The sequence below is a fragment of the Miscanthus floridulus genome, chromosome 12 (genome assembly GCF_019320115.1).
Source record: "Miscanthus floridulus cultivar M001 chromosome 12, ASM1932011v1, whole genome shotgun sequence".
Classification (NCBI taxonomy): Eukaryota; Viridiplantae; Streptophyta; class Magnoliopsida; order Poales; family Poaceae; genus Miscanthus; species Miscanthus floridulus.
In genome coordinates this window covers 69731324-69797325 of record NC_089591.1, presented here as the reverse complement: position 1 = coordinate 69797325, position 66002 = coordinate 69731324, and the positions used below count along the sequence as shown (strand labels likewise).

The 66002-nt window shown below is 46.3% G+C and overlaps 2 protein-coding genes across 3 annotated transcripts; both read right to left on the bottom strand.

The window, feature by feature from the left end:
* Positions 1 to 12800: 12800 nt before the first annotated feature.
* On the bottom strand, positions 12801 to 17726 carry LOC136497669 (uncharacterized). 2 transcript variants are annotated; one of them, XM_066493514.1, is made up of 5 exons: positions 17464 to 17726; positions 16146 to 17361; positions 15851 to 16057; positions 13265 to 15762; positions 12801 to 13187 (listed from the first exon to the last, which is right to left on the bottom strand). In XM_066493514.1, the coding sequence occupies exons 1-5, from the start codon at positions 17575 to 17577 to the stop codon at positions 13083 to 13085; spliced, it is 4140 nt and encodes a 1379-aa protein (XP_066349611.1). In that variant the 5' UTR covers positions 17578 to 17726; the 3' UTR covers positions 12801 to 13082. The 2 variants fall into 2 exon arrangements, with proteins under 2 accessions (XP_066349611.1, XP_066349612.1); XM_066493515.1 differs by having other exon boundaries at positions 13265 to 15744.
* A 2892-nt stretch (positions 17727 to 20618) lies between these two features.
* LOC136498514 (protein NRT1/ PTR FAMILY 8.3-like) lies at positions 20619 to 23579 on the bottom strand. Its single transcript, XM_066494428.1, has 4 exons — positions 23505 to 23579; positions 22607 to 22697; positions 22278 to 22495; positions 20619 to 22174 (listed from the first exon to the last, which is right to left on the bottom strand). The coding sequence occupies exons 1-4, from the start codon at positions 23556 to 23558 to the stop codon at positions 20819 to 20821; spliced, it is 1719 nt and encodes a 572-aa protein (XP_066350525.1). The 5' UTR covers positions 23559 to 23579; the 3' UTR covers positions 20619 to 20818.
* Between the last annotated feature and the right edge of the window lie 42423 nt (positions 23580 to 66002).

Genomic DNA, 66002 nt, shown 5'->3' with positions numbered 1-66002 from the left:
ATCATAAGAGTCTCAAGTACATATTTACTCAGTCTTAGTTGAATATGCGACAAAGAAGATGGTTAGAGCTGATAAAGGATTATAATCTGAATATGCACTATCATCCGGGAAAGGCAAATGTAGTGGCAGATGCCTTAAGTAGGAAGTCACATTCTCTTGCTGTGCAACCATTGTTTGAAGATGGGTTCAATTTGTTGCATCCTGCTATGTTGCATAATATCCGGTTAGTTGTACCTTGGAGAGCAAGATCATTGAGGGTCAGAAAATAGATAAGGGAATATTCCATATCAAGGAGAAAATGAAGAAAGAACCGACCAAGCACTTTAGAGTGGATGAACAAGGAGTGTTATGGTTTAAGGACCGTCTGGTTGTACCTAAAGATCGAGAGCTCAAGAACAAATTGATGGATGAAGCTCATCACTCTAAGTTGTCTATCCATCCTGGAAGTAACAAAATGTACCAAGAATTGAGACCTCGTTATTGGTGGATGAAGATGAGAAGGAGATTGCAGCGTATGTTGCTCGTTGCGACATGTGTTGTAGAGTGAAAGCTCTTCACATGAGACCCGCAGGAATGTTGCAACCTTTGTCAGTACCAGATTGGAAATGGGATGATATAAGTATGGATTTTATCACCGGTCTTCCCACCACACCAAAGGGGAATGATTCGATTTGGGTGATTGTAGATCGCCTTACCAAATCAGCTCACTTTTTACCAGTCAAGAATCGCTTTTCGACCCCCTCAGTATGCTGAGAAGTACATTGCAGAGATTGTCCGATTACATGGTATACCAAAGACTATCGTGTCTGACCTATGGGTCACAGTTTACCGCTCATTTTTTGGAGCATCTTCATAAAGGTTGGGTACTAGCTTGGTTCATAGTACAGCTTACCACCCATAGACAGATGGGCAGACAGAGCTGAGTTAATGCTGTTCTTGAAGATATGCTTAGAGCTTGTGTGTTATCGTCCTAAGGGTTCATGGGAATCATGGTTACCTTTGGCAGAGTTCGCTTACAACAATCAGTTACTAAGAGAGTATCAAGATGGCTCCATTTGAAGCATTGTATGGCAGGAAATGTAGGACACCGTTGAATTGGGTTGAGCCTGGAGAGAGAGAAGGTTTTACGGAATCGATTTTGTTGACGAGGCTGAGAAAAAAGGTCCGTATTATCCAACAAAACATGAAAGCGAGCACAGTCACGCCAGAAGAGTTATGCAGATAAGAGAAGGAGACCGCTTAGATTTCAAGTTGGTGACTATGTTATCTGAAGGTTACTCCAATGAAGAAAGTACAACGGTTTGGAGTAAAGAGAAAACTTGCTCCTAGGTTTGTAGGACCGTACAAGATCATAGAGAAGAAGGGTCTCATGGCTTATAAGTTATAGTTACCAGAAGCGATGGGTTCGATCTTTCCAGTCTTCCATGTATCACAGTTGAAGAAGTGCTTGCGTGTTCCGGAAGAGAGAATAGAACCTCAGAGCATTCGGCTCAAATCAGACTTGGAATACCAGTGAGCAACCGGTTCGAGTTTTGGACACTAAGGACCGAGTCTACTCAGAATAAAGTGGTGAGAACATATAAGATACAGTGGAGTCATCACGATGATGGTGATGCGACGTGGGAAACAGGAGAATATCTACAAACGCTTATAAGGATTTTTATAACAATGGTTCGTAACTCAAAATCTCGGGACGAGATTCTTATAAGGGGGGAGGGCTGTAACACCTCGGTGTTACGCAAGCATTAGCATTCTGCAAATCATGAACATAATACATCATCAAGCATCATAATCATACATGCATAATCATGTTAAATAATAACTAAAACAATGCTTTGAAAGCATATGAAACATGCTCGTGAAACATGTATGTTGCATTACTGTTTAAATCGAACCTGGGTCAGTGTTGTGCTTTGTAATAATGATTTAACATGATTAGTTTGGGAGTACAAATGACTTAGAAATGTTTCACATGCATTTTGGAGCAAGGTTGGTATTCAAAATTTTCCCAAATTTTGCTTTTAAAAATAATCTTCTAAAATAGGGTTTTTGATTTAATTAACTTTAAATCTATAGTTCTAAATCTAATTGGATTTTGGCCTTACTCTTTTTGGTAAAGTTGTAGAGTACATTTTAGAGCAACTTTTACTTTTGGGCCAAAGTTTGAAACTGATTGAAATTGCTCACAATTTGCATTTGAATGTAATAGGAATAGAAAATAATTTGAAAACAAATTCAAATTGCTTCTTACCGGGCCGCCGCTCCGCTTCTGGCCCGCTCGCGCAATCTGGCCCGCAGCGCCCACACTCCCGCTCCCGCGCCACGCTCTTTGCTCTGGCCCAGCAGCAGCTTTGCCGGCCCAGGCCCACGCCGCGCCTCCCGCTCGCCCACGCCCGTGCTAGAGCGCGCAAGCCACGTGGCGGCATGCGCCGGCAAGATCGCCGCATGGCACCACCAGCCTACCTCGTTCTGACTGGCTCTGCCCGCCTTCAAGACCCCTGTCCGAGCCTCCCTCTCCTTTCTCGCGCTTTCTCCCAGTTTCCTCTCACCCACCAGCAGCAGCACGCGCTCGCCTCCGCCACCCCCGCTCCCTCCCTTGGCTCGCCCGACCACCATAGCTCGTCGTCGACTGCTCCATCTCGCCAGCAGTTCCACCTCCACCTCACGCACCCAGTGCTCGCGTCGATTCGCCGTGGTAAGCATTCACCGGCCGTGAATCGCTCATCGGAAGTGAGCTCCTCCTCGGCGGAGTGCTCCGCTCCGTGGACCTCGCCCCTCCGTCCTCCTTCTGCTCTCCTTTCTCACGCACGAGCACCGCCCGAGCTTGGTGGAGCTACCCACGCCGCTCTTCGCGCCACCCCATGGCCGGAGACGCGCTCCATCAGAGGGCCGAGCCGCTGTGCTGCCATGCACACCGGTGAGGTCACCTCCATGCACCTCTGGCCATGCCCGTTGCACTACCGTGTCCGCCTTGGCACGATGGTCACGATGGTGGTGACCTCAACCGTGAGCCCCTGCTTGGGTTTGACTGACCGGTGGGGTCGATTGACCCTCTAGGTCCCGCTTGTCTGTCGCTCGGTGTGGGTGTGTGTGTTTAGATCCGGGTGGATCTAGCATTTTTCGAGCTGGGATTTTTCAGAAAGAATAAAAGAAATGATTTACAAATTTTGTTTAAATGCTTTGGAAATTTATAAATTGACAAATATTGCTCCAAATTTGATCAAACAAATTTTGCTAGGTTTCTTATGACTAGATCTATCTGTTAAAATATTGCATGTCAAATTTGGATTGATACTTTTCTGTGTAGCTTTATTTAAATGGAATAAATGCTGATTTCTTAGAAAATGTCTAGTAAATAGAATAATTATTAGAAAAATATGGTTCTGGTTTTTGGTAATCTCCTTTAGTGATGTACTTTGTAGAAAAAATATATGTCATGCATGTTCTGTAGAGAAATATTGATGTGTAGTTCAAGTGCCTTTAATTGATGATTTTTGTTATTTTAATAGAGAGCAAAAATTGTATAAAACATGTGTATGATAATTTTTGTGCAGTGATGGTTTTCTGTGTAGAACATAGGAAAATACCCAAATCTATTGTTTGACACTTTTCATAGTACAAAGTATTTTCATGCTCATATTTATGTCATAGCTTGTCATTTTTGTGTAGGCTATTTACTATCCAAATGCCATGAAAATTTTATGGTAGTCTCTTAGAGTAGTACTATGCTACTGTAATTTTCTTAGATTTTTATGAGCACACTAAAATATATGTTGCTATGTAGCCCTAGTTTAAAATGAAATAAAAATAATCTTCTTTAATGCCATGTTTAGTTAATAATGTTTGCCTTGGTGTATCCTTGAAAGCCATCTTAGCTTGCTGTGGTGACTTGGCATGTTAGTACAGTGGTTGTAGTAGTAGTATAGTAGTACATGTTCTTGGATGATTGTTGGCTACCTTGTAGAAGAGCTTTACTTCTTACTATGTCCAATAGAGTTAAACATGATCATCTACATTCCATGCATCATGATCATTAATGTCATCTCTCCGTATGCACCTATGCATGAGCACTATACATCTGCATCATATAGGATCGTAGGAGGAGTTGCTAGTAGCAGTTCAGGAAGAGCAGACCGGGACAGATCCACAAGAAATCTAGGCAAGGGAGGTGCTAGAGGAGAGGAGCAAGGTAGGGGACTTGCCCGAGTGCGTGGATCATCAACCTAGTTCGTTCCGAACGAGGCAAGCCCTAGGAGCATTCTACGTCTCCTACTTTTAAAAAGCAATTTCTTTCTATATACGAGTTTATACTATTGTTGCATTAAGTTGTAGGAGTGATTTGAAATCCGTTGATGCATTTATTACTATCCTTGCCTACCTTATTACCTCTTTACATCTGTTAGGTCGGATCAGATACTTGCTTAGCCTTGCTTAGACCAGGTAGCGATCGGTGATTTCCGGTCACCTACATTTATAGGTGGTACTGAAGAATCTTAGCCTATGAAAAGAATGATATCTTGGAATTAACCATGTGTGATGGATAATTGGAGACCGAAAGGAAAAGTTGGAGGCAACCAGACAGGGTTCTAGGGGCTGTAGTTTTCTGTCTGTTGTCGATTAAGGACCGATCATTGCTCGTCCCTCTTGTCATGTTGAACGCATGCCTCACATTTAGCTGGCCAAATAAAGTACCTTTCGACCGCTGAAGCTAGCTGACACTATTCGAGCCGGGATAAACTCGGATTGGCTAGACTGGTGCTGAAGGGGGTATGACGGGGACGCGAAGAGTGAGCCCAAGGTGCGTCCTGGCTGTCGGGCGGATCCCTGGGTAGTGGGTCCCTGACTGTTATCCCTGAGCTACTTAGAAAGTGTTCATTGGTGATCTGTAGCTCACTTGATCGGTGAGTGTAGTTTGTGTGAGGAATAAATCACCAGCTGGTTAGGAATCGATTTCGAATCGCCATCGCTCCTGGATAGTGAGCACTTGACTACGAGCTACATGCATATAGTAATTATGATGGAACATTGATGGTTATCTGGATGGTATGAGATATGCTAAATCTAAGTTGGTAACTAGATGTTATGGTTAATCAAGTGATTGCTATAGTATAGGTGCTTACCCTAGATGGATATGTCATAATAAAGATGATGTAAAGTACTTAAAATGGTTTTCTTCATGATAGCTTATGCTTTTCGCAAACTAAGTAGCTAGCCCACTAAAGAAAGCCTTGCATAATCCTTGGTGTCGCTTTATTTTGGTTTAAGACTGGGTAAGTCTAGCTGAGTACCTTCTCGTACTCAGGGGCATTTGTTCCCATTGTTGTTGCAGATGGTCAAATATACTACTGATTATTGCATTAACTGCCTTACAAGGCGATGGGTGACAACTAGGACCAAGGGCAATGGTCATTCTCGTATCTCTCATCTATGCTTTGTGGAGATGACTACCTACTGGCACTATATCTGAACCAAAAGTGTGTGTGTGGCTTTAAACTATTTGCTTCCAGCTATTTCAGTTTAAACTTGGGTTGTAATAACTCTTATGTTCTAAACTCTGATGTATCCAACTGTCATTGCAAACTTTATGTAATATGTGACGGTAATTGCTAAACTCTGTACGATCTTGGTTTATATGTCGATTGGCTTTAAATCCTTCGTGGTTTCACGGACTACCGGGTTATACGGGCTTAAGTTTGCTAAATTATCTGCTTCGGCGGAAGTTTTCTTACTTAATCTCGTATAATTGGTCGGTTCTGTTACACTCCCCCTCCCTTCTGTGTGCGTGGGTGGCTGCATGGGTGTTGTGCTGGCGTCCGTGCCTCGCCTGCGTCCCGCATTGGCATTGTGGACCTAGCCCGGTGGGGCTGTGGGTTACCGGTGGCCGCGGGTGGGCGTGTGGGTGCTGTGGTAGCGTCCGCTCCATCCATGCCTGCTTCCTACGTTCGTGGCATTGGCCGAGCTCGCGTCGAGCCATGGGTCACCGGTGGCCGCACTAGGGCCACGTCATCGGATTTAGCGCTGTGGCTCCGTGCGTGGGGGCTGACGGCGCTGCTCGATCCCTGGGTTAGAGGGTGTAGCACAGCGGTGGTGGCCTGACGCCAGCCGGCTTGGTGGGCCCACGACTGGTGGTCGTTGCGGCGGTGCTCCAGTCTCCATGCTGGTGGCTTGGGCCCTATGCAGGTGGTGCTGGTGCGCTGAGGATGAAAACAGTCGGAAACGGTCGAAAAACTCCTAAATTGTTTTCTACTTTTATATTTGAAATACTAAAACGAAAGCAAAAACGGTAAAACCGGACACGAAAATGAACGCGAACTTACAAATTATCGAGAATTTTGAAAATGAACCAATTCGAGCGGATTTAGGTCGAACACGGTCGATATACGAAAACTCAATACGAAATACCGACCCATAGACCAAGTGCTTGAATAAGTGCATACATGATTAAGTTCAAGTGCATATAATAATTAACAAGTGCATATTATATAAACATGAACTCGAACTGAGTCAGAATAATTTTATTAATCTTTTTAGAATAGATGTAGTATTTTATTTTAAAGATTTATTCATATTTTTCTTTTGAGTAATAAAGATTTATTCGGCTGATGTAAAAACTATCAAATGATTGACTTTGCAGGTGGGGGTTAAACCGATGAGCTTGATGGGCTATGGCCCAGGTGAGCTTTCGTGTAGATGCTGCTGGTTTCCTGATATTTGGCACCATCTCGTGAGGTGAAGAGAGATGAGGCTGGACGCCGTCTATAAGAGAGGACAGCTGACCACCAGTAGAAAGAACGCAGCTGTGTGATGAACAACCTGTAATTGGGCTGTATGACCTGTGCAGTTGGCCAAATTCGGTTTAAACCGAATTTTCAATTCGGAATATTTCAAATTAAAAGTAGAAAAGTAGAAAACGATCGAAAAATGTCTAAACCGTTTTCTACTTTTACATTTGAAATACGAAACATCTGAAATGTGAAAGCGAAAATGGTAAAGTCAGACAAGAAAATGCGGATTCGATCGGATTAAATATAGAAAACGATACAGTTCGGTTCGGGGTATTTCCGTTCCGTTTTCATCCCTTATGCGCTGGCTGCTTGCTGCTCGCGCTTCGGGTGCCACAGGTGGACTTGCCTCGGACCTGCGCGTTCTACGAATAAACCTTGGGCGAAAGCCCTGCCCTGCTTCTTGCTTGGGCCGGCGGCGGTGGTGCAGCATGCCTCACTCACCTTCTTGGAGGCGTCGTCGAATCTTCTATGCGTCGCGCAAGTCGGCGGGCCAGGTTCTAGGATGAAAATCTTACTGTGTGCCTCTTTCAACGATGATGGCGTCTGCGGATGTCAGTCTCTTCATGAAGGCTTTGTTGAAGCACTCCTGCTGTCGTGCCGATCCATCTCCCGCTTCCTGGCTAGAGTTGCTCCTTGCTGTACTACGCCTGCATGTGCTTCAAGTTACTCTACTCTTTGGTCTGTTCAACTGCGTTGGATGATGTTGCCGTAGCTATTGCTTCTCCCTAGTGGATGCTTTGCTGCTAGCGATATCTTTGGCAGATGCTTTACCGTCGTTACTGTTTGGGTGGATACTTTGTCGCCGATGTCATTCCGGTCTCCCCTCATGCAGATGCTTTGCTGCTGAGTGCGTGATGCCCCCCCCCCCACAGCTTGCGGATACTTTGCCGCTCTCTGTCTGGACGGATGCTTTGTCGTGTTGTGCTTGCGGATACTTTGCCGCGTTGTCTCTGACGAATACTTTGTCGCCGTGGTTCTTGTTCGGGTGGATGCTTTGCCGCCGTAGTCGCCTCTTCTCGGTGGATGCTTTGCCACCGCATCTTCATCTCCCTTGTTGGCAGCCTTCGCGTCGTAATTTTCTTGCAGGTCAAGTCAGTTTGGTTGTGGCGGAGGGCCCTCCCCTGCCGCGCTTCTTGCTTTCAATTGTGTTTTTCGTCATAAACCACTCGCTCTGTGGTTTTGTATCCTGCTCTATGGGTTATCCCATAGTTGCGTCGTGTACGCCGTTCTTTCGACACTCTTACTTCTTCTTAATGAAATACACGTGAAGTCGTGTTCTAGAAAAGAAAAGAAAAAAGATTTTCACATGGTATGCAATCACTTTTTCATGAATTGCCCCTTTGTGGTTTCTTATTGCTAACCCTAAGTTTTAGATGTCAACTATAGCAGTGCTATAGTGCCCTACTCCACTATAAAAAACCATGGACATTTGCTTTTGTTGTGGTTGCATCTATTTGTGATAACTATTGGCCACAAACATGTATATCAAGGACAGATCTTGGATGGAAGTTTGGGTAAGATAGGGCTAAACAACCTCCAGTCTCTCCTCCTCATAGCAGTCATGGCTAAAATTCTTGGAGGGATTCTAGGGTTCCATGGGATCAGTAGCGGTAGGGAGGTTGAGCCCCCCGACCCACCACTAGATCCGTCTCACACTTGGTTCAACAATCAAATTTGGCATCAACAAATGCAGCACCTCAGTTGGTGCACATTGATTGGGATGAAAACATCCTCAGCCTACATCTAGTCCACCTACAGACTCATCAATCAAAATTAGCATCAAAAGAAGCAGCATCTCAGGCCCCGTTTGGCAGAGCTTTTCTCCGGCTTTAGGAGCCGTTTGGAGCCGTTTTCTACCAAACGGGGTAAAGTAAAATAGCTTCACTCGTGAAGCCCCTAAAAACATGCTCTCACAGTGATTTGGGGTGGGATGGAGCCAAAAAAGTGGCTTCTCCCGGCTCCTCCTCCAGGCCCCTAAAAATATGCTCGCACAGGAAAGCTATTTTGCCAAACGGTTTACCAAAACCGCTTCAGCTCCACTGGTGGAACTGTTCGTGAAGCTTAAGCAAAAAAATGGCTTCACTAGTGAAGTGAAGCCCTGCCAAACAAAACCTCAGTGTGCACATTAATTGAAATAAAATCACTCCTCAGTTCTCACCTCGTGGTTCCTCTTAGGGTCCTCATCATCGCACCCTCCTCGTGGCCCTTCGTGGTGGCTTCTCCTCTGCGCCGCCGCAGCAGCCGCTTATATATATATATATATATATATATATAATATATTATATATATATATATATATATAACTACTATCCTGTAGCTGGCTATAAAATAACTTATTCTGTAGCCACTTTGAGTTACGATAATTACTATGTTAATTTACGAGATTATAGTAACTTCATACTAGGTGGTTTACTATAACGTTATGGTAAATATCTCCATGTGTTATAGTAACCCAACTATCGTAAATATGTATTAACATTATCGTAAATTAGTATATAAAATTATCGTAAATGGATGTGGCTACGAAATAACTTATTTTTGTAGCTGGCTACTGAATATACTCTCCCTATATATATATACACACACACCTAAAAATTTATATACCAGTTATCTCTATCTACGATTCGAGCACCAAAGCGGACACAGCCATGTCACCCGCTAATCCATCAACCGTTCGATCTGGCAAACAACCGAGATCGACCGTTAGATCGGGGTTTCCGGGTCTCTACCCGTTACGCTGCAAAATCGGGCCATCGCGAATGCTTGCGAACCCGTTGGACGGAGGACTCGTCCCCTCCGCCTCGGACTGCTGCACTCGCTCGTGCTCATGCGCCGCCAGCCGCTGCGCTCGTCGCTCTTCTCTGCGACTTCTCCAGCAAAGATATATACACAAAATAGCAGAAAACATCATATGAATAAATTAAGGCACCAGAGTCAAATTCGTACAGAAGTTCTACTCAAGTATCATCTTTTCCAACAAAGCTAATATATGGCCTTCCTACGATCATCTCCATCAACATACCCAATGAGGTAACCAAAAATAAAATAGGATCACTATGGACTGTGAATTCTCTTTCTGCCTTTGATAGCAACTTTAACCGGAGGCCTTGAGCACATAATGTTGAGCAAGTCTGCATCACTTTTCTCAGATCATGCATTGCTTCCACCGATCCCTCTCTGCAAGTAACACAAAGAAAAAGTATAATAGCTTAAAACTGAGTAGCAATCCACATGAATGGATCACTTAATTCATAAGTAGCAGTCCACATGAAATTCATCGTCCACACAAATTCACAACTAGACAAAATCAAAATCAATGATCTGAGAAGCTGGTGGTTTGTGCTTAGGGCGAGGGCGGATGCACTCGCCCTGCTAGAAGCCGCCTGCAGACAAGCTGGGAGCCTGTCCACCTGGAATATGTGATGATGACTATGATTTGCAGCTCAAAGAAAGATGGTCAAGAACAAGTTCATTTTGCAGCTCAATTGTGATCATGCTCTCTCAAAAAAAAAAACCGTGCTTATTTCCATGATTATATGATATAATGAATCACCAAGCACAAAAAGGACAGTTTAGCTTTCTCAAATCAAAAGAAAAAGAAAGAAATGATTGAAACAGCAAAGTGCCATCTAACATCTTGGATTGACTTATTACTTCCACTGTATTCATACAAGTGCCACAAACCAAACAATCAAGGTAATAGTTCTGATAGGCAGAGCAATAATTGCAAAAACATTCAGAAACTGTGCTAAATGCTGAATGAACAAGTAGAGAAAAATTCCTAGCATGCTCCTCCCAAGAGGCCATCTAGTGTTACATATATAAAATTATATTATTACATATATAAACAAGTAGAGAAAACAAGTGTACACAAAAAGGAAAAGAGAGAAGGCGTTCCAGTTGTGGTCTGTTCCTCTAAACTTGCATGATTGCCACAGTTAAGCCCCATAAACTTGAAAAACTAGGTGCTCAGCTCCTAAATTTGCTTATATGTGCAAGGTAATAATACAGACTTAGCTAACAAAACTACAGCAAGTGGTCCAATCAAAATTACATTAATGATCCAATAATCAAGAAAGATCTGTCACCAGAGCAACCGAAAGCAAAGCAATTCCCTGCAGAAAAACAACCGACAGCAAAGCACAAGAAATGAGAAAGTGCAGTATGCAGACAGCAAACAGAACTGCACCTGGATTCACCAAAAAGAACTAAACAAGACCAGAAAGGTTATACGGAAGAGCATGATCTGCAGCTGATGTTGCTGGATAGGAACAACTGTCGTTGAAGCAAAAATAAAGCATGGGTATGCTTCGTCCAGGAAAGCTCTAAATGCTGCATGAATAAATGTAGCAACCCAGATCCCTTATGAGTTAACATCTTCAGTTTGAGGAAAGTAAATATGGGTATGCTTCGTCCAACTGGAAGAAGAAAAAATTGCCCCATAAATATTCACCATTAGAGATTGGTAAAACCAAAGAATTTATTGCAGGCTGCACGCATACAGAATCGACAGAGGCACATAAATATTAACACGTGTGGCCACTTAAAAAGCTATGGCATACTATGGCAAGCATCCAAGCAACAGAGGCACACAGGCTCCTTTGCTGCTCGAGCACAGTGCATTTCCATTATTATGCTATGGCATACTATATTTTTGAGCTAGAAGCTTGATCATTTCACATGAAAGAAATTTTGTAGTCATGAACATGTTTTTTCAGTGGAAGGCTGCTCCGTGTGTTGCTGGCCCGGGGAAAACAACGGGATCCCTGCGGGGATTTGGGCTGCCAAAGTAGCCCTAGGTAGGATCTCCATTCTTGATTGTAAACAATAGTTTTGCCAAAACTAAACACTAGGATTCACTAAGCAAAAGAAACATATGGATTCAGAAAAGAATAGTTTGGCTTTAGTTAACAAGCACGTGGTCACGCAGATAAGGTGCACCAAGACCGTCTGAACCAAAATAATAAACCCTAGGACTTTAAAATAGCTCACACTTGTGAAGTTTAACAGATTTGAAACTCAATAGATGAAAGAATAAATATAACAATTATTTTTCGAAAAAAATAAATATAACAATTAATAATTCCATACAGATTGGGCTCAAATAAATCGTAATGGTACAGCCAAAGGCAAGGCACATCAACAGATACCTATGCAGTGACTTCAATAAATCTGATTGTAGTCTGAATATCTAGCTTCATATCCAGCTCTACTTTGTATTTTTGAGCAGGTAGTAATCCCTTTCAAGTTTTGATTATACGCTGACACCAATGGGTTCTAAGTACTGTTGCTTCCCCTTATCCCTCACCTTGTAAATTGCTTACCCTGTTCAAACAATACTAACACTTTGTACTGTCAGAGTAAACTGTGCAGCTAGAAGAAATCATCTGGAACTGACAGCACCCTGCTCAACAGGGCATCCAAGTAGCAATGCACATAATCACTGAACAACCAGGTAGCAATTAACAATAATGCAGAGAGGATGCAATTTGCATCCTCGCCATACTGGCAGCTAAGCATTCTAATACCAGAATTAAACAACACGCGTTTCTTTAATTTTACTGAATGAAGGAAGGAAGGAAAAGGTGTAGGCCGTACCCTGTAGCGAAGCGGAACTGGCAATAGCGGTCGGCAACACACAACGTGTATGAGCATACCTGCTAGTTCCCGCGACGATGGAAAAGTGGACTGTCAATTAGAGATAAATGACTGCAGTATAAAATTACTAATATACAATTCTCTTTATGATCAACGGTTGGAAATAATTCTTTGGGGAGGAACCGGTGGTCCCTCCGAACACAGTAACAAATCTCTGGTATTATACCTTCAGAGTTCCTGACAATGGAGAGCTGAATAACCAGGCAACCTGCAAACCTCAGGATGGGATTGTTGGGGAACAGGACTACAGGAAATAATCAGCTTACACTGAACTTGTTGCATACACAAAAATAGGATATCGCTTCGAGCAAACGATGTGAACGAGGAGCATTTCCATACAATCTGATACTAATTTGTTATTGAACGAGGAGCAAACAGATATTCTCAATGAGTTCGAAATAAGACAGTCAACCCACACCAGCAAACCTCACAGGTCAATGCTGGGTACTGGCCTACGACTGGACATAGACAAATACAGCCGAATCGTTTTAGGCCTCTCCAACTAAACACAAAAACACACAAAACAACTCACACATAAGTTAGATGCCCAGGTAAGGGAAACCATGGTTTCACCACAACTGCATGCTATCTGGACGCAAACATGATATATCAGAGTTCAGAGCCAGCTTCATCCCCGGGTTAATGCTGTTGCAGATTCAGGTTCTGCTGCTGCCCCTTTACGTGGGATCGACAAACATTCTCGTCCACCCTGGCAAGCGCCACCCTCTTCTCTGCTTCTTTGTTCTGCATGTTACAAGCCAGTTAAGCATTCGAATCATATACGGAAAGAGTACATAGATGAAGTGGAATTGGTTCATTACCTTCTTGGCATTCAGTTTCTCCTTGAGCTTGGCTCTGAGCTGCCCTAAGCTAAGCTTAGTCAAATCCTCGGATTCGCTTGCAACCTTCACTCCCTTCTCTTCTAGCAATGTCATGGGTCCAGCAGTGTTCTTCTCACTGCTGTTCTTGCACACTGATGGCTCCATGGTGATAATGCTCTTGGACAGGGACTCTGTGACATCATCAAGCAATGCAATCTCCTTCAGGGCACTCCCGTCTTGTGCCCTCGAGACTTCTGGCTCAATGTCAGCAGTGATTGCTTTCTTCTGCTCATTGCCATGACCAAAATCGGTTCCAAAACGGTTTTCGTTTAAACATTCATCCATTGTATGTGTGACATTTGGTACAGTCCCCTGATTTGGCATGTCCTCAGTAATCACAACTGCCTTTTCCTCAACAACTTCAACGTCAGTCCCTGTAACTTGATCTGGCACTTCAGTAGCTATACCTATCACTTCCTTCTGTTCATTTGCATGAGCAGTATCAGTTTTGAAATGATCAAAGACAACATCTCCATCCATTGTAACTGAGCTCTGTTTCTTCTCATCAACAATCAGTGGTGTCTTCTCCTCAATTTCACTGTCGGTCTCAGTGACTTCTGGCACTTCAGTAGCAACCACTTCCTTCTGTTCATCAGCATGAGCAACATGGGTTTTGAAATGATCATCCACAATGTCTTCATTCATTGTAGCTGTGCTCAATTGCTTCTCATCAACTATCAGTGGTGTCTTCATCTCCTCAACAACTTCATCATCTATCTCTGAGAGTTCTGGCACTTCGTCAGTAGTTGCCACTTCCATCAGTTCATCAGCATGAACAACATCAGTTTTGAAATGATCATTGACGACATCTTTATCCATTGTAACTGTGCTCTTTTGCTTCTCATCAACAACCGGCGGTGTCTTCTCCTCAACATCTTCAACATTTGTCCCTGTGAGTTCTAGCACTTTGTCAATAGTTACCACTTCCATCTGTTCATCAGCACGAACACTATCAGTTTCAAAATTATCATTGACAACATCTTCATCCATTGTAACAGTTTCAAACTGATCATTCTCGATGTCATCATGCATTCCAGTTGTTCCCTGCAGCGTCTCATCGGTGATCAGTACTCCCTTTTCCTCCTGAACAACTTCATCATCTATCTCTGAGAGTTCTGGCACTTCGTCAGTAGTTGCCACTTCCATCAGTTCATCAGCATGAACAACATCAGTTTTGAAATGATCATTGGCGACATCTGTATCCATTGCAACTGTGCTCTTTTGCTTCTCATCAACTCCCGGTGGTGTCTTCTCCTCAATAACTTCAATGTTTGTCCCTGTGAGTTCTGGCACTTCCACTTCCATCTGTTCATCGGCGTCTTCATCCATTGTAACTGTGCTCTGTTGCTTCTCATCAACTATCACTGCTGTATTCTCCTCCACAGTAATTTCACAATCAGTCACTTGATCTGGCAGGTTGTCATCAGTGACTACTTGATCAGCTTGAACTAAAACATCTTCTATCAGCTTGAGCTCTGGAACTTTGTCAGTAGTTACCACTTCTATCTGTTCATTGGAATGAACACCATCAGTTTCAGAACGATCCTCGACAACATTTTCATCTATTCTAACTGTGCTCTGTTGTCTTTCATCAACTATCAGTGATGTGTTCACCTCCACAGTAAATTCACAATCTGTCACTTGTTCCGGCAGGTTGTCAGCAGTGACTACTTGATCAGCTTGAACAAAAACAGTTTCAAACTGATCATCCTCCATGTCATGCATGCCAGCTGTCCCCTGCAGTATCTCATCGGTGATCAGTACTCCCTTTTCATCCTGGACAACTTCATCTGTCACTGTGGCTTGGGACATGCTGTCACCAATAACCACTCCATTCCGTTTATCACCATCCTCATCCAATGCAGCTTGGTTCTCAGGCATCTCACTTGTGATGTTTCCTTCCTTCTCCACTTCAACCCAGCTGATATCACTTGAGCAATCAAGAAGAATGGTGTTATCCACCGAGTCATGCAGCACCTTATCAGCAACCACATCACCCTCCTCTCGACAGCTAAGACCATCTTCAGTATTGACCTCCATGTCAGCAGTGACTACTTGATCAGCTTGAACAAAAATAGTTTCAAACTGATCATCCTCCATGTCATTGCCAGCTGTCCCCTGCGGCATCTCATTGGTGATCAGTACTCCCTTTTCTTCCTGAACAACTTCATCTGTCACTGTGGTTTCGGACATGCTGTCACCATTAACCACTCCATTCGGTTTATCACCATCATCATCAAATGCCGCTTGGTTCTCAGGCATCTCACTTGTGATGTTTCCTGCCTTCTCCACTTTAACCAAGCTGATATCACTTGAACAATCAAGAAGAATGGTGTCATCCACCGAGTCATGCAGCACCTTATCAACAGCCACATCACCCTCCTCTTGACAGCTAAGACAATCTTCAGTATTGACCTCCTCTGCACCAGAGAAGACACCTGGTTCAGCAATCAAATTTGGCATCAACAAATGAAGCATTTTAGTTGGTGCACATTGATTGGGATGAAAACACTCTTCAGTTCTCACCTTGCGGTTTCTCTTGTACCTCCGGCTGCAGAACGGTCCTCATCACAGTGCCCCTCCTCGTGGCCCTTGGTGGTGCCTTCTCCTCTCCCTTTGCAGCAGCAGCTGCTTCTGCTTTCATTGTCGGTTTACGGTGGCGAGTCTCCTGGATGCGTACCGCCTCCACGGACACAACTGGTGCACCCACAGCCTCTGCATCAGAGAAGACACCTGGTTCAGCAACCAAAATTAGCATCAACAGAAGCAGCATCCCAGTTAGTGCACATTAATTGGGATGAAATCACTCCTCAGTTCTCACCTTGTGCTTCATCTTGTACCTCCTGCTGCAGAAGGGTCCTCATCACAGCGCCCCTCCTCGTGGCCCTCCGTGGTGCCTTCTCCTCTGCCGCTGCTTTCATCGTTGGCTTACGCTGACGAGTGGCTCGGATAGGTACTGCCTCCACGGCCACATACCCTGCCTTAGCTTTACTTGCAGCAGCGCTTCTCCTCGTAGCCGGAGCTTCTGAATGGGCAGGCGCGCGCCGGCTGGCACCGCACCGCCCCACAGCAATTGCTGGCGCATCTCCCTTCTCTTCCTCCGGCTTCGTGTCCTGCTTTTTCTCCTCCTTGCTGTCGTCCAGCCTGATAAGCTCGGTCGAGTTGGCCTTGATTCGGCGGCCGCGTGGGACAGGGGCCCTCTGCTCCTCCTCTGCGTTAGCTTCTGGCGCAGCTACAGCAGGCGCCGCCCGAGCGCGCCGGCTGGCACCTCCGCGCCGACCCACGCCAAGGATTTGAGCGTCCTCCTCCCCCTCCGGCTTCGCATCCTCCTTTTGCTCATCATCGCTGTCGTCCAACCTGATAGTCTCGGTCGAGGTGCCCTTGGCCTTGACACGAGGGCCGCGTGGGATCGGGGCCCTCTGCTCCTCCGCTACCAATTTGCCGGCTAGCGCAGCAACAGAAGGCGCAGCCCGAGCGCGTCGGCTGGCACCGCGGCGGCCTACGCCAAGGGCCGGCGAATCATCCATGGTCGCCTCCCGCTTGAGGTCCTCCACCACCACCTCCTCGATCTGCTCCCCTTCCGCACCTGCAACCTCCGAGTCGGCTGCCGGCGCGGCCACAGCAGACGAGGGTCGAGCGCGCCGGCTGGCACCACGCCGGCCCACGACGGGCGCAGGCGCATTATCCCTGTTGGCCTCCCGCTTCAGATTGTCCTCTTGGCCGTCCTCCTCCGCCACTGCCTTGCCCGGCGGCAGAGGCACGGTAGGCACGGGCCTAGCGCGCCGGCTGGCACCGCGCCGCCCGACGCCAGGTGTCTGCGCATCCTCTTTGTTCGACTGCTGCTTCGCATCCTCCTCTAACTTTTCCTTGTCTTCCTCTGGCTCAATTGGCTCCGATGACTTGGCCGTGGCGCGGCGGCCGCATGGAAGCGGCCTCTCCTGCTTCTTCGGCTTCTGCTCCTCATTCACCGACTTAACCGCCGTTTGCGGCACGGCGAACGGCTGCAGAACCTTGACGTACTCCTCGATCCCTTCGACCTGGAACAGAATTACGGAACGCGTAAGGTAGCAAGTATTTAACTCACAGAGCCCAGATCTGCCGATTTACGCGCAACGGGGCGAGGAAGCGAGGGTGCCTACCTTGGGGAGCGCGCGGAGGGCGTCGGCCATGGCGGCATTGGTCATGTTGGCGCGGATGTCGTTTCGCTTGCACAGCGCCTGCAGGTCGCGGCGGGGGAGCGCGAGGAAGTCCATGCTCTCTTCGCTGCGGGCGGCGGCGACCGTCTTACTGTCCTGTCACCTCGATCTCTCTTCCTCTCCGCCGTTTGGCCTCCTCCTCCTCTCGTCCGATCTGGTTCCGCTCGGCTTGGCTCAGCTGGGGTGCGTAGCGAATGCGAAGCTGCGATGGGTCATCCGGAAAAGCGAACGACGGGGAGCGTGGGGGTCGTATATAAAGGCAGAAACTAGAAAGCGCGGCCGGATTTGAATTCGAGGAATCCGACCGTTGGAGCGGGCCTGTTCATCTCCCCAGAATTTCTTTTTCAAACTTGCAGGCGCTGGACCCCACATTATCGAGTTACTGTATCCTGATGGTCGAACCACAGGATGCCACGTGCCTTACTTGCCGTCGTGCTGTATCTGAAAACTATGCGCTCATTTCGAATTTGGAAAAAGTCTACTTAACCCCCACCTATCAACTGTGGTCTACTTCACTCCCAAAACTATAAAACCGTCTATTTTACCTCTCGGACGGTTTTCGACTGTGGTTTACTACAGAAACGATGGTTGCTACAGAAACGGTGGTTCACCTTTTCTTTTACTTATTTATTTTCGCTGAATCTTTAAAAAATCATAGTAAATCATAGAAAAATCATAAAATGAAAAATCCAATTTTGTTGGACTCCACATGAGTAGATCTACATAGTTAACATATAATGTGGTATGCTTTAGTACAAAGGTTTTGCTGTACTTTTAGATTAATTAGAAAATCTAATTTTGTCTGTAATTAATTAGAATTTATCTATAACTAAGTTATACATGGTCCAATGAGTACGAAATTTTTACTATAGTTCAAGCATACAATAATTAGCCCACCATAAAAATTTCACCATAATTGGACCATAGAAGCTACAGCTATAAATTGTTTCAATTAATTACAGACAAAATTGGATTTTTCAATTAATCTAAAACTACAGCAAAAATTTTATACTAAAGCATATCATATTACATGTTCATTGTGTAGATCTACTCATGTGGAGTCCAACAAAATTAGATTTTCCATTTTATAATTTTTCTGTGATTTACTATGATTTTTTAAAGATTCATCAGAAATAAATAAAAAAGAAAAAGACAAAACCACCATCACTATAGCAAAACCACTGATACTGTAGCAAAACCACCTGTCGAAAACCGCCAGGGGGGTAAAATAGACGATTTTAAAAAGTTCAGAGGGGTAAAATAGACGGTTTCATAGTTTTGGGTGTGAAGTAGACCATAGTTAATATGTGGGGGTTAAGTAGACTTTTTCGTTTCGAATATCGGGCAATCGAATGCGTCCTCCCGAGGCCTCTCCGTACGCGGATATTTGCTTCCATAAAAGATTGTTACTTATTTTTCGTAAGACCCGATGATTCTTAGGTTTTTCAGTGGAATTTATTTAGGACTGGTTGACTGAATTGTGAATGTGAACCCGTATTATTCGGTTACTTGGTCGTTTCTCGCTAACGTTGTGGCTTGTGTGGATGGGGTTGGTTTATTTTAATTGGACCGCCGTATATAAATCCTAACTTATCGTCGTGTGCCCACGAAGAAGCCCAGCCTGTACCGAAACATCTTGGCCCAATATTTCCACGGACATCCCGAGGCCCAAAAGGACTTGTCAACTAGTCAGGGAACGAGTAGCAGCAAGCCAGCACGACACCTTTTCTTTACCGGGACGACTAGCGACGGTACGCCCTAAACGCAACGTCCGGCCGGACGCAGCTCCCACACTCACATCCGGCGCACGCGACTCCCTTCGTCGCAGCTCCCACAACTCACATCCGACGCACGTGACTCCCTTCATCCCACGTCAAATCCGGCTCCGGAGGCAGCGGCTGTCTCGACGGAGCTACGTATCGCATCCTGCGTCCCACGCCTACCTGCATCGCGCACTAGCGTCTGGAACCGTACCCCCGCGCCCGCACGCGAACCACAGCAGCGACCTGGCAGCAGCAGTAGCCTACCGTATCCATCCCGCGCCCGCATGTGAACCACGACGCCCCGACAGCAGCACCGAGCGCCGCTGTCCGCTAGTCACCGGTGTGTATTGCAACGTACGCGACACTCTACTTTTAAAATATAAAGATAAAACTTTCACAATATACAACTAAAACGGACGAAACATTTGAAATATGCTCTTGAAACATGCATGTATAGCCCAAACAACATATGCAACATTCGAATCCACTTTTGCAACATAAATATGAAATATCTGTAACACATGAAAACAAACACTTGAAACATGCGTGTGTAGCCATAGCAAACATATACAACATCTAAATGAAAAACGCTTGAAACATGCGTATATTGTCATTGCAACATATGAAACATCTCAGATCTACTTTTATAACATCCAGATGAAACACTTGAAACATAAGTCTGAAACGCCCGAAACACTTGAAACAGAGCGTCGCCGGCGGCCACAGCCTACCTGGCGGGGAATTTCGGTAGCCAACAAACTCGGGTTAAGGGGACAACGAGAGCAATGGTCCAGCGTACACCCCAGGCGCAGCGCGCAGGCCTCTCCTTCATGCCGACAGCCCGACACACGCGCTGGATGGGGGTGCAGGCCTCCCCTACCTCTCCTTCTGTGACGGGCGAGGTGGATGGGGGCATGGCGCGAGGCGCAGAGCAGCGTGGGATGTGGTCAGGCGCGGTGGCGTTGAGGGAGGTGGGCACGCGGGGCACAGAGCAGTGTGGGATGCTCCCGAGCGCGGCGGCATTGCGGGAAGGCGGGCGGGAGCGCAGTCACGAACTCGCAGCGCTGCGACGATGTTTTTTTAAGAAATTGCGGTGCCTAAAGGGGGAGCAAATATAGGAGCGGATAAGAAAGCCTCGTGGGCATCGCGGCTCACCAATTGGGCCATCCGGACGGACAAACGTCCTAGACAGAACATTACCGTTTTTTTCTGATGCATAATAACATGTGGTAATAGATGTCCTGTTGCACAAACTAAAAAAAAGGATGTCCTGTTGCACATCCATGTTTTAGCTTACTGGCAAAAAAGAAAAATAATAACAGAGAAAAGAAAATAAAACAAGAAAACCAAGGACCCCATCGCTACCACGTAACACCATGGAGCACACAAAATAATGGTCTGCCTTTTCCTGTACGCACCCTCCTTTAGCAATCCCTAAAATCAATTTTCTGTGCCCCCATAGGTGCTTGCCATTGCGCAACAACACCCACTGCAAACTAACTGGACCCTTTTTGTGCACGCTGGCAGTGGCAGGATCACGACACGACCGTCTTGACCTTGTAGTTCCTGGCGAACCCACTGTACACGACGAAGTTGAGCGTGCACAGCGCCGCCATGGTCCAGAAGAAGTAGTCGAGGTGGCCCTCGTTGAGGTTGTCCGAGATCCAGCCGGGCCGCCCGCCGGTGGCGGTGAGCGCGTCCACGACGGCGTAGATGAGCGAGCTCATGTAGCTCCCCAGCGCGACGGTGAGCAGCGCGAAGGACGTGCACATGCTCTTCATCGTCTCCGGCGCCTCGTTGTAGAAGAACTCCAGCTGCGCGATGTAGCAGAACACCTCCCCGCCGGCCAGCACGAAGTACTGCGGCATCTGCCACGCGATGCTGATGGACTCGCCGCGGCCCGCGGCGTCGAGGCGCTTCATCTCCACCAGCGCCGCCACGGCCATCGCGCACGCCATGAGCAGCCGCCCGGCCCCCATCCGCTGCAGCTGCGACGGCTCGCCGCGCGCGGGGGAGATGGCCCGGAGCGCCGGCACGATCATGGCGCCGTAGATGAGCACCCACGCCAGGACGCACAGCACCTCGAAGGACACCATGGACGCGGCCGGGACGGTGAGCGACATCACCCGCATGTCCATCACGCCGCCCTGCTGCACGAACGTGGTGTTCAGCTGCGCGTACGCCGCCGACAGCACGATGCTGGTCGCCCATATCGGGAGCAGACGCAGCAGGATCTTGAGCTCCTCCACCTGCGTCACCGTGCATAGCCTCCACGATGACCCCGCGGCCGCGGCGTCGTTCGTCACCTCCTCCAGGTCCGACTCTGCGACCACCGCCGCCTTGTCGAGGAACCCGAACTCGTCGGTGCGCGCGATCTTGGGCTGCTCGATCTTGTCGTGGACCTCGTAGAGGAGGCTGGCGTCCGCGGGGACGCGGAGGCTGACCTTCCTGAACGCGGCGACCACGACCTGGCCCAGGCTCTTGAGCGGCGTTCCCGTGGGCATCTGGCGCTTGTACATGGGCGTGGCGAGCACGAAGCCGCCGAAGGCGAGCGCGATGCAGGCGGTGGCGATGCCGAAGCCGAGCCCCCAGCTGATGTTCTGCTGGATCCACACGATGAAGACGCCCGAGATGATCATGCCGAAGTCGACGCAGATGTAGAACCAGCTGAAGAAGGACATCTTGCGCTCCCGGTCCACGGCGTTGTCGTCGTCGAACTGCTCCGCGCCGAACGGCAGCAGCGCCGCGCGCACGCCGCCGCTGCCGAAGGCCACGAGGTAGAGGCCGAGGAACGCGATGTTCTGCGAGCCCAGCACCGGGTGGCACGACGACCCAACTCCGCAGAGCTCGGTGGTCGGCAGGAACGCCGAGAAGGTGACGAACATCATGCCCTGCGCCGATCAGATCGCGGAGTTAAGCTTAAGCATGCTCGTAAGTTTTCACGTTCACGGTTCACATAATTAGGATTTGCATTTGAAAAATACTAATGCTCACAAGTAGGTAGACGAGGAGGGAGACGAGGATGGTGTTGTAGTTGCCCCAGTACGTGTCCGCGACGATGGCTCCGAAGATCGGGGTCAGGTAGCTGGTCCCGAACCACGACGTGACACTGGACGCACTGGCTAGATTGCTGCCGTGCAGCACGGTCTCCAGGTACACCACCAGGTTCGTGCCAATGCCATTGAACGCTGTGCTCTCCAAGCACTCGAATCCTGGAGAAAACGTTTCAGTGTTGAGTTTGTCAGCATTTAGCTAGGAAAGCTTGGTTCGCAAATTTACAGTAGCTATCTCGGTGGTCCTGTCTGAAGACACTTGGAGCTCACCTAGAACCACCGCTGGTGCTTTGCTTCCGGTGTTCTTGTCTTGAATGAGTGGCACCGTGAGGCTTTCATCCTGAATCTTTGGGCTCCCACTCTGCAATGTTTGTAAATTTGTGCGGACTGTCAGAAATATGAACTCTGTATTTCTGCCAGTCAAAAAATGTACTACTTCCGGTTTGCATGGTTATAACTAAGCAGAAAGGAAGGTTATCATCTATACGTCAATTGTTATTTATTCATCACATGCGTAATAAGCACATAAAAGTATGGCAATCTTTGTGTTCAAACCGGGAGTCGGGGGTTTGGGGGGTGCACTTTTCTGACCAACCTTTTTGAACCTTGAACGGAAAATCTGAAAAGTCCAGATTTTCGGATATTGTAGCACACAAAACCGTTTTCACTTGTCTGATGGACACTTAGAATAATTGGTACGCTCGTACTCGTCTAAGGCTAGGGTTGTTGCCACCAACCCCGTACGTGCAAAATCACTTGCTACCTGATCAAACAGTAAAAGCTAGCGATGGTTCTGCCGTGCCATCGCACGTTATCTTGCGCGTATAAACGGAAACGGGGTAAGACGACGTTATTTTGGCAGCTATATAAATGCGACACGCTTGAGCCTTGGTTACTTGTGGTACGCAACAGTTCGCTTGTGCAGATGATTTTGTATGTTACTCCGTATTTGATAATTCGCCAAAAAGTCAAATAGACCTTGCATTTCATTATTGCTCTCTCGTAACTATTTTAGTGTCTATAATTAAAAACTGACCCGATTTGATCCGTACGTTGTCCGTGAAGGCTAGCGACAAAACTGAAAATTACGATAAGCCATCACGCGGCGAGCGCGTCCTTCCGTACCAGTGGACGAGAAAATGAAGAGGAGCTCCTGGAGCTAGCGTACCTTTGGCAGCCGCGGCGAGCGCTGGCCCTTCTCCATGGCGTCGCCGGCGTCCATTTGCTGCCGCTGCAACTGCAAGCTGCCGAGATCCCCCGAAAAAGGAAGCTAAAACCAAGCTACGAAGTACGAACTACGAGCTCCTGCCTTTTTTTTTCCTCGCAATACCCGGGACTAGCGGAGCGTGCGGCGGCTTCGCTGGTCGTGTGCGGAGAAGCGAGTCTGGGATGGGAATGAACGAGAGCGCAAGCAGCGCGGCTTTATATACGCGGGCGCGGCACGCGACAGAGAGATGGAGCTGGTAGAGCGGCATGAGATGGAGCTGGTAGCGCGGCTGTATTCGGGCGAGATCAAGTCAAAGCAGCGTTTAGGGAAACGCAAAGCGCAAAGCGCAAAGCGCAAAGCGTGCACGTATTAGCCTAATGCGCACACATGCGTGAAATACTACTAGTCCGCAGCACAGAAGCCATGCGAATTAGGGCATGTTTGGATGCGTTTTAGATTCTTAAAAATCAGTTTTTGTCTCTAGTTTCTAAAATCTGGATTGTGAGTAAAAATTGGTGATGGTGTTCGGATCCTTCAGTTTTTAAGATTCTAACATCATTTATTGCTCACAGAGTCACAAGATACTAGCAAAAGCTGGATATCAACAACTTCTTAGTTTTTAAGAATGTGATAAAAATTGACACAAGAAACTAGGCAAAAACTAGCCTGTTTTGATCCCACCCAGCTTTTTAAAACTAGAATTTTAAAAACCGGTGGGATCCAAAACAGGGCCTAACATAATTTTAACTGACTGCGAGGGCCTGGGGGATTAGTCGATTTATCTCTCTCGTTGTCGTTTCATTAGACGAGACTTGGCGGCTCTGAAGACTTGCACTGTAGACGTGGAATCTGTAATTTATCCGACGGCGTGCCACCGTGGTAACCTTTCTCTGAAGTCCTGCTGACTGCTCCGTTCTTTCTGCGAAACGTGCCTAATTTACCTTTGCGCGCTGCTACCCCAGGACTCAACAGTCGTGCTCACTCGTGGCTTGGCTTGTAAGTTGTACTTTTTCAACCAACGAATAATATTTTTCTCTCACAAAAATCAGTCAACAGTACTTTCAGTCATGGCTTATGAGCCAAACGAACAAGGCAAGTTGCATGGATCTTAACAAAGTTAGCATCAGCCATCAGGGGTCTCAGGGATCAGTGCGATGCACTCCTGCTGGTAAAGCTTTCCGAGATGGCAAGATGCCAAGATGTACTGACTGTATTTGTAGTCGAGTAGAGACTAATTGTCTGCCTTGGAAGAATTGCCTAGGTCCTAGCAGTGTGCGTATAATACTGAGTTACTGACACATGCAAGCACTGAATATCTCCACGGAATGCTACTTGCAGAGGGCCGAGATCTTACTGCAGCAGCATGCTCAGTCATGCCAGTAGCTAGCATGACGACAGAGTGCAAGAACCTGTCCGCTACCAACATTTTAGCATAAGCTGCTGCTTAGGGATAACGGTCAAACTCCAACATTACAGGTGAGACACAGTTGTGCCTTGTTTCCGCAGACATCTCTTCTTTCCCGGCGTACACTGTCATCAGAGGGAATTGCACGGGCAGGCGAAGTTCAATTTGCTTTTCGCCTAGCACATCAAGTCGTTTGACTCTCATGTGAACAGTGATTCGTGAGGGGGCTGGCCAGCCAGCCAGCCGAACAGCCCCTACTTCATTCGTACCAATTTTCTGTACATTTACGTCAGGAGACTAAACAGATGAACAGATTGAAAAAAAGGGGCAATATAATAAGAGACTTTCAGTTTAGTTTCATTGTTCGATTAAAGAGATCTAGCACTACATAACTGCAAAACTAAGGAGACGAATAGGCCATGCTCTTGCGGCTGCCCTTGTGTTCTCCTTAAATAAAAACAAAAGATTACATAAATGAAGTAAAGATACAGCGGACCATCAGCAGCAGACGGCCACGCGCAGATTAGTTTATCCTCATTTGAAAAGATTACATGTGTGGGAAAACGTATTACCAGCACATGTCAAAATACAGAATCCGAGAGAACAGTTGAATATATCTGCGTTTGGACTGCAGGGCGGCACCGTTGTTGTGTGGTTGTTGAGAGGTTCAGTGCCGCTGTTATTACTTTTTGTTTGTTGAGATGAGAGGTTCAGTCCGTTCAGGTCCCAGAAAAAGGCTGCATCAGTATAATTGACGGAAGATTCACTTTGAAAGATCAGCTGAACTCATGGCATGTTGTTGACCAGAAAGAAGAGGTCGAGCATGTTTAGATGTTGTAGCTTTGGATTTTGTCAGATACTTGCAAAACCATTATTTAGTAGGAAAAACAGGTTCTAAGTGGAGCTCAAAGAATTTTGCAAAACCATGGTACTCTTTTCCAAAACTCTGAAAAAAAACAGTGTCTCCGGAAATACTAGGTAACACAGGCCCCGTTCGCTCGGAGAAATTCTGGAGAAATCTGGATGAATCTAGAGGAATTTGTGAGAGAAAAACACGGTTCCGGATGAAAAAAGAAGTGGATCAAGTCAGGTTTAAGGGCACGCGAACGGGACCCTACTACTTAACTACTAGTTATGGGTCAACTCGTTAGATCATTTTTAATATACTCTATTTGATTTGAAATGTATATCAATTATGTTCAAGAAAAGAAAACTGAGTCGACTAGGTGACAAAAGAAATGAATCCCTAATCCGAGTACACACACCCTCTTGGTCAGCGCAGCCGTCAGTGACGTCTTATGTATCATCTCACGGTTTCTGTTCCGTGCTTTTGAACACGTTTGAGAAATTAAGTAATATAATGAAATGCATCCTACATGCAGATATCCAGCAAATTGAAAAAAGGAACAATATAATAATTTACAAAAGGATATGACCAATTAGTAGTAGCTGTTTGTCGGTGTTTTCGGACCACCGATGAGTAAATTTGTATTTGCGCGTCTGGCTTGGATGGTGTGCTCGGAGGACACAATGGTTTATACTGGTTCGGGTGGAACATCCCTACGTCCAGTTTGCTGCTGCTCGTGTTACCGGCACTTGGTTTGCAGTAGGGGTTACAAACGGGCGAGAGAGGGAAAGGATCCCAAGTCTCTGGTGGAAGAAGTGAATGGGTGCTGAGAGCTCGATCGCTGCTCAGTCGTGTGCTCATGTTGTGCTCTTGTGTGTTTATCTCATAGTTCGGGTCCTCGTGCGGATCTCGATCCTCTTTCACGGGGTGCCCTGCTTCCCCTTTTATAGGTGAAGGGAAAGTGTGGGTTACAGTGGAGAAAAATGAGAAGAACGAGATAGAAGAAGGCTTTCAGGATCGTCGTGTTCTTTTTCTCCTTCATGCGGGTCTCGCCGATCCTGTAGATGTCAACAGGGACAGCTCCACGTCGCGGCCCTGTTCATCACTGGCGCCATGCGCAGGCGTCATCTGCCGGTCATGGTGTTCCATTCTGTCCCAGCGGACGTTGTGGTGAACTGACGCGCCTGTCAGCGTTCGTACGAGGGTTAGACAGAACAGCACCGGCACGTCCGACGCTGTTCTTGATGTGAACCCTCAGGTATGGCCCGTCATGGCCAAGGGTTACATCAATGCGTGCCAGTCTCTTCCATGATATCAGAGTTTTGACCTAGGCCCATAAGCTTGGACCTAGAGTGGTTGGCGGCGGTATGGGTCCCCGTCGGGCCAGACGGAGCCCGCGGCCTTGGGGTCGGACGAAACGGAGCACGAGGCCTTAGGGTCGGGCGAGATGGAGCTCTCATCCGAGGGATCGGGTGAGACGACGCACGAACCCAAGGGGTCGGGCGAGACGGAGCCCGCGGCCTTAGGCGAGACCCCCGCGGCCTTGAGGTCGGGTGAGACGGAAACCACGTCCTTAAGGTCGGGCAAGACGGAAACCGTGTCTTTGGGGTTGGGCGAGACGGAGCCCGTACCCAAGAGGTCGGGCGAGACAGAGCACGAACCCAAGGGATCAGGCGAGACCTTTTAAGACGTATTGCTCCATCTAAGAAAGTCAGCGTGGACGCTAACTTCCTTGCTTTGGGTATCCTAATATTGATACCGACTCTGTTTTATTCCACACGTGGTTTGTTGAACTAATACTGATAGTCTGATACATACTGACATTGACTAGAGATCTGAAACCTAAGACGGTTGGTGGATAAGCTGAGGATGAAAAAACAGAGATACAAGGGCATCTTTGGTCTAACTGGCTTTACGGTAAGGTACGGTGGTGTTTATTTGGAGAAATTCGGCGCCGTGATCGATTCGCTTGTGCTCGACACAGAGACTGAAGACCGACGAGCTCAACAACCACAGATCAGCTGACGAAAACCGTAAAGAGCAGGCGTGTGGCCTCACCGACCGCTGGACTGAATTTATACTGCCTTTGACAGTTGCCACCGACCGTGTCCCATTCACGAACTCTAGAACACGTACGCGGTTGCAAAAGTGACGGAGGTATATACAAGACGGTGACAGAAAAGTGCTACTTCCTCTTGTTTTTAACAAGGTGTATTTTATTTCATTATTAGTTGGCTAAGGCTTTGATATTTGACCAGATTCCACAGAGGAGATTTCTCCGTCATGAATAGAGGTATGGTAACCGATTGTGCTACAGGTGATGGTTTTTGTTATCGAGCACTTTGTTCTTTGCGGGAGTCTTCTCCACAAGTTACGGATTTTCAGATGGTATGCAATCATGTTTTCACCTGTTCATGAACTGCCCCTTTGTGGTTTCTTATTGCTAACCCAAGTTTTAGATGTCAACCATATCAGGCCTATATAAAAACCATGGATGTTTGCTTTTGTTGTGGTTGCATCTATTTGTGATAAGAATCGGCCACAAACATGTATATCAGGGACAGGTCGGATAAAAGTTTAGGGGAGACGGGGCTAAACAACTTTTAGCCTCTCTTCCTCAAGCAATGGTGACTAAAATTTTTGGAGGGGTTCTAGGGGCTCTATGAAATCAGGGGCGGTAGGGGGGCTTAAAGCCCCCCGCCCCACCACTAGATCCACCTCACACTTGGTTCAACAATCAAATTTTGCATCAACAAAAGCAGCACCTCAATTGGTGCACATTGATTGGGATGAAAACATCCTCAGTTCTCACTTTGCGGTTCCTCTTGTACCTTCGGCTGTTGTAGGGTCGAGATGACGGACTAGAGGGGGTGAATAGTTCTTTCTAAAATTAATCGCACTGGCTAACCAAAGTAAATACGGAATTAAAACTATCGGTCTAGTCAAGACTACATCCCTCTATCTAAATTCACAAGCGTCTTGCAAAGATCCTAATATGACCAACTAAGGTGTCGCTTGGGAGAGCTCACCTAAACAATTCTAGTTAGCAAGGTCACATAAACCTATGCAACTAGCACTCAAACAACCGGGGAGCTCCTACACATGCTAGTATGCAAAGCGCACAAAGCCTAAGCTCACTAGCAATGCTCAATAGTAAGGCTACACAAGCCAAGCTAGAGAGTCAATTGGCACGGCATGTCCCTACTTGACCTTCACCTCGCCATTGACCACCGCCTCCGAGCTACAAGTCGACTGGAGCCTCTGGAAGATTTGGCAGCCGGGCAGTTGAGGACGGTGGTAACACGCATGGAGTTGTGGGGGACGCGTATGGAGTACGCTACTCGCGAGCGGTTTGGTGGGTTGATCCTCAAAACCACTGGGCGTATGGTTTTCGGGTTTGTTCCTCAAAACCCAGGTACGGTTTCGGTGGGAATCGGAGGCGGCACGTGGCGTCATCGCAAAGCTTGCATCGAGGCAAAGCTAAGTCATGAAGGGCACGTGATCGTCGGATCAACATAGATCGTGTTGGACCATAATGCCCTCAGGCAAGGTGGTTAGCTCTAAAATATCTAGAGGCAAATGGAGAATGTGTAATAGTCTCTAAATAAGAGAGGGGGATGCTCCAATGCTTCCTACTTCTTGAGCTTTTTTATTTTCCTTCTCCTTAGTTCCTTCTCCTCTAGGGTTTGCTCATTAGGTCCTTCACAGATGAACTAGCTACTCTGTGTAATCGAATTATGTGATTATTAAGTGGGAAGTGAGTCCCTTACCTCACCTTTCCCTCTAGGATTCAACCATGTGTTCGCGTTTTTTTATTTCGTGTTCCTGAGTTTTGCAGTTAGCTATTTGTTGTTTTTCTCCCTCCTCGTTCTTGCTTAATCTCTTTGGTCTTGCTTAATCTCTTTGGTCGAGATGTTTTGGGGTGCTTTCGATTGATCCATGAAGATAGAATGTGACCGACTGCTCCGCACTTGGTCTCTCCAAAATGCCTGTTCGCTGAAAATAAAAAGAAAATAGTGATGAAAGGTTAAACAAGTTCCACAATTGGTAAAAGCATGTGGACATAAATGTGGCCTCTCAATTAAATAGTGGGAGGCGATTAGAGAAGGTGAAGATATGGTGTGAGACTCCACCTCCACATGGGATCTCAAGTTTTCGAGAAAGTATCCAGGAACACTTCATTGACAAGGACGGTCTGTCCTCACTAGCTGTTGATTCAGCCGATTTGTGCAAGGAATTCGTCAGTTTCCTGAAGGCTCCATGTTATATCAGATCTATCAAATTGCGTGGAGCATTGGACCACTAACCAGAATTTGCAACATTGAGGGGACTGTCAAAACTCAACGAGCTGCACCTTTTTAATTCTGGCTTGAGCTGTGAAAATTTGTCAGTGATGCAAGAATTACCTTGCCTGGTGTACCTAAAATTGGCAGAGCATATTGGTTTTACATGTGGCACAAAGTTTGTTACCAAGAGGGGGGGGTTTGGAAGCCTTAAAAGGCTTTGCTTAGAAGCCCCAAAGCTGTTAGAGATTGTAGAAAATGGAGGAATGATATGCCTTACATCTTCTACTATGCCCTGAGTACTCTACCTTAGTTCCTGTCTAACCACGCCCATTTCTGCGTGAGCCCGAGTCAATTGAAAGCTGGGCTGGTTTTATAGGGTCGTCTTACCTTCCAAATCTAAAAGAGATCACAATTCATGAAGATACTACCGCCATAAAGTTACAAAGGTGGAAGAAGGCAGGGATCTTTTTGAACAGTAGACCTCATGTCAAGAGGCAGGGTATGTGAGCTGGTTCAGATGTAGGAAATAAAATCACTAATGATCGTGTCTTTGTTGTTTATGTCATGTAACGCGAGATCTGAAAAACACTAATTATTGTGTTGTGTTGTAACTTACTGGAAGGCAGTGTTAGTAACTGATCTTAATTGCACAATTCAATGTTTATAGTCTTTTTTTTTCATTTTTCTTGCACAATTGCATCTTCTACAGTCTTGTGTTAAACTGTACACTTGTGTTGGGCACAAGTGAAAAGCTTGTTTCTTCAAAAAAAAAAAAAAGTGAAAAGCTTGCCTGCAATCTGCAGGAGAACCTTTCTTTGTTTTTTGTCAGATAGATGAATCAACCATGTTTATCGATAGGAGCTAGAAATTATGAGATTAATCATGTGAGAATAATATGCACCATCATTTTGTAATGATCTAAAGGCTTAGATTAAATCAAAATCCATGCCTAAACAACTAATATAAATAAAAATTACAGCGTTAATTGATTTGAAGGTAAAGAAAAAAGGGTCATTGATCTTGATTATAATGGTGTAGATTTAATCCAATGAAGACCAGATATGAGATGAAAAATCACGTACACAAAAGTAAATTAGGAGTCTAAAGTTCTATTGGGATAAGAATAAGAATATTAATAACCTACTTCCTCCATCCTAAAATATAAGGTATCCAAATTTGTCCTAAGTAAAAATTGTGTTAATTTTAACCAAAATTATAGAAAATAAAAAATAATAGTTACGACATCAAATTAACATCATTAGATATATTATAAAATGTATTTTTTATAATTTACATCTTTGATGTAATAGATATTAATACATTTTCCTATAAATTTAGTCAAACTTTGCATAGTTTGACTTGGGATAAACTTATATCTATTATATTTCAAGATAGAAGGAGTATAATATTTATGTTTTGAAAAAAATATATACTATAATATCATTATCTATCTAACTATTTATCTTTCTGTCTATCTATCTATAGAGACTATACAAAAGTGTCTAGAAATACGAGATTGATTGGGAAAAAAAAGAAAAAGAATATACACAATCAGATTTTATGGTGATCTAATGGATTAAACTAAATCAAATGAAACAGTCTATACCTAATACAATTAATAATAAGTAAGTTCATAATAATAAATTAAGGAAAAATAACAATTGATTACCGTACGACTGCAGAAACAAAATTTTAAACTACTTCTAATTAAGGAAAAATAAATCTATGTAGAACAAAATTAGTAGAGGAGAATTTGAATAAAAGACTACAAAAATTAATAGTTCGATCTCCGAATTAATTAGAAAGAAAAGTATCTAAATAAATAGTCACCAGAAATTGTAATGAGAAATAATCTAAATTTAACATTGATTTTTTAAAAATAATATTAGTTTCATTTCCATTTGTCTAGAGAAAGCACATAAATAAGAAAGCAATGTGTGGCTATAGTATTCTAAAGTAGTTTTTTTTCACTCTCAAATGCTAAAAATTACCAGATTGATCCTAGAGAATCGATCTAATCTATCTAAAGATATATATAAAAAATGAATCCAATACAAATTCAAGTATGGCAAGAGACGATGGTATAGAATTCAAACACCTTTACAACTAGGACTTTTTCCATGTAATAAAAGATAAGGAAACTAGAATCAACGTTTACGGGAGGGATAAATGCATGCGTAAGAGCTATGCAATCCATTCACTAATGTTTTTTGGCATGTCCATAAGTCACTGAAGCACTTCAAATTCCCATGTCACTCCCTTCCCTGCCATGTTGTAAGCTTCACCGTCTCAAACTGTTCTTTCATCGTAGCCCTAAGATCGTCGTTGATCAACTCTTTTTATGTGTTCATGCATGTTCGGAAAGTTTTAGCATGTCCACTCTCCGTCATGAATAGAGGTATGGTAACCGATTGTGCTACAGGTGTTTTTTTTTTTGTTATCGAGCCCTTTGTTCTTTGGAATAAGAGCATCTCCAAGAGTTTGCTATCTCAACTTGGCATCCATATAATTTTGGCAAAACAAGAAAAAATAGCCTCCAACAGTTTGGCAAAACAACTTGGCATCAATAGCAACTTGGCAAATCTTCCCTCCGCGCGCGCAAATATACGCGCGCCCGGGGCTCTTCGTTTCTTCGCGGGGCTCTTCGTTCGCTTAGCGGGGCTCTTCGTTTGCTTAGCGGGTCTCTTCGTTTTGTTAACGGTTTTTTTTATTTTACAAAGTCAAAAATGCCAAACTCTTGGAGATGGATTGTTTTTTTACTTGGCATATAATTTTGGGAGTTGGTAAATCACAAGATTTGCCAAGTACAATTTGACAAACTCTTGGAGATGCTCTAATTAACTTGTTCTTTGCAGGAGTCATCCACAAGTTATGGATTTTCACGCGGGAGTCGTCTACAAGTTATGGATTTTCACATGGTATACGACTAACAAAAGTCCCTTCCCTCGAGCGCTCCAACAAGCGGCTCGGGGGCGCATCGCCGGCCGCCGGAGGCCACCCCTTCCTGCCACTCCCTCGGCCGCCGCCGCCGCTCTCCGGCGAGTGGCGGCGGTGGCCTGCGGCGGTGCCTGTGTGGAGCCCTGTCCGTAGTCCCGCCTCCCTCCCCAGTCCACCCCCACCACCCCTCCTGCTCCTCCGATGGTTAGCGTCACCGGTGAGGCAGATCCTGGCCCTTCTTTGCCAGATCTTGCGTCTCCTATGCCGGATCTGGCGACACGATGATGGTTGTAACACCCCGATGTTACGCAAGCATTTAGGCACTGCAAATTATGAACATAATGCATCATCAAGCATCATAATCATACATGCATAATCATGTTAAATAATAACTGAAACAATGCTTTGAAACATATGAAACATGCTCGTGAAACATGTATGTTGCATTACTGTTTAACTGAACATGGGTCGTGTTTGTGCTTGTAATGATGTTTAACATGATTGTTTGGGAGTACAAATGACTTAGAAATGTTTCACATGCATTTTGGAGCAAGGTGTATATTCAAAGTTTTCTCAAATTTTGCTTTTGAAAATAATCTTCCAAAATACGGTTTTGAAATTAAATTGACCTTAATTTTGTAATTCAAAATCTAGTGGGAATTAGCCCTAGCTCCTTCTGACAAAGTTGTAGAGAATAAATTTTAGAGCAACTTTTACTTTTGGGCCAAAGTTTGAAACTGATTGAAATTGCTCAAAATTTGCATTTGAATGTAATAGGAATAGAAAATAATTTGAAAAAAAATCAAATTGCTTCTTACCGGGCCGCCGCTCCGCTTCTGGCCCGCTCGCGCAATCCGGCCCGCAGCGCCCGTGCTCCCGCTCCGGCGCCGCGCTCTTCACTCTGGCCCAGCAGCTGCTTCGCCGACCCAGGCCCACGCCGCGCCTCCCGCTCGCCCGCGCCCGTGCTCCGACCGCGCAAGAGCGCGTAAGACGCGTGGCGGCCATGCGCCGGCGAGATCGCCGTGCGGCACCACCGGCCTGCCCCGTTCCGACCGGCTCCGCCCCACCTTCAAGACCCCTGTCCGAGCCTCCCTCTCCTTTCTCACGCTTTCTCCCAGTTTCCTCTCACCCGCCAGCAGCAGAGCACGCGCTCGCCTCCGCCACCGCTGCACTCCCTCACCGGAGTTGGCTCGCCCGGCCACCACAGCTCGCCGTCGACTGCTCCATCTCGCCAGCAGCTCCGCCTCCACCTCGCGCACACCGTGCTCGCGTTGGTTCACCTTGGTAAGCTTCCACCGGACGTGAATCGCTCACCGGTAGTGAGCTCCTCCTCGCCAGAGTGCTCCGCTCCATGGACCTCGCCCCTCCGTCCTCCTCTCGCTCTCTTTTCTCACGCGCTAGCACTGCCCGGGCTCGGTGGAGCTCCCACGCCGCTCCCTGCGCCACCCCATGGCCGGAGACGCGCTCCCACTGGAGAGCCAAGCCGCCTGCTGCCATGCACATCGGCGAGGTCGCCTCTGTGCACCTCTGGCCATGCCCGTTGCACAGCTGAGTTCGCCTTGAGCCGTAGAGCACGTAGGTCACCTTCACTGGGCCAGAGACCACACCGTCGGCGAGCTCTCACCATCGGTGATCTCCTCTGTTTTAGTTCGACTGACGGGTAGGGTCCCGCTGACCCTCGGGCCCGTTTGTCAGCCCCTGTGTGTGTACACACGTGTTCAGATCCGGGTGGATCTAGCATTTTTGAACCAGGATTTTTAGAAAGAATAAAAGAAATGATTTACAAATTTTGTTTAAATGCTTTGGAAATTCATAACTTGCTCAAAATAGCTCCAAATTTGTTGAAATAAGTTTTGCTAGGTTTCTTGTGACTAGATCTATCTGTTAAAAATATTGTATGTCAAATTTGTGATACTTTTCTGTGTAGCTTTATTTAAATTGAATAAATGTTGATTTCTTAGAAAATATCTAATAAATAGAATATACATCAGAAAAATATGGTTCCAGTTTTGTTAATCTCCTTCAGTGATTTACTTTGTAGAAAAAATAGATGTCATGCAGGTTCTATAGAGCAATATTGATGTGTAGTTCAAGTACCTTTAATTGATGATTTTTGTTATTTTAATAGAGAGCAAAAATTGTATAAAACATGTGTATGATAATTTTTGTGCAGTGATTGTTTACTGTGTAGAACATAGGAAAAATATCAAATCTGTTGTTTGACACTTTTCATAGTACAAAGTATTTTCATGCTCATATTTATGCCATAGCTTGTCATTTTTGTGTAGGCTATTTTACTTATCCAAATACCATGAAAATTTTATGGTAGTCTACTTATTTTAGTACTCTGCTACTATAATTTTCTCAGATTTTTATGAGCACCAGAAATATATATTGTTGTTGTAGCCCTAGTTTAAAATGAAATAAAATAATCTTCTTTAATGCATGTTTAGTTAATAATGTTTGCTTTGGTGTATCTTTAAAGCATCTTAGCTTGTTGTGGTGACTTGGCATGTTAGTACAGTGGTTGTAGTAGTAGTATAGTAGTACATGTTCTTGAATGATGTTGGCTACCTTATAGAAGAGCTTTACTTCTACTATGTCCAATAAAGTTAAACATGTTCATCTACATTCCATGCATCATGATCATTACATGTCATCTCTTCGATGCACCTATGTATAAGCACTTATACATCTACATCATACAGGATCATAGGAGAAGTTGCTAGTAGCAGTTCAGGAAGAGCAGACCGGGACAGATCCAAAAGAAGTCCAGACACAGGAGATGCCAGAGGAAGAGGAGCAAGGAGAGGACTTGCCCGAGTGCGTGGATCATCAACCTAGTTCGTTCGAACGAGGCAAGCCCTAGAACATTCTAAGTCTCCTACTTTATAAAAGCAATTCTTTCTATATACGAGTTTATATATTGTTGCATTAAGTTGTAGGAGTTGATTGAAACCGTTGATGCATTTATTACTATCCTTGTCTACCTTATTACCTTTTTACCCTGTTAGGTCGAAATCGAATAACTGCTTAGCCTTGCTTAGACCGGTAGTGATCGGTGATTTCTGGTCACCGACATTTATAGGTGGTTACTGAAAGAATTTAGCTACGGAAAGAATGATATCCTAGAATTAACCATGTGTGATGGATAATTAAAGACCGGACGGAAAAGTTAGAGGCAACTAGACAGGGTTCTGGGGTGCTGTTAGTTTTTTGTCTGTGTCGATTAAGGACCGATCATTGCTCGTCCCTCTTGTCATGTTGAACGCATGCCTCATATTTAGCTGGACGAATAAAGTACCTTTCGACCGTGAAGCTAGTGACACTATTTGAGCCGGGATAAACTCGGATTGGCAGACTGGTGCTGAAGGGGGTATGACGGGGATGCGAAGAGTGAGCCCAAGGTGCGTCCTAGCTATCGGGTGGTCCCTGGGTAGTGCGGTCCCTGACTATTATCCCGCGGCTACTTGGAAAGTGTCATTGGTGATCTGTAACTCACTTGATTAGTGAGTGTGGTTTATGTGAGGAATAAATCACCAGCTGGTTAGGAATCGATTCGAATCGCCATCGCTCCTGGATAGTGAGCACTTGACTCGAGCTACAGCATCATAGTAATTATGATGGAACATTAATGGTTATCTGGATGATATGGGATATGCTAAATCTAAGTTAGTAACTGGATGTTATTGGTTAATCAAGTGATTGCTATAGTATAGGTACTTACCTAGATGGATAGGTCATAATAAAGATGATGTAAAGTACTTAAAATGGTTTCTTCATGATAGCTTATGTTTTTCGCAAACAAGTCAGCTAGCCCACTAAAGAAAGTCTTGCATAATCCTTGGTGTCGCTTTATTTTGGTTTAAGACGGGTAAGTCTAGCTGAGTACCTTCTCGTACTTAGGGTATTGTTCCTATTGTTGTTGTAGATAGTCAAATGTACTATGGCTATTGCATTAACTGCCTGTACCTGGCGATGGGTGACAACTAGGACCAAGGGCAATGGTCATTCCGTATCTCTTATCTGATGCTTTTGTTGGAGAAGACTACCTACTGGCACTGTATCTAAACCAAAAGTGTGTGTGGCTTTAAAACTATTTGCTTCCACTATTTTAGTTTGAACTTGGGTTGTAATAACTTTATGTTCTAAACTCTGATGTATCTAACTGTCATTGCTGAACTTTATGTAACATGTGACGGTACTTGCTAAACTTGTACGATCTTGGTTTGTATGTCGATTGGTTTGAAATCCTTCGTGGTTTCACGGACTACCGGGTTATACGGGCTTAAGTTTGCTAAATTATCTACTTCGGCAGAAGATTTTCTTACTTAATCTCGTATAATTGGTCGGTTCTGTTATAGCTGGTATCAGAGCCAGGTTTAGCAGGTTACTATTCATGTGTGTATTTAAAACAAAAGGGTTTTGTGTTACAAAACTAATTACAAACTTATAGTATATAGGTGTTTCAACCTCTAATTTAAAACTTAAGAGTGTGCTAGTGGTCATATCCTGTATACCCAGTTAAGGACTCTAGGTGGCTTATTTAAGTACTGACTTGGGGGTCTTTGCATCATATTTCTATTTCGTTGCTCATACGGCGTGTTATTGTATGAGTGCCATTCGTTTGAGTGGTAATGTATGGATCCATTGCCTCTACGCCTCGGTAAGTGAGAGTTGTGAGAGCATGATCAGATACACTATCGATCTTGGGAAGTGCTTATATGATGCTGGATTATTTTACATGCCATACGCGTGTTTATATGAAGGTATCCAATGTGTGGGGAATTCCGTCTTGTGGTGACGATGCCGTCGATAGGACGATGGTTCAGGTAGTTGCTACCGTTGTACGCGTATCTGGGGATGCGTGTAGAGCGAGTAGATTACTTTACTGCTTTCGTGCATATTTTTCATACTATCAGGGTTTGGGCTGAAGTGAATCTTTTGCAGGTACATAACAGCGTTATCATGTAGTACGTATTAGCTACGTTTATGAGAGACCGTTGTATGCCACCGTCTATGCCGCTAGCAATTGTTATTTTTCCTAAGTTTGTGAGAACATATGGAACGTGCATGCATCATGTTGTTACATATCATTCATGGCATTGTTCCTCCCCTTATAAGTTGATTATCTCATTTTGATAAAAATGACAACTTAACCTTGTTCTCACGTGAGTAATAAAATAAAAATTTGCTACAGATGGCACACACAAAGCAGACCGCTCGCAAGTCCAGCAGAGGCAGAGCTCCCCGCCATCAGCTTACTCCATGTACCCGTTAGCACCACACGTTTCTTGGAGAGTTTGGGATGCCTACACTCTTGTGGAGAGTGCTCAGCTATGTAGGCTATCCTAATGGAATGGAGCCCCGCTATTTCTGGACAAATGAGTAGTTGGGGGAAGGTCTCTTGGTTACTGTGGAGGCCGTTGTTCGTCCCCGAGGTGACGATTCTGAGTGGACTGGTTGGCGTTATGAGTCAACTAGTAGGACTACTGAAGAAGCAGCTGACAGGGCAGCCTTTGGGATACTGAGGGATATCATGGATCATTTTCCTCAGGAGTTGGCAGCTGCTATAGTTGAAGTCTTTCCGAGGGGCAACCCCTCCACTGACTCGTGGTAGCAAGCAAGAGGAAGATCTCTAAAGATTGGTGCAGTAGAAGAACAGAACAGTGATAACCCTACTATGAGCGCCATGTTCACAGTGATGAAGGCTTTTGATGGAGTAGAAGGTAGCCTAAGACGTGTGTCTGGTGCTCTTGGTCATGCCCACGATAACCGACGTCAGCTTCAAAGGGATCATGACGCAGAGATTGAGAGGCTCAATGTTGAGATGACTCAGTTGACTCGTTAGAGGGATCAGGCGACTCAGAGGACTAGAGTCTATGAGGGAGACATACGTGCACTGAGAGAGCAGGTTGAGCATCTGACCACCGCCAACAGGAACGCTGAGCGCATGTTGATCCATGTGCTCCACCAGAGGAATGAAGCCTGGTCCATAGAAGATGTTCTGAGAGCTCGACAGGCTGAGCTGGAGCAGGAGCTGGCCAATGCAGAAGAGTACAACGACAACCTACATGAGGAGGTTCATCAGCTGAATAACCAGCTCCACCCTTACGTTTCACTTGGAGCAGCAGAGATGGATCTAGATGAGGACGAGGATCCCGAAGAGCCTAAGGCACTAGCTGATGGTGACAATGATGATGTGGATAGTGACAATGTCGACATCTCCTGACTTAAACAGCGACCACGATGAGTAGGCTAGTAGTTGTTGCGTTTGCTACTAGGGTTTCGTCTGTGATGACCTTTTGCATGGTTGGCATGTCTGGCATGTAATAATGAGTAGAAAGACTAAGACCTTGATGTAATGCCAGAAAACTTGGATGTGTTTGTGGCGAAATCTGAACATCAAAAGTCCAGTGTATATATGCTGGCAATTTGGTTGTATTGGACACGATGTGTGTGCTTAAGTAATCTAATTAGTGATGTTGTGTTAATTGGAATGACTTATTGTGCCCCTATTTTATTGTATGAATTTATTTTCTCCAGTGAATTCAGTACGGCATAATTTTTCATTCACCTGCAATTTCTACAACATCGCCTAATAATTACTGTTGCTGAAATATGCAGATGCCGAACACTCGCCAGTACCATGTATGATGCTACTGAGGTAGGTGGCAGTGCCGCTAGGAATGAGAACCGTGATCCACCACCACCACCTCCTCCTCCACCGTACATCGCGGAGCAGTTCTTCGCATAGTTCCTTGGAAGTCAACGCAACATGGAGGGCATGCAATAGAACATGGAAGCTGCATTGCGCCATATTGCTGACAACACCCACCGTGGGTTAAACCCAAGTGGACATGAAGCGAATCAGCATAACAGTTTCAAGGACTTTATGGACACCAGGCCACCAATTTTCAAAGAAGCAGCAGAGCCATTGGATGCAGAAGAGTGGATAAACACCATGGAAGATAAGTTTTGTGTTCTAAGGATGACAGTAGTGTTGAAAACTGAGTATGTAGCTCATCAGCTACAATGCCCTATAGGAATGTGGTGGAAGCACCACCACACCACTTTTCCCTCCAATGCCCACATTACTTGGAGGGAATTCACTAAGGCTTTTCGTGGAGTTTACATTCCACCTGGTTTGACAGAAATGAAGTTTGGAGAATTTCTAGCATTGAATCAAGGCACCAAGACTATGGCACAGTATCTACATGCATTCAACAATCTAAGTCGCTATGCCTTTGACATGGTGAATACCGATGCCAAAAAGATCGCTAGTTTCAAGAGATGTCTGAATCCCAAAAATGATGAAGCACGTGGGTACCAATACAAGAACTGGTTTCAATGACTTTGTTAGTGACTGCTTAAAGCAAGAAAAGAACAACAATGTATATGCTACATCCAAGACTCGCAAGAGAGCTTTTGAGTCAGGTCCGTCCTAGCTAAGGGCCCCGATGGCAAATCGTTCTACGTATCGTCCGCCTGCCCCTGGTGCAAGGTTCAGGCCACCTCAGCGGAGGAATTAGAATGCCCAGTAACCTCAGAGGAATCAGAAGCCATTCAAGATGGCAGTGCCACAAGCCAAGACCAGGACAAGGTAGTTCATCTGGAGCTGCTACTCAAGTAAGAGGACCGTGTTTCAACTACAATCAACCTAGGCACTTTGCGAAGTTTTGCCCATATCCCAAGAAGCAGCAAAATCAGTACCAAGCTCGTGTGCACCACACCACCATTGATGACATCTCGGAAGGAGAGCCCATGACAGCCGGTATGTTTTCTATCAACAATCATCCTACAGTCATTTTGTTTGATTCTGGATCATCTCATTCATTCATAAGTCAAGCATTTGCAAGAAAGTATGAGCAAAAGATAATTGAATTAGAATGTGCTTATCGGATAAGTTCAGCTAGGGCTGATCATGTTAACTAATCAAATAATCTAGGGGGGTAACCCTATGTATAGTAAACAGGCATTATAAGCTTAACTTGATAGTTATGCTAGGGCTAGTTTTGGATGTGATTATGGGAATGAACTGGATGAATACGATGGGAGTAGTAATTGATGTTGGAGGAAGAAGCATTTCTCTCAAGGAACCTGTTGGAGAAGGTATATTTCAAGTAACCTTACCTCAGAGAATAGATCTGACCAGTACAACTTATGCAGTCCAAACTACTCTTCTAGCCAAGATTCTAGTAGTGTGCGAGTTTCCGGACGTGTTTCCAGATGAGTTACCCGGTCTCCCACCGGACAGAAATGTTGAGTTTGCCATTGAGTTAATCCTAGGAACACCACCGATCTCAAGAAGGCCTTATCAGATACCTCCAAATGAATTAGCCGAGTTGAAGAAACAACTCCAAGATCTGTTAACTAAGGGTTTAATTCATCCAAGTTCATCAGAATGGGGATGTCTCGCACTGTTCATGAAGAAGAAGAAGGATAACTCCTTACGGATGTGAGTGGACTACCAGCGACTGAATGTAGTGACAATTAAAAACAAGTATCCTCTACCTCGGATTGATATCTTGTTTGATCAATTGTCAAAAGCCAAGGTGTTCTCCAATATAGATTTGAGATCAGGGTACCATCAGATCAAGATTAGACCACAAGATATACCCAAAACTGCATTCTCCACCAGATATGGTTTGTACGAGTATTTTGTCATGTCCTTTGGTTTGACAAATGCTCCTGCATACTTTATGTATCTGATGAATTTGGTATTTATGCCAGGAGTTAGATAAGTTTGTGATTGTGTTCATTGATGACATTCTAGTATACTTAGAGAATGAATAGGATCATGTAGAACATCTAAGAATTGTCTTGACTAGACTCAGAGATCACCAGCTGTATGCTAAGTTTAGTAAATATGAGTTCTGGCTGAAGACAGTTCCTTTTCTCGGTCATGTGTTATCTGAGAATGGAATCTCAGTGGATCCTAGTAAGGTACAAGAGGTTATGGACTAGAAGGCACCAAGCACAGTTCATGAGGTTCGGAGTTTTCTTGGATTAGCCGGTTACTATCGTCGTTTTATATCGGACTTCTTGAAGATTGCCAAGCCAATGACAAGTTTGCTACAGAAGGATGATAAGTTTGTTTGGACAGAGGAGTGTGAGGCAGCTTTCTGCACCTTGTGGAATTTGCTAACCACTGCTCCTATTCTGGCACAACCAGATATAGAAAAGCTGTTTGATGTGTTTTGTGATGCATCAAAGAATGGTTTAGGATGTATTCTGATGCAAGATGGAAGGGTCATTGCTTATGCCTCACGTCAGTTGAGGAAGCATGAGGCTAACTATCCTATGCATGATTTAGAGCTTGTGGCCATTGTGCATGCTCTAAAGATTTGAAGACACTACTTGCTTGGGAATGTATGCAATATCTTTACAGATCATAAGAGTCTCAAGTACATATTTACTCAGTCTGAGTTGAATATACGACAGAGAAGATGGTTAGAGCTGATAAAGGATTATAATCTGAATGTGCACTATCATCCAGAAAAGGCAAATGTAGTAGCAGATGCCTTAAGTAGGAAGTCATATTCTCTTGCTGTGCAACCATTGTTTGAAGATGGGTTCAATTTATTGCATCCTGCTGTGTTGCATAATATTCAGGTTACTTGTACCTTGGAGAGCAAGATCATTGAGGGTCAGAAAACAGATAAGGGAATATTCCATATCAAGGAGAAAATGAAGAAAGAACTGACCAAGCACTTTAGAGTGGATGAACAAGGAGTGTTATGGTTTAAGGACCGTCTGGTTGTACCTAAAGATCGAGAGCTCAAGAACAAATTGATGGATGAAGCTCATCACTCTAAGTTGTCTATCCATCCTAGAAGTAACAAAATATACCAAGAATTGTGACCTCGTTATTGGTGGACGAAGATGAAGGAGATTGCAGCGTATGTTGCTCGTTGCGACATGTGTTGTAGAGTGAAAGCTCTTCACATGAGACCCGCAGGAATGTTGCAACCTTTGTTAGTACCAGATTGGAAATGGGATGATATAAGTATGGATTTTATCACCAGTCTTCCCACCACACCAAAGGGGAATGATTCGATTTGGGTGATTGTAGATCGCCTTACCAAATCAGCTCACTTTTTACCAGTCAAGATTGCTTTTCGACCCCCTCAGTATGCTGAGAAGTACATTGCAGAGATTGTCCAATTACATGGTATACCAAAGACTATCATGTCTAACCGTGGGTCATAGTTTACCGCTCATTTTTGGGAGAATCTTCATAAAGGTTTGGGTACTAGCTTGGTTCAGTAGTATAGCTTACCACCCACAGACAGATAGGCAGACAGAGCGAGTTAATGCTGTTCTTGAAGATATGCCTAGAGCTTGTGTGTTATCGTCTAAGGGTTCATGGGAATCATGGTTACCTTTGGTAGAGTTCGCTTACAACAATAGTTACTAAGAGAGTATCAAGATGGCTCCATTTAAAGCATTGTATGGCAAAAAATGTAGGACACCATTGAATTGGGTTGAGCCCAGAGAGAGAAGGTTTTATGGAATCGATTTTGTTGACGAGGCTAAGAAAAAGGTCCGTATTATCTAATAAAACATGAAAGCAGCACAGTCACGCTAGAAGAGTTATGTAGATAAGAGAAGGAGACCGCTAGAATTTCAAGTTGGTGACTATGTCTATTTGAATGTTACCCCAATGAAGAAGAAACGATTTGGAATCAAGAAGAAACTTGCTCCTAGGTTTGTAGGACCAGTACAAGATCATAGAGAAGAAGGGTCCCGTGGCTTATAAGTTATAATTACCAGAAGCGATGGGTTCGATCTTTCTAGTCTTTCATGTATCATAGTTGAAGAAGTGCTTGCGTGTTCCGGAAGAAAGAATAGAACCTCAGGGAATTCGAATCAAATTAGACTTGGAATACCATGAGCAACCGGTTCGAGTTTTGGACACTAAGGACCGAGTCACTCGGAATAAAGTGGTGAGAACATATAAGATACAGTGGAGTCATCACAATGATGGTGATGCGACGTGGAAAATAGGAGAATATCTACAAAACGCTTATAAGGATTTTTATAACAAATGGTTCATAACTCAAAATCTTAGGATGAGATTCTTATAAGGGGGGAGGGCTGTAACACCCCGGTGTTATGCAAGCATTTAGGCACTGCAAATCATGAACATAATGCATCATCAAGCATCATAATCATACATGCATAATCATGTTAAATAATAACTGAAACAATGCTTTGAAACATATCAAACATGCTCGTGAAACATGTATATTGCATTACTGTTTAAATGAACCTGGGTCGTGTTTGTGCTTGTAATGATGTTTAACATGATTGTTTGGGAGTACAAATGACTTAGAAATGTTTCACATGCATTTTGGAGCAAGGTGTATATTCAAAGTTTTCTCAAATTTTGCTTTTGAAAATAATCTTCCAAAATACAGTTTTAAAATTAAATTGACCTTAATTTTGTAATTCAAAATCTAGTGGGAATTAGCCCTAGCTCCTTTTGACAAAGTTGTAGAGAATAAATTTTAGAGCAACTTTTACTTTTGGGCCAAAGTTTGAAACTGATTGAAATTGCTCACAATTTGCATTTGAATGTAATAGGAATAGAAAATAATTTGAAAACAAATTCAAATTGCTTCTTACCGGGCCGCCGCTCCGCTTCTGGCCCGCTCGCGCAATCTGGCCCGCAGCGCCCACACTCCCGCTCCCGCGCCACGCTCTTTGCTCTGGCCCAGCAGCAGCTTTGCCGGCCCAGGCCCACGCCGCGCCTCCCGCTCGCCCACGCCCGTGCTAGAGCGCGCAAGCCACGTGGCGGCATGCGCCGGCAAGATCGCCGCATGGCACCACCAGCCTACCTCGTTCTGACTGGCTCTGTCCCCGCCTTCAAGACCCCTGTCCGAGCCTCCCTCTCCTTTCTCGCGCTTTCTCCCAGTTTCCTCTCACCCACCAGCAGCAGAGCACGCGCTCGCCTCCGCCACCGCCGCGCTCCCTCACCGGAGTTGGCTCGCCCGACCACCATAGCTCGTCGTCGACTGCTCCATCTCGCCAGTAGCTCCGCCTCCACCTCGCGCACACCGTGCTCGCATTGGTTCACCTTGGTAAGCTTCCACCGGATGTGAATCGCTCACCGGAGTGAGCTCCTCCTCGCTAGAGTGCTCCGCTCCGTGGACCTCGCCCCTCTGTCCTCCTTCTCGCTCTCTTTTCTCAGTGCGCTAGCACCGCCCAGGCTCGGTGGAGCTCCCACGCCGCTCCCTGCGCCACCCCATGGTCGGAGACACGCTCCTGCCGGAGAGCCGAGCCACCGTGCTGCCATGCACACCGGCGAGGTCGCCTCCGTGCACCTCTGGCCGTGCCCATTGCACAGCTGAGTTCGCCTTGAGCCGTAGAGCACGTAGGTCACCTTCACTGGCCCGGAGACCTCACCGTCGGCGAGCTCTCACCATCGGTGATCTCCTCTGTTTCGGTTTGACTGACGGCTGGGGTCCCCCCTGTGTGTGTACGCGCATGTTCAGATCCGGGTGGATCTAGCATTTTTGAACCGGAATTTTTAGAAAGAATAAAAGCAATGATTTACATATTTTGTTTAAATGCTTTGGAAATTCATAACTTGCTCAAAATAGCTCCAAATTTGTTGAAATAAGTTTTGCTAGGTTTCTTGTGACTAGATCCATCTGTTAAAAATATTGCATTTCAAATTTGTGATACTTTTCTGTGTAGCTTTATTTAAATTGAATAAATGTTGATTTCTTAGAAAATGTCTAATAAATAGAATATACATCAGAAAAATATGTTCTAGTTTTGCTTAATCTCCTTTAGTGATGTACTTTGCAGGAAAAATTGATGTCATGCATGTTCTGTAGAGCAATATTGATGTGTAGTTCAAGTGCCTTTAATTGATGATTTTTGTTATTTTAATAGAGAGCAAAAATTGTATAAAACATGTGTATGATAATTTTTGTGCAGTGATTGTTTACTGTGTAGAACATAGAAAAAATACCAAATCTATTATTTGACACTTTTCATAGTACAAAGTATTTTCATGCTAATATTTATGCCATAGCTTGTCATTTTTGTGTAGGCTATTTTACTCATCCAAATGCCATGAAAGTTTTATGGTAGTCTACTTAGAGTAGTACTCTGCTATTGTAATTTTCTCAGATTTTTATGAGCACCAAAAATATATGTTGCTGTTGTAGCCCTAGTTTAAAATAAAATAAAATAATCTTCTTTAATGCATGTCTAGTTAATAATGTTTGCTTTGGTGTATCTTTAAAGCATCTTAGCTTGCTGTGGTGACTTGGCATGTTAGTACAGTGGTTGTAGTAGTAGTATAGTAGTATATGTTCTTGGATGATGTTGGCTACCTTGTAGAAGAGCTTTACTTCTACTATGTCCAATAAAGGTAAACATGTTCATCTACATTCCATGCATCATGATCATTACATGTCATCTCTCCGATGCACCTATGCATGAGCACTTATACATCTGCATCATATAGGATCGTAGGAGGAGTTGCTAGTAGCAGTTCAGGAAGAGCAGACCGGGACAGATCCATAAGAAGTCTAGGCACAGGAGGTGCTAGAAGAAGAGGAGCAAGGAGAGGACTTGCCCGAGTGCGTGGATCATCAACCTAGTTCGTTCGAATGAGGCAAGCCCCAGAGTATTCTAAGTCTCCTACTTTATAAAAGCAATTCTTTCTATATACGAGTTTATATATTATTGCATTAAGTTGTAGGAGTTGATTGAAATCATTGATGCATTTATTACTATCCTTGCCTACCTTATTACCTTTTTACCCTATTAGGTCGGAATCGAATAATTGCTTAGGCTTGCTTAGACCAGTAGCGATCGGTGATTTCCGGTCACCGACATTTATAGGTGGTTTCTGAAAGAATTTAGCTACGGAAAGAATGATATCCTGGAATTTACCATGTGTGATGGATAATTGGAGACCGAACGGAAAAGTTGGAGGCAACCAGACAGGGTTCCAGGGTGCTGTTAGTTTTCTGTCTGTGTCGATTAAGGACCGATCGTTGCTCGTCCCTCTTATCATGTTGAACGCATGCCTCACATTTAGCTGGCCAAATAAAGTACCTTTTGACCGTGAAGCTAGTGACACTATTTGAGCCGGGATAAACTTGGATTGGTAGACTGGTGCTAAAGGGGGTATGACGGGGACGCGAAGAGTGAGCCCAAGGTGCGTCCTGGCTGTCGGGCGATCCCTGGGTAGTGTGGTCCCTGACTGTTATCCCGCAGCTACTTAGAAAGTGTCATTGGTGATCTGTAGCTCACTTGATCGGTGAGTGTAGTTTGTGTGAGGAATAAATCACCAGCTGGTTAGGAATCGATTCAAATCGCCATCGCTCCTGGATAGTGAGCACTTGACTCGAGCTACAGCATTATAGTAATTATGATGGAACATTGATGGTTATCTGGATGGTATGAGATATGCTAAATCTAAGTTGGTAACTAGATGTTATTGGTTAATCAAGTGATTGCTATAGTATAGGTGCTGACCTAGATGGATATGTCATAATAAAGATGATGCAAAGTACTTAAAATGGTTTCTTCATGATAGCTTATGCTTTTCGCAAATAAGTTAGCTAGCCCACTAAAGAAAGCCTTGCATAATCCTTGGTGTCGCTTTATTTTGGTTTAAGATGGGTAAGTCTAGCTGAGTACCTTCTCGTACTCAGGGCATTGTTCCCATTGTTGTTGCAGATGGTCAAATATACTATGGCTATTGCATTAACTGCCTTTACAAGGCGATGGGTGACAACTAGGACCAAGGGCAATGGTCATTCTGTATCTCTCATCTGATGCTTTTGTTGGAGATGACTACCTACTGGCACTATATCTGAACCAAAAGTGTGTGTGTGGCTTTAAAACTATTTGCTTCCGCTATTTCAGTTTAAACTTGGGTTGTAATAACTCTATGTTCTAAACTCTGATGTATCCAACTGTCATTGCAAACTTTATGTAATATGTGACGGTACTTGCTAAACTTGTACGATCTTGGTTTGTATGTCGATTGGTTTAAAATCCTTCGTGGTTTCACGGACTACCGGGTTATACGGGCTTAAGTTTGCTAAATTATCTGCTTCGGCGGAAGTTTTCCTTACTTAATCTCGTATAATTGGTCGGTTCTGTTACACTCCCCCTCCCTTCTGTGTGCGTGGGTGGCTGCATGGGTGTTGTGCTGGCGTCCGTGCCTCGCCTGCGTCCCGCATTGGCATTGTGGACCTAGCCCGGTGGGGCTGTGGGTTACCGGTGGCCGCGGGTGGGCGTGTGGGTGCTGTGGTAGCGTCCGCTCCATGCCTGCTTCCTACGTTCGTGGCATTGGCCGAGCTCGCGTCGAGCCATGGGTCACCGGTGGCCGCACTAGGGCCACGTCATCGGATTTAGCGCTGTGGCTCCGTGCGTGGGGGCTGACGGCGCTGCTCGATCCCTGGGTTAGAGGGTGTAGCACAGCGGTGGTGGCCTGACGCCAGCCGGCTTGGTGGGCCCACGACTGGTGGTCGTTGCGGCGGTGCTCCAGTCTCCATGCTGGTGGCTTGGGCCCTATGCAGGTGGTGCTGGTGCGCTGAGGATGAAAACAGTCGGAAACGGTCGAAAAACTCCTAAATTGTTTTCTACTTTTATATTTGAAATACTAAAACGAAAGCAAAAACGGTAAAACCGGACACGAAAATGAACGCGAACTTACAAATTATCGAGAATTTTGAAAATGAACCAATTCGAGCGGATTTAGGTCGAACACGGTCGATATACGAAAACTCAATACGAAATACCGACCCATAGACCAAGTGCTTGAATAAGTGCATACATGATTAAGTTCAAGTGCATATAATAATTAACAAGTGCATATTATATAAACATGAACTCGAACTGAGTCAGAATAATTTTATTAATCTTTTTAGAATAGATGTAGTATTTTATTTTAAAGATTTATTCATATTTTTCTTTTGAGTAATAAAGATTTATTCGGCTGATGTAAAAACTATCAAATGATTGACTTTGCAGGTGGGGGTTAAACCGATGAGCTTGATGGGCTATGGCCCAGGTGAGCTTTCGTGTAGATGCTGCTGGTTTCCTGATATTTGGCACCATCTCGTGAGGTGAAGAGAGATGAGGCTGGACGCCGTCTATAAGAGAGGACAGCTGACCACCAGTAGAAAGAACGCAGCTGTGTGATGAACAACCTGTAATTGGGCTGTATGACCTGTGCAGTTGGCCAAATTCGGTTTAAACCGAATTTTCAATTCGGAATATTTCAAATTAAAAGTAGAAAAGTAGAAAACGATCGAAAAATGTCTAAACCTGTTTTCTACTTTTACATTTGAAATACGAAACATCTGAAATGTGAAAGCGAAAATGGTAAAGTCAGACAAGAAAATGCGGATTCGATCGGATTAAATATAGAAAACGATACAGTTCGGTTCGGGGTATTTCCGTTCCGTTTTCATCCCTTATGCGCTGGCTGCTTGCTGCTCGCGCTTCGGGTGCCACAGGTGGACTTGCCTCGGACCTGCGCGTTCTACGAATAAACCTTGGGCGAAAGCCCTGCCCTGCTTCTTGCTTGGGCCGGCGGCGGTGGTGCAGCATGCCTCACTCACCTTCTTGGAGGCGTCGTCGAATCTTCTATGCGTCGCGCAAGTCGGCGGGCCAGGTTCTAGGATGAAAATCTTACTGTGTGCCTCTTTCAACGATGATGGCGTCTGCGGATGTCAGTCTCTTCATGAAGGCTTTGTTGAAGCACTCCTGCTGTCGTGCCGATCCATCTCCCGCTTCCTGGCTAGAGTTGCTCCTTGCTGTACTACGCCTGCATGTGCTTCAAGTTACTCTACTCTTTGGTCTGTTCAACTGCGTTGGATGATGTTGCCGTAGCTATTGCTTCTCCCTAGTGGATGCTTTGCTGCTAGCGATATCTTTGGCAGATGCTTTACCGTCGTTACTGTTTGGGTGGATACTTTGTCGCCGATGTCATTCCGGTCTCCCCTCATGCAGATGCTTTGCTGCTGAGTGCGTGATGCCCCCCCCCCCCACAGCTTGCGGATACTTTGCCGCTCTCTGTCTGGACGGATGCTTTGTCGTGTTGTGCTTGCGGATACTTTGCCGCGTTGTCTCTGACGAATACTTTGTCGCCGTGGTTCTTGTTCGGGTGGATGCTTTGCCGCCGTAGTCGCCTCTTCTCGGTGGATGCTTTGCCACCGCATCTTCATCTCCCTTGTTGGCAGCCTTCGCGTCGTAATTTTCTTGCAGGTCAAGTCAGTTTGGTTGTGGCGGAGGGCCCTCCCCTGCCGCGCTTCTTGCTTTCAATTGTGTTTTTCGTCATAAACCACTCGCTCTGTGGTTTTGTATCCTGCTCTATGGGTTATCCCATAGTTGCGTCGTGTACGCCGTTCTTTCGACACTCTTACTTCTTCTTAATGAAATACACGTGAAGTCGTGTTCTAGAAAAGAAAAGAAAAAAGATTTTCACATGGTATGCAATCACTTTTTCATGAATTGCCCCTTTGTGGTTTCTTATTGCTAACCCTAAGTTTTAGATGTCAACTATAGCAGTGCTATAGTGCCCTACTCCACTATAAAAAACCATGGACATTTGCTTTTGTTGTGGTTGCATCTATTTGTGATAACTATTGGCCACAAACATGTATATCAAGGACAGATCTTGGATGGAAGTTTGGGTAAGATAGGGCTAAACAACCTCCAGTCTCTCCTCCTCATAGCAGTCATGGCTAAAATTCTTGGAGGGATTCTAGGGTTCCATGGGATCAGTAGCGGTAGGGAGGTTGAGCCCCCCGACCCACCACTAGATCCGTCTCACACTTGGTTCAACAATCAAATTTGGCATCAACAAATGCAGCACCTCAGTTGGTGCACATTGATTGGGATGAAAACATCCTCAGCCTACATCTAGTCCACCTACAGACTCATCAATCAAAATTAGCATCAAAAGAAGCAGCATCTCAGGCCCCGTTTGGCAGAGCTTTTCTACCGGCTTTAGGAGCCGTTTGGAGCCGTTTTCTACCAAACGGGGTAAAGTAAAATAGCTTCACTCGTGAAGCCCCTAAAAACATGCTCTCACAGTGATTTGGGGTGGGATGGAGCCAAAAAAGTGGCTTCTCCCGGCTCCTCCTCCAGGCCCCTAAAAATATGCTCGCACAGGAAAGCTATTTTGCCAAACGGTTTACCAAAACCGCTTCAGCTCCACCGGTGGAACTGTTCGTGAAGCTGAAGCAAAAAAATGGCTTCACTAGTGAAGTGAAGCCCTGCCAAACAAAACCTCAGTGTGCACATTAATTGAAATAAAATCACTCCTCAGTTCTCACCTCGTGGTTCCTCTTAGGGTCCTCATCATCGCACCCTCCTCGTGGCCCTTCGTGGTGGCTTCTCCTCTGCCGCCGCAGCAGCCGCTTATATATATATATATATATATATATATATATATATATATATATATATATATATATATAACTACTATCCTGTAGCTGGCTATAAAATAACTTATTCTGTAGCCACTTTGAGTTACGATAATTACTATGTTAATTTACGAGATTATAGTAACTTCATACTAGGTGGTTTACTATAACGTTATGGTAAATATCTCCATGTGTTATAGTAACCCAACTATCGTAAATATGTATTAACATTATCGTAAATTAGTATATAAAATTATCGTAAATGGATGTGGCTACGAAATAACTTATTTTTGTAGCTGGCTACTGAATATACTCTCCCTATATATATATACACACACACCTAAAAATTTATATACCAGTTATCTCTATCTACGATTCGAGCACCAAAGCGGACACAGCCATGTCACCCGCTAATCCATCAACCGTTCGATCTGGCAAACAACCGAGATCGACCGTTAGATCGGGGTTTCCGGGTCTCTACCCGTTACGCTGCAAAATCGGGCCATCGCGAATGCTTGCGAACCCGTTGGACGGAGGACTCGTCCCCTCCGCCTCGGACTGCTGCACTCGCTCGTGCTCATGCGCCGCCAGCCGCTGCGCTCGTCGCTCTTCTCTGCGCCCGCCCCCTTCCCCTGCGACTCGCCGCGAAACCAGACGCTTTGATATCCTCGCGAGTCGCGAACCCTCAGCGGATGACTCATCCCCTCCACCTCATGCCGCCGTGCTCCTGCAACAGCTCCCCCTGCCGTCAATCCCTGCCCGCCACCAAGGCCTCCCGACGCCTGCCGGCGGCGGCGGAGCTTAAAGACTGCTGCGGACGGTGGACTGCAGTTATCCAGCAAGATGGAGATGGAGGCGTACCTCCACCAGTCCACCACCTCTTCCTGCTGGCCTTCCAGTTGGGCCAACCTCGACGACCGCTGCCTCTCCGACTCCAGCAGTCCAGCCGCACCACTGCCGGCCTCATCCCCAAGCTCCGACCACGTCTAGCAGTCGCTGACTCCTCCCGCGGGCGTTGCGCCGCGGACGCCCCTGCTTTCGGTGCTGGAGGGCAGGCTCCTCGCGCATCCCGCCTGCATCACGTGGAAAGGATTGCCAAAGCCTGAAATCCGATAGCAACGGCATCTCCGGCCTCTGTGCCTGCTCTTGCTCCCGTGTGCTCCCCATTGTCGGCTACCGTCGACCTCGTTGCCGGCGTCGATGCTTTCGTGGATGATGTCCTCAACGTGTTCGGTGAAATGGGCACAATGTATGCGTCTTTTTCTCTTCTTCTTTTTTTCCCTTTCAATATTTGGTTGCTGATTCTTTTTAGTCTCCATCTCTATCAGTTGTACAAAGATTGACATGAGTTCAGTAATTTCAGTGCAATTGATGGGACGGTGACTATCAGCCAAGCGGATGCGGCTGGACATGGAGGTTATATGGAAGCTGATGCACAGACAGTCTCTTCACGCACCATGCACCGCTTCTCATAGTGTCTCGTTCCTCAATCCAGAAATGGTCTGCTCACCATTTTGTTTTTCCCTTCTTTTTTCAGGTGTAAATGCACCTCTCCTCAATTATGTTGTACACCATACTTCCCAACTTTGTTCCATTGGGGAGAGAAAGCTAAGCTGATTACATATCCATTTTAGTGATCTAATGATGTTACTAATATTGAAGGGCGGGCCTGGTGCAAGCGGTAGAGTCTTACCGTCTGTGACCGGAAGGTTCCTGGTTCAAGTCGCGATCTCCTCGCATTGCACAGGCGAGGGTAAGGCTTGCCACTGACACCCTTCCCCAGACCCCGCACAGAGCGGGAGCTCTCTGCACTGGGTACGCCCTTTAATGATGTTACTAATATTCCCATTAGGAGTAATCAATGAGCTCGTAACATAAATAAGGGTTATAAATTACAGCAGAGTAAGTTGCTTATTGGATCATAGGTGAGATCTGTTTATTAAGTTTTATGATGCTCATAAGTCATAAGTTACCATTTAGGCAAGGCAAACCTACTCTGCAATCTTGCAAGCTGGATTCATTTTTTTAAAATTATTTATATCTTAAATTTTTAGTTGTTCTGAGAACTAAAAAGATAACTATTTGGTGGAGTATGAATGACTCATCTAACCGCCTGGCCTTCACTATAGGTTAAACCCAATACTTGCATGCTGAAATAAGTATATATTCAAGCATGGTTTCATCTTTATATATTTTTATGCTGTCGTCTTAAGTCTCAGCTATCTCTAACTACACCATCCATACAAAAATACAATGATTTGTAAAAAGTCTGAATAACTGTATGTTTGAATAGCAATTGTCAAAGTTTCATATTCAAATTAGCACTATATATAGCTAAAAATAGAACTGAAAACTAGGGATAGTTGTACTATCAGATATGTGAATAGCTAGAACAGCTAACGATACTGCATTGAAGTAGCATGGGCAAAATTTCCATTTCCGTTAATAACATTAACATCATCAGACAAAGATCCATGGGCCGGTTTGCTCCAACGTGGTGTGCGCAAACTGGGCAACACACTTCAGATGGATTCACCGTCAGGCTGGGTTGGTGAGACAAAGGTACCCTTCTTTGTATTCTTTCAATAATTATTGTACTAGCAAGCATACTAATCAAAATTTTCTTGATAACATGATACCCGGTGGCATTAGTGGTCAGAGATAACCTTTTTGCCTCATACATGTGTACATTTCGGGCCATAGACCAAAACAGCACGGGAATGATCACACTGAGTCATCCAAACGCCGCAGCAATGCTGGATATGTTAAAATTAAATCTTTGCTTAGAGAACGACTGCAGCGAAAAATATTAGCATGTAGCTAAGTTAGTATGGCAAACAGAGATGTGGAACATAAGAAAATTTCTTCTAATGTTCTGATGATTATCTCCAAGTGATGACTATCAAAGAAAATGGGAATATGGCGGTACTGAAATTTCCAGATAGATTGCATTGTATTTCTTCTCTATATTGCTCCTACTTTTTAACATTTTTTCTTGAAAAAGTTGCATGTCCTATGTATTCCTGGCTTCCTGCAATATGTTTGAGATTGAAGAACCATAATTCATGGCTGAGCCATGTAGCAGCGTCCTGTGGTTAGCAGAGTCGTGTTTTAACTAGCTAGATTTGAGTGTGTAAAAGATGAGTAGGTAATCTCAACTCTACTAATGTTTTGACACTCATTTGCATTTCAAAGAAACTATTATCTGAATCAACCGACAGGAATCTTTGCTGAACACGTTTAATTTCAATGTGATAAGCGCAAGTATTCTAAAGCACTTGAATTACAATCACTTTTGCTGCAACTAATGCTATCTATCATTTCAACAGAACTAAATCACATTTATTATCCTTAGTGTCTATTTAATATGTTTTGCAAAAAAAAAGAGTTGTGACTATAAGGTTAGTCATATTTTGAATATAAAACTGGCATTATTATACGTCGCAGCCTCTGCTTAGTTATACTTCAAACTATATGTTGGCATATAAATAGATTGTTTTTAATAAAGTGACGCCATAACATGCGCTACAAGAAATGAACTGGCCAGATCCAGTATGGCGCGGCAAGACCGCGTCTGTGTTTCTAGTACAATATGAAAGTAATTATCTAAAAAATACAAAAAATATAAATATAAATAAATTGAATACAAACATGACATCAAATTTGATTCAGAAAACATATTTTGGTACATGATCATTGATCAAAGTAATAAAACCAAAATAAATGTAATGTGAAATGATGGAGTGTATTTATTACAGTGTTAACAATAGAAGCAGAGCACTAATAATGAAATATCTTACTGTTGCTTTTGGCCTATCATCAGAGTAGAAGACATGACCGAATCAGCCCAGCCTAAAGGAATCAAATCAATCTAGCCCAATACTTTTTGGGTCATATGGGCCTGAAGGAACATGCGTGGCTAAGACATCAGGGGCTGTTATAAGTAGCCTATGCCGCTGGGAGGTATTCTGTGACTTTTTGCTAGCGGAAACGCTTCTATGCGACCGGTCACGGGACGCACCGAGCGCGCAACTCACGCGTCCGTGCCCGCACCTGCCGCCGCGCCGAAGAGAGAAGAAGGCGGCTAGGGTTCCGACAAGGAGGTCGTCGGCGGTAGGGGGTCTGTTCGCTGGCGGTCTTTGAAGAGGGTTTAGGGATTGGCGGCCGTGACACAGATGTGAAGGTGGGCGAGACATCGGCGGGGCAGGCGGCAGGATACGGCGGTTGGGCGGGGTTGGCATCGCGGTGGAGCTCGTCGGCGAGCTGCCCTAGGATTAGGGTGGGCGGGGTCGAGGAGCAAGGGCGGGAGGTGGGTGATGCGGCAAGGCACCGGGAGCCGCTGGTCGCCAATGGTGGAAGCCGAGGGCAGGGGCGGGGTGGGGGTAAGGACGAGGACGAGACGCCAACGAGCTTTTAATTCCCTGTGTTTAGGGGTGGGCGGTGTCGATAGGCGGCAGCTGTGGGACGTGGGTGGGGTGGCGAGGCGGCGGGAGCCGCCGGCCGTGGGGCGGTGGGTGCGCGAGGGAGAGGGCGGCAGAGGAGATGGAGGTGGAGCCGACTGGTCGCGGGGGAGAAGCCGCCGTCACGAGGAAGACGTGTTCCCCAAACGCGCGATCCGTCGCGTGTTAACGGCTCCGTTCACTTTGCTGAAAAAACAAGCCGAAATATTGTTCCGACTGATTTATTGTGAGAGAAAAACACGGTTCCGGCTGAAAAAATAAGCTGAAAAGTACGGACTATAAGACAAGCGAACAGGGCCAACGTCCTCCTTTTGCTAAACTTCAATTCAGTGTTAAATCCATTTCTTCTCATAATCGAGTTATCCCAAGAAGCCTACCAAAAATCCAATTCAAAACAAATCCTCACTGTTAAAATCTTGGTCAAACCAAAATCTCCCTCTCTCTTCCATAAATTAGTAAAACTCAAATTATACTTGTTTCAGATATGCCATGGTATAATATTCCTGTTTCGTCTATGGGCTGAACGTGCTAGGCTCCAGCCAATAAACATTGTCAATGAGATTGTCTTTCAAATCAAATTCAGTTCAACCATGCAGGGTTTTCAATTTCAGCACTAGAAATTTTTCGACCACCACCGAAATTAGCAAACTTCACGAAGTTTGATATAAAATTTTGCCAAAAATTTTTAGAGACTTAAACATGAAGTGTAATTTTCTAAATAAAAATATTAACATGAATTTTGACTACACATTAGAAGAATATACGACATAAACAATAGAAAATATGAGTCGAGAGTTATATATATTTATAATAAAGCATATGTATTTGTGTAATATGAAATTTTGGATTTTTCCCCTTTTGGCCACCCCTAAAATTACCGAAATTCATGAAATTTTAGCAAAATTTCGCCGAATTTTTTAACATTTCCATGCATCAATTCAAGCTTATATTATCAACAAACTGGCTAAGACAACACTGCCTTTTCACAACCTGTTTCATCTTTCTCTGCCAGTTCAACCCTTTGATCAATTGTTACCGGAGATGTTTGATCCTCTATACTCGGTCCCCTTAGTTTTAAGAAAGATTTTTGGTCCTACATTTGGAGGCACTGTAACTGCACGTGTGAGCTGTGGTCTGAGCTGTAGCTGCGGGGCGCCAAGGTGGGCTGGGCCAAAATTCGGTACTGTAGCGACATAGCACCGTTGTTCAGTCACTATTCACGTGATTTACTGTATTATCAGAAACCACTGTGCATCTAGCCTCCCTATGAATCCTAGAACGGCCAGACCGACTTAAATAGCTAGGCCAAGGACGCGTAGTAATATTTAGTTAACCGTTTTGTGCAAAGCGAGGATAAAAGCGCAAGTGGGTTGCTACGTAGGTGAGGCCCACCTCTCGGTAGAGTGGGCCTGTGCCGTGTGTCGGGCCTCGGGTGTTACAGTACCTTTTATTGTAAGTTTTTTTCAATACATTTTTTGGCGTGACCTTTTTTTTATGGAAAGGGAGAGCTCATAAATTACTCATACTGCTACAATCATGAGCAACAAGTTGCTCAACACAAACAAGTGACGTTTTCAACCTAACTATTGTTCATATGTGTTAGTTGATAAAGTTATCATAATAATTTCTCAATATAAATGCTCTAGCACAACTTTTACGTTACAAATCCTACGAATACATTATGCACATAAGTTTTTGTTTTTCAATATGTTTTGAAAAAATATACAATATATTTAGCACAAGTTTTGTTATAACTTGTTTCAAACAGACTTGTCAATAGTACACAAGAGTAAAACGAGTAGATTAATAAAGAAAAAAATAATGAAAAAGCCAAGAATATAATAGACGGAATAGTGCTGAGGTCACAATGGCAATTGCCAACCCCTTCGCTGTTTTGGGTTTGAGCCTTTATTTGCCGGCGAAAGAGGTCCTACACTCCTCCTACAGCTGCAGGTGAACAACCGCAAAGGTGAATTCGATCAAACGGCTGAGATAACGCCCAAGTGCTCCAGTCTGACGTTCTAAGGCTCCAAGAGCTCCTCCGAATGACTAAAGCTGACAGTCCCGCGGTGCCGCGTGACGTCATGAGGATTACTTGGCTAAGGGCATGTCAGCCAGTGTCTAACAGTGTAACAGCAAGCTGCTGCTTAAGTGGAATGTTGTAACACGGCCTCGGCCAGTGCGCGAAGGCCTTCGACGGCGTGGTGTCACCAAGGCGTCTTCGACCGTCTTAGGGCGGAGACCTGGCACTGACTAAAGAAACTTTCCTGGCTATACTCGCAGGACGCTGCACGAGGCTCAGAGCGCGGACATCTCCGGCCGCTCAGGCGGACGCCGCCCCACTTTGGCTGACGGGCGTCTCCGGCGAGGAAGGCGGAGGCCGCCCTATCCCCGAACTAATCATACAAGCAACCTTGCCTAAGTGTGTGCATGTACCTAAGCGCAGGCGCCCGTGGTCCGCGCGAGCGTGCTAGCTTAGCCCACGCGCGGCCGGGCGGAGACTTACGGACGAGGTCTCCGACCAGGACCGGCGGAGACTCGCGTAGGCAGCTGTGCGCCCCTGAAGACGGAGGCCAGCGTCGGGAACCCAGGCCTCTGGGCCGAAGACCGAAGCACGGTGGGCCGACCGCTTATGGAGGCCCATTACTTGAAGACGGTGTGGCAAGATTGCCCCGCAAATGAGAGAACTGGTGGCGGAATATTCCAGGAATGTACTGTAGCAGCTGAGGGGCATTGTAATAAATTCTGTCAAGAGGTAGTTGTCGGGGACCTAATACTGGGGTACCCCAGGAGGTGGAACCAATAACCATCGAACGTTAAAAACTTCTGGATGGACAAGGACGCCGCTACGTTCCTTGCCCGAATGACGGAAGGTTGGTCCCGTCTCGCCCGACGCCTTTGGGCCAGCCCCGCCTCACCCGAGGGCTAAGGGCTAGTCTCCGCCTCACCCAACGTCTTTGGGCCTAGCCTCGCCTCGCCCGAGGGCTAAGGGCTGACCTCCGTTCCGCCCGACACCTTCGGGACAGCTCCGCCTCGCCCGACGGCTAAAGGCTAGTCTCCGCCTCACCCGACGCCTTCGGGACAGCTCCGCCTCGCCCGAGGGTTGAGGGATAGACTCCGCCTCACCCGACCCCCGGGAGGTGGGCTCGGATCACGCCCAAGGGATAAGGACTGGACTCTGTCTCGCCCGACGACCGAGGACGAACCTCGCCCCATTCGATGTCCAAAGATTGGTTTCATCTTACCTAATAAACTCTCCCTCGTTCCCTCATGATGATGGGTACAGAGCAAGACAAGACGTTCGGGTCAACCACGGCTTCAAGGACCATACCCTGTGCCTCGATAGGAAAGGTACTGCCAGGGAGCGACTAGACGGGTGCTTTAGACCCTTCCGGGCGCCGCAGAGCCCAAAAGGTATTGCAGGCACGTGCTCCTCGCCCTGTAGAGTTGTAGGCGCCGCCTTCAGCTCTGGGACACGAAACCCAACAAAGATATACGACAACCGCTACACTCCAGAAAAGGATTTGTGATCTCCACAAAGGACGGGCATGCTGTCACCACGTTATGGACCCAAGGGAGTGGCGCCCGCTTCCTGACCCCTCGGTCCACCCAATCAAAGGACCTTGCCCACAGCGCTACTCTAGACCCCGGCCCCGCGTCCCTCCGACAGAGACTCATAGGAGCCAGAAGGCGTGCGGAGCAAGGCTGGGCAAGGTTCATAAGTCAAAACCACTGTACTGCAGCCCATACCCTGCACAGGGCAGTATTCTACAAACATCCTGACATTTTACAGGGGCATCGACAGTATTGTAGGCGCTTATCATCCTTTCACACCCATCAGAATGGGTAACCGAGCTAGGTAGACATGAGCCACAAGGCTAGGTGGAGTACGCATCCTAAGTCCTCACCCTTGTAAAGTCCGTCCCCTTCATCTATAAAAGGGGATGCGCTTCCTCCAACAAGGAGAGACCGAACGACACGAGACACACACACACACACACAGTTAAGCTGCTACCAAGCTCTTGGTCTCCTTTCGACCCTTCCATCAGAGACTTGGGACCTGTCCCTCTCTCGATTGTTTGTATCCCCTACTACAAACCATTCACGGTGCTAATAACACGAGTAGCAACAAACTGGACGTAGGGATATTCAGCCCGAACCAGTATAAATCTTGTGTCCTTTAGCGCACCATCCGAGCCTAACGCGCATTACTATAAATTTACTTGCCGGTGCTTGTACAAAACACCGACAGTTGGCGCGCTAGGTAGGGGTGCTTGTGCATTCTAAATCAGGCCTTGGATGGCCACCCACGCAATCAGCTGGGCCCCGGGCGCACATGTGCATTTCGGCGACCTAGATTTCATCGTCACACTAGGAGGAGAACTGACGCTGACCCACATGGCCGCCCAGTCTCTCTCTTCCATCAACCTTAGCCGTTTGAGGCTTGAGGGCCTGCCGAGCAACTCCCTTTGACCCCAATTATCCAGGGAGGCCTCACGCAATGTCGCCCTATTTCCAGAAGGCCCCGTATGGAGCGCCCCAACAGCATTTCCGTTCGGTCTCCGCAACGCTGTGGTGACCGCTGGCCACCTTCTAGCACTACGTATGGTTCAGCTACCCATGGACAGCGAGTTCATGGGGACGATTGAGCATGATACGGATCATTCTCCAGCTCGGACTCCAGTAGGGGGAGCCACCACCCTTCCTCGGGAATGCTTCATGGCGTAGACCCCCGAGGGGCACGTCGAAAGTGTCTCTAGGGAAGAGGTCACCCCGACAAATAACCCTCACGGTAGATCCAGGGAAGAGACGACAGCCCCATCTCGCCTAAGGATGGAGCAGCTGAGGGCCCGTCAGCTAGAGATCGATGAGGTCGGGCAAGGGCTCGTCCGGGAGTACGCGGACATCAATCGCGAGATTGAACGCCGCAAACACAGGGGGCGTGCGCGCGCCACGGCCCGCACCATACACCAAAGGATCCTCACCAACGATGGGACCCTTCCTCACTTTGCCTAGGCAAGCCAAAACATCGCCGCAGCAATCGCCTTGCTGCATGGCCTACCGGAGGCCGTGACATCCAAGGATCATCGTGCCCACCGAGAAATCTGCACGTTGCTCGAGCATGCGATGGTGCAGCAAGCAGAAAGTTTGTTGTCCTGACGATGCAAGCCCGACGCCAGCCAACGAACGCCCTCGGTGCGCCCCACCAAGGACGCATCCATTCACCAAACACCGCCAGGCGGCAGGCCACCCTCTGCTGTCCCGGTGCATCAATGCCTCGGCCATGACCGCGACGTACGCAGCACCATCGACGCTTGCAAACGCGCCCATCGCGACGATGGAGAGGCAGCACGCCGCGGCTACCATCCTCGACGTGGCGGACGCTACGATAGCAACGAGGACTGAAGCCCGAGCCTTGGCCTGCCAGGCCCTCAGGCCTTCGGCCGACACATCCTCAATGCTGCGTTCCCCCCAAGGTATCGACCGCCTACCAACATCCCTAAATATTCTGGCGAAACAAATCCTGGGCTTTGGCTCAAAGACTATTGGCTTGCATGTCAGGCCGGTGGTGCGAGTGATGATGATTTCATTATTCGTAATCTCCCGCTATTCTTGGCCGATTCGGCACGAGCATGGCTGGAGCACCTACCGTCCAACGCCATTCAAAGTTGGGCGGATCTGACGGAGATCTTCGTAGGCAACTTCCAGGGCACGTACAAACGCCCTAGAAACCCATGGGATCTCAAGAACTATCGCCAGAAGGCCGATGAAACCCTCCGCGGGTACATTCGGCACTTCTCTCGGCAGTGCAATTGAGCTCCCTAATGTCGCCGACGCCGACATAATAGGAGCCTTCCTATCTGGGACAACCTACGAATCTCTAGTCCACAAGCTAGGACGTAGGGGCCTGTGGACTACCAAGGAACTCCTGGACATCGCCACCAGTCACGCCTCTAGAGACGAGGCGGTCGGAGCCATCTTTGACCGCTCCGACGCAAAGACGAGGCGGGACGAGGACGTCGGTGAGGGCGCCTCCAACCGTCTCGCCAAAAGGAAAAATAAGAAGCAACGGCGCGACAACTCGCTCGTGGCTGCTGCCAACCGCAAAGGTGGCCGAAAGCCCGCGGAGGGCACTCCGAACCACTTCAAGAAAATGCTCGAGGGGCCATGTTCAAACCACACCTTCCCGGCCAAGCATCTATACAAGGATTGCGGCCTCATGCGCAAATACTTGTCCGAGGGCCTTAACAAAGGCGGGCAGGGGAAGGAACCTATTCCCGCCACAGACAACACAGAAGAGAAGGATGACGCCTTCCCAACACTAATCGGCGCCCTCATGATCTTTGGAGGATCGACGGCCTATGACTCCAAGCGTCACCAGAAGGTCGCGTGCCGCGAGGTCTATACAGCTGGACCGGCCATGCCTGCCTTCCTCCAGTGGTTAGAATCCACCATAACCTTCGACTAGACCGACCATCCGGATGCCGTCCCACACCCAAGAAGGTACCTGCTTGTTGTTGATCCGATTGCCGGTCCAAAGCGGCTCACGAAAGTACTGATGGACGGAGGCAGCGGCCTCAACATCATGTACGCCAAGACGCTCGATGAGATGGGTGTCAACCGAACGAACCTCTGTCCCATCCGAGCACCTTTCCATGGCATTGTGCCTGGTAGGCAAGCCGCGCCACTAGGGCAGATCAATCTGCCCATCACTTTCGGGGATCGGTCCAATTACCGGACCGAGACCCTCACCTTCGACATAGTGGGGTTCCTGGGGACTTTCCACGCCATCCTGGGACGACCATGCTACGTGAAGTTCATGGCCGTCCCTAACTATACATACCTTAAGCTAAAGATGCCAGGCCCCCGTGGGGTCATCACCATCGGCACCTCCTTCTAGTGTGTTTACGAGTGCGAAGTCGAATGCTGCGGTCACGCATTCGCAGTCATCGCCTCCAAGGAACTCACCACCCTCAGGGAGGAGGTTGCCGAAAAAACGCCCGACGCCAAGAAATCAACTAGGTCGTTCGAATCGGCAGAAGGCTCCAAGGAGGTCCTCTTGGACCCCAGCAACTCCGAGGGCAAAAAAGTCCATATCAGGACCACACTCTCCTCCGAATAGGAAAGCACGCTCGTCGACTTCCTCCGTGATAACAAAGACATCTTTGCATGGAAACCCTCGGATATGCCGGGCATCCTGAGGGAGGTCGCCGAGCATACCTTAAAAATTCACTCGGGCTCCAAGCCGGTGAAGCAACGCCTGCGCCGCTTCGATGAGGAGAAACACAGGGCCATCAACGAGGAGATAGCCAAACTGTTGGCCGCAAGATTCGTTAAGGAAGTATACCACCCAGAGTGGTTAGCAAACCCTGTTCTTGTACGAAAAAAGAGCGGGAAATGGAGAATGTGTGTCAATTATACAGGCCTCAACAAGGCGTGTCCAAAAGATCTATTTCCTTTGCCACGAATAGACCAAATAGTTGATTCCACCTTAGGATGCGAAACCCTTTGCTTCTTTGACGCATACTCTGGTTACCACCAGATCGCGATGAAGGAGTCCGACCAGCTCGCGATGTCTTTTATCACCCCCTTCGGATCGTTCTACTACATTTCAATGCCGTTCGGTCTAAAGAACGCTGGGGCAACTTACCAGTGTTGTATGCTCAGTTGCTTCAGGGACCTCATCGGGCGGGCCATTGAGGCCTATGTCGACGACATCGTAGTCAAGTCCAAGTGAGCTGACCACCTTGTCGCCGACCTTGAACAAACCTTTGCGAAACTCCGGGCAAACGACATCAAACTCAATCCCGAAAAATGTGTTTTCGGGGTCCTGAGGGGCATGCTGCTCGGCTTTATCATCTCCGAGCACGGCATCAAAGCCAACCCAGAGAAGATATCAGCCATCACAAAGATGGGCCCGATCCAAAACATAAAGGGCGTTCAGCGGATCACAGGGTGCCTTGCCGCCCTCAGTCGATTCATTTTGCGCCTCGGCGAATGAGGACTCCCCCTTTATCGACTCCTAAAGAAATCTGACCGCTTTGATTGGACAGCCGAGGCTCAGGAGGCGCTTGACATGGTTAAGCAATTTTTAACTAAACCTCTGGTCCTAGTTCCTCCATGCAACGGAGAATCCCTCCTACTGTATATATCAGCCACCACGCAAGTGGTCAGCTCCACCTTAGTGGTAGAGCGAGAGGAAGAGGGGCACGCCTTCAGGGTACAGCGCCCTGTGTATTTTATTAGCGAGGTGCTATCTGACTCCAAAACCCGTTACTCCCAAATCTAGAAACTCCTCTACACCATCCTCATCACCAAGAGAAAGCTACGCCACTACTTTGAGTCACACCTTGTGACAGTCGTGACATCTTTCCCCCTTGGTGAGGTCATCCATAGCCAGGATGCAACAGGAAGAACCGCAAAGTGGGTGCTCGAGCTAATGGATCAAGGCATTACTTATGCCCCCCGAATAGCGATCAAATCCTATGTGTTGGCTGACTTCATCGCGGAATGGATCAAGGTCCAGATGCCACCAGCAATCGTCGATCAAGAGTACTGGATGATGTACTTCGATGGATGACTAATGAAGAAAGGCGCCGACGTGGGACTAGTCTTCGTATCTCCCCTCGTGGTCCGCATGAGGTACATGGTTTGGCTCCATTTTCCCTCATCAAACAATACTATAGAATATGAAGCGCTCATCAATGGCCTATGAATCACCATCGAGTTGGGCATCTGATGCCTCGACGTCAGGGGTGACTCCCAGCTGGTCGTCAACCAGGTCATGAAGGAGTCATGCTGCCACGACGCCAAGATGGAGGCATACTGTCAAGAAGTCCGACGGCTGGAGGACAGATTCGACGGCCTCAAACTCAATCACATCCCAAGGCGCCTCAACGAAGCAGCCGACACGCTCGCGAAAGCAGCATTTGGCCGAGAGCCAGTCCTGGTAGGCGTCTTTTCCAGCGATCAACACAAACCCTCGGTATGCTACGTAGGGTCAAAACAAGCCAACGATGGCCCATCTAGTCCGACCCTAGGGGCCGATCCACCAACTGCTTCGCCCGACCTCAAGGTTATGGAGCTTGAAGAGGACCCAACAGCGGAGTCTGACCCTCCCGATGACTGGAGAACACTTTACCTCGACTACCTCCTCCACGACATACTACCAGCGGACAAGACAGAAGCCCAATGGCTCGCGCGCTGTGCCAAGTCCTTCGTTCTTGTAGAGGGCGAACTCTACAAACGAAGTCATATTAGGATCCTGCAACTCTATGTCCCTAGAGAATAGGGAAAACTTCTGCTAAGCGATATCCACGGTGGAGTCTGCGGTCATCATGCTGCACCAAGGACCTTGGTTGGGAATGCATTCCGACAAGGCTTCTACTGGCCCACCGTAGTAGCCGATGCTGAGCAAATTGTACGCACCTACGAAGGGTGTTAGTACTACGCTCGGCAAACTCACCTCCCGGCCCAGGCACTCTAGATGATCCCCATCACGTGGCCCTTTGTGGTCTGGGGGCTTGACCTAGTTGGGCCACTCAAAAAGGCGCCCGGGGGCTTCACCCACCTACTTGTCACCATAGACAAATTTACAAAATGGATTGAAGCTCGACCGATCTCCACGATCAAATCTGAGCAAGCTGTGTTATTCTTCCTCGACATCATCCATCGCTTTGGAGTACTAAACTCCATCATCACAGACAATGGCACGCAGTTCACTGGTAGGAAATTCATTTGATTCTGCAATGAACAACACATCCGGATCGATTGGGCAGCCGTCGCGCACCCCCGAACGAACGGGCAGGTCGAGCGCGCAAACGGCATGCTCCTGTAAGGCCTTAAGCCAAGAATTTTCAACCGGTTGAACAAGTTCGACGCGCGTTGGCTCGCTGAGCTTCTAGCCGTGCTCTAGAGCCTAAGGACAACTCCTAGCCAGGCCACCGGCTACACACCCTTCTTCATGGTCTTCGGTTCCGAGGCTGTTCTTCCAACGGACCTTGACTATGGAGCACCAAGATTCAGAGCGTATGACGAATAGGGGGCTGAGGCATCCCACCAAGATGCCATGGACCAGCTAGATGAAGCCCATGACATCGCCCTCCTCCAT

Excerpts from the sequence above, each read along its gene's own strand:
- LOC136497669 (XM_066493514.1), bottom strand. The coding sequence starts at position 17,577 with ATGGACTTCCTCGCGCTCCCCCGCCGCGACCTGCAGGCGCTGTGCAAG. Across the intron at positions 17,362-17,463 it reads CCCTCCGCGCGCTCCCCAAG|GTCGAAGGGATCGAGGAGTA; the intron begins GTAGGCACCCTC and ends ATTCTGTTCCAG. Across the intron at positions 13,188-13,264 it reads AGAAACTGAATGCCAAGAAG|AACAAAGAAGCAGAGAAGAG; the intron begins GTAATGAACCAA and ends TGTAACATGCAG.
- LOC136498514 (XM_066494428.1), bottom strand. The coding sequence starts at position 23,558 with ATGGACGCCGGCGACGCCATGGAGAAGGGCCAGCGCTCGCCGCGGCTG. Across the intron at positions 22,698-23,504 it reads GCTCGCCGCGGCTGCCAAAG|AGTGGGAGCCCAAAGATTCA; the intron begins GTACGCTAGCTC and ends CAAACATTGCAG. Across the intron at positions 22,175-22,277 it reads CCCTCCTCGTCTACCTACTT|GGCATGATGTTCGTCACCTT; the intron begins GTGAGCATTAGT and ends TGATCGGCGCAG.